Raw genomic sequence first — 72,089 nt, 5'->3', positions numbered from 1 at the left:
CCCGTTAGCTTTATTTACATAAGCAGATATAATTCACATGGCTTTGCAGAAGCTGATGGAGAAACTTAAAAAAAATTTTTTTTAAGTTAAAAAAATTAATTACCTTGATCCTCCCTCTTGCATTCTAATCACAGACTTGCAGGGTTCCTCTTTGGTGCTCCCCGAAACCCCCGGGTTGGCGCCTTCTTTGATGAGTGGGAGCTTGTTCCAAACAGAGAGAGGAAATTGAGCAGCTTGGAGGGGAAGCCAGTACCAGTCTTCATATGAAAGGCCCGATGGATGTGATAATTATTTACGGTTCCTGGTGTTGGGTATTTTTGTTACCCAGTTAAATAGACTCCAAATACCACATTAAAATCTTGCAAAGATCCTGGCAGATTAATAAATCACAGCAACTGCTCGGCATTTGGCATGGTTTGGGGGGAAGTTTGAGTCTGTTTGGTGACTGCACCTGCAGTTGCCTCCCTGCAGGATCCACGTCTGGGGGGCCCCCGAGGGGAGGAGCAGCCAAGAGGCATGGGACAGGACGTCCCGGCCCCTGGGCTGGAGATTTCCCTCCAGGGCTGTGTCGAGGACCCCGCTCAACTGTCGCTTTACCCTGAGGAAACGGAGACTCAGGTGGTCAAAGAGGCTGCCTGTTGACTGGAGACTGGCATAAAATATTACGCGTTGTCCTAGGTGGGAGCCGTGAAGTTGGTGTGACAGTCAGTCATCAGACACTTGGAGAACTGTGCTCTGGATCAGTGGTCCCGGCCTTTTTGGCCCCAGGGACTGGCTTCGTGGAGGACAGCGTTTTCATGGCTGGGGTGGGGGGCGGGGTATGGTTAAGGTGGTAATGTGAGGGTGCGGAGCGATGGGGAGCGGCTGGTGAAGCTTTGCTTGCCTGCAGCTCACTTCCTGCCATGTGGCCCGGTTCCGAACAGGCCACTGATGGATCGGTCTGCGGCCCCGGGGTTTGGGGACCCCTGCTCCATATGACCTGTGGGTGTGAACTTTTTAGTCTCGGCAGATGGAATCAAGACGAGGTCATAGTGGAGTGGGGTGACCACCGATTGATGGACTGCGTCCTCTCAGAAGAGGGAGGGCTGGAGACAGACACCGAGGAGGGTCGGCGCCCCGTGGAGACACAGAGTCTGCGGGAAGAGGCGGAGACTCAAGCCAGGACCTCATGCCAAGGAGGCTGGAAGAAGGAACGGGCCCTCCCTACCCCAGGGCTTCAGAGGTCCACCTTCTAACACCAAGTTTCCAGATTTGTGTCTCCAGCCCAGGTGGGGATGAGTTTCTGTTACATGAACTCACCCAGACTGTCCTAGGAAAGCAACACAGCTCTGCAGAGTTCCCTGTCTGGAGTGGGAGACAGACAGACAGATCGTCAATACTCTGGGAAGCATCAGGAGTCTCCTGGGGTGGGCGGAGTTGTGCAGGCTGCCTGCTCCAGCCAGGGGGTCAAGGAGGGCTTCCTGGAGGAGGGGAGGCTGGGCTGAGGCTGGGTGCTGGCAGTCAGCTGGGGGCTCAGGCTGGCTGTCTCTGCACAGTGCCCCAGCCCCACGCCTCTGCCTCTGCCACCTTGTGACCTGGCTGCACTTCCACTGATTCCCACCTTGGACGTCCGAGTCCACCTGGGGACCCCGCCCGTGGCCCTGCCTGTGGCCCTGGCCATGGTCCTGGGAGGCCCTCTGGGCACCCAGCCCTCCATTCCACCCTTCAGCGGCCTCCCACTCCAGCCACGGGGCTGGTGCTCCTGCTTCCTTCCCCCACCTGGCCTGAAGCTCCTCGGGGCCTCACTCCACACCATGTCCCCTGCCTGTCCCCTGCCTGTCCCCCACCCACAAGTGCCTGGCAAAGGTTGGCCAGACTCTCCAATGGGGCCCCCTCCCCCTGTGGGGTGCGGGAGCCCAGGGCACCCTTGGGTGCCAGCCTGGCTCTCCCCAAGTCTGAGCCCTGGGCTATGTGGAATCCGTCTCCCCTCCAGGGCCTCACGTGCCTCAGGGCTGACGTGGCCGTGGGGAGGCCTTGGGCAGTGCTGAACAGCCGTGGGGCCTGGGCCGTGCGCCTGTCCCCTATCCCAGGTCAGTTCAGTTCAGTTGCTCTGTCGTGTCTGACTGCGACCCCCTGGACTGCAGCACGCCAGGCCTCCCTGTCCGTCATCTACTGCCTGGCAGGGGGAGGCCTGACAGTGACCATCCCCTCCCACCAGCCAGCCTGCATCTGGGATCAGACGTCACTCTGATCTGAGGCTGGGGCTTCTGAAGAGCTCCGGGCAGGTGAGAAGGGACAGGGCTTCTTTCAGGGGACATGAAAGTCAGCCTAACTTTGAAGAAACCCCCTCCCCACCACCCCCACCGGTGTGGAGAGCAGCTGCCAGAGTGTGAAACAGCGTCCTGCCCCCAGAGAGATTTGGGTGTGTTTTTTTTCCCTCCTTGAATGAAGGAAAGAAATGATGCTGAGTGGAGACTAATTACCCAAATTGAGGTGGAAATTAGTCGTGAAAGGGGGAGGAAAGGAGATCAGCTAGGAAGTGCCCCTACCCCCAACCACCGCTCTGCCTTCTCCTCCGGGTCGGGCCCCGGGATGCTGTCATCAAAGTGGTTCTGGCTCTGATGGCCTGGCCCCTCCCTGCCCCCAGTGAGGGCCCCAGGGGTTCTCATCCCCCATCTAGGGTCTGCCAAAAAACAAAATTCTACAAATTTTGCCTCCTAGCCTCACAAGGGTTTCCCAGGTGTCCCTAATGGTGAAGAACTCGACTGCCAAAGCAGGAGACCTCAGAGACATGGGCTTGATCCCTGGGTGGGGAATATCCCCAGAAGGAGGGCATGGCAACCCACTCCAGTATTCTTGCTAGAGGATCCCATGGACAGAGGAGCCTGGTGAGCTACAGTCCATGGGGTCACAAAGAGTTGGACACAACTGAAGCGACTTAGCATGCTTAGCACTAGCATCATAAAATGGTAAAAATATCTTAAAGGGGCAGAGCCACAGAGTTCTTTTTCTTTCCTCTTTTAAAATTATACTATTTTATTTTTTGGACTAATTCAACCAGGAAAGACTGAATGACACCTGTGAGCAAGTGAAAGCAAATGCAGCTCACCCATCACTGTCTCCAAGAAGACCTTGTCGACACGCGGGGCATCTGGAAATTCTCTTCTTTTTGGTGGAAGCTGTGGCAGGGATGTAGCTGTTTGCACACCGACCCCATACCCCATGAGGGCCTTGGTACCTCCCTGAGGGGGCTGTTCTCAGGGGCAGACCCACTGAGTTGTTTGAGGAGCCTGGAGCCCATTTCTGAGCCTCGGGAAGTGGTTCTATATATGCCTGGGTGTGGAAGGGGCAGGTCAAATGTGAGGGGCCCACTGGGTCGCCACTTCAGAGTCATAGTGGGTCACGTAGACGGCCAGAGGGATCCCTGTGAGGAAAACCAGTTAACTCTGAAGAAAACTTTTAGCCCCAAAATAATTTATGGAGATATAGTTCACAATGATATATAGTTTATGGGCTTCCCTGGTGGCTGAGCTGGTAAAGAATCCATCTGCAATGTGGGAGACCCTGGTTTGATTCCTGGGTTGGGAAGATCCCCTGGAGAAGGGAAAAGCTACCCACTCCAGTATTCTGGCCTGGAGAATTCCATGGACTGTATAGTCCGTGGGGTTGCAAAGAGTTGGACACGACTGAGCGACTTTCACTTTCATAGTTCACATATGATACAATCTGTCCACTTGCAATGTACAATTCATGGTTTTAAGTATACTCACAGGTGTGCTGTCATTTTTAGAACATTTTCATCACTTCACAAAGAAACCTCAACACCGCCACCCCTCAGTCCGCACCCCATTCCCTTCGCAGCCACGAGTCTGCCCTCGGCTCTGAGCGTTTCCTGTTCTGGGCATTTCCTACAAATGGAATCACACACGTGTGGTCTCCTGTGGACGCTCCTCTTACTGAACCTCTGTTGTCAAGGCCCATCCACGTGGGAGCCTGGGTCAGGGCTTCATCCTTTTTTTGAGGCCAAATCACATCCTGCCGTGTGGATGGACCCGTCTTCACCAGCGCCAGGTGACGGGCCTTCGGGCCGTTTGCACCTTTGTCTGCTGCGGGTGCAGCTGCCGTGGACATCTGTGTACACGTGTTTGTGTGGATGTGTGCGTTCGTTTCTCTTGGGTACACACCTCGGAGCGGCACTGCTGGTCACATGGTGACCCCACTTTACCTTTCGGAGGACTCACCAGGCTTTCCCAAAGCGGCTGCACCATTTTCCGCCCCCACCAGCTGTGTGTGAGGGTCCACTTTCACCTCCTGCCCAGCCCTTGGCATCTGTTGTTTGATTCCAGCCATCCTAGAGGGTTTCATGTGGCATCCCATTGCATGTTTAACAATTAAGCCAAACTGTCACAAACCTGCTTGAGCCCTGGGCCCCACTCTGAGGAGCCAGAGTGTAGGACAGGGTGTAGCCCCCCTGTCGCCCCTCGGGACATGCTGGCCTGGCACAGGGATGCTGGGGGTGGGTGTGACCTCGCGAGCTGGCACCCAGGGCCTGCGTGGGGCGTTGCTTAGTGTCAAGTAAACCGTGATGCTTCTGGAGAAGGGCACACAGACCTTGGCATATACCTTGTTTTAGAAACAGGCAATAGCAAACAGCGTGTTCATTCCACCTACTTCCCTGGAGAAGGGAAGATCCTCGTGAGATGGGATCAGATGGGCCATCGGTCCCAAGTGGAGAGTTTCCCTGAAGGGCTTTCATATTACTGTATTATGGGGGTGGTTTGTGGATCTTTCTTCTGCACATCAAACACTTCACAGTATACATTCACATGGAAATCGCTAGTTAAATGTAGCAGCTGTAGAGCTTCCCCGGTGGCTCAGTGGTAAAGAATCCAGCTGCCAAAGCAAGAGACAGGAGTTTGATCCCTGGCCCCAGAGGATATCACATGCCATGGGGCAACTAGGCCGGCGTGCCCCAGCTATTGAGCCTGTACCCTACAGCAGGGGAGCCGCAACTACTGAAGCCCGTGTGCCTGGAGGCTGTGCTCCGTGACAAGAGAAGCCACCACAAGGAGAAGCCCATGCACCACAATGAAGAGTAGCCCTCTTAGCCACAATTATAGAATAGCCTGTGCAGCAATAAAGATCCAGCACAGTCAGAAGTAAATAAAGGGGAAAAAAGTAGCAGCAATAATAATGTTTGGAGTTTTGTCTTCATCAGTGGTTTCATTTTACAGGACACTTTTTTTTTTTTGTGCTGAAACCATAGAGTCTAAGTTGCTCTGTCAAGGTAATCACCAGAAAAATAAGCTATTCTTAGCATATAAACTTTAGGAAATTTCTCCTACTACTCTTCTCCATTTAATGTATTATATGTTGTTTTCAAGAAACAGTCTGCCTGCAGTGCAGGAGATCCAGATTCGATTCCTGGGAGGGAAAGATCCCCTGGAGAAGGAAATGGGTACCCACTCCAGTATTCTTGCCTGAAGAATCCCATGGACAGAGGAGCCTGGCGGGCTACAGTCCATGGGGGTTGCAAGAGTTGGACACGACCGAGCAACTAACAACTATCATCATGTTGTTTTCAAACACATAAGTGGAGACATCACAAAATGAACATAACCTATGGCAAATTTGTTTCTGCACAAATCTGTGTTTTTTTCTAGCTACCAAAAAACTCAGAGACCAAGCGGGGAAAGGAATTGTTTGAATGGCAGATAGTGCATAAGACTTAGATTTGGTTACAGTATAAGTTTAGCATAATACATTATAAGGTGGTGGCCTGGATGATCTTCAGAGGTTGATGAACTTCGGTGAATAACTTAACTTTGAGGTTTTTTTTTTTTTTTTTTTTCTGATTTAAGGAATGTTGCTCACCATACCTCTCCCTTCCTCCTCTGTATTTTTAGATTAATACACTTACTAGGGAAGCAAAATACAGTGGGATTACATACCTGCATCCAGTAAGAAGTCTGACTCTCCTGAGACCACCATGCGCTGATGGCTGTCTGGCTAGTCCCAGATGTCCCAGCCTTCAGAGACTAGGCATCTGATGGGAGAGTGAGGAACTCAGCTGACAGCCAGAACAGACCCTCCAGCTGCGTGGCCCTGCATGAACCATGTCCAGCAGCTAGATCCATTCCAAATGAGGCCCATTCCAAACTCTTCTGGGCCAGAGAGGAGTGGTCCCCACCGTGCCCTGCCCGTGAGGACCCACAAAATTGTGAGCATTAGAAAACGACTGTTGTTTACATAGATTTTCATTGGTGCACAGTCGCTTTACAATGTCATGTTAGTTTCTATTGTACAGCAAAGTAAATCAGTTATATGCATACATATGTCCCCTCACCTTTGGATGCTGTCCCATTTAGGTCTCCGCAGAGCACTGAGTGGGTTTCCCTGTGCTACACAGTCGGTTCTCATTAGCTATCTATTTTATACACAGTAGTGTATATACATCAACCCCAATCTCCCAACCCATCCCACCACCTCCCCTTCCCCCTTGGCGTCCCCATATCTGTTCTCTATGTCTGTGTCTCTATTTTTGCCTTGTAAATATAGTCATCTATACCATTAGAAAATGACGATTGTTTTTAAAAAATGCTCTAGAGGAACAGAAACTAGAAGGAGAGGCACACACACACACCAAAAAAAAAAAAAAAAAAAAAAAAAAAAAAAAAAAGAGAAGGCTGAAAAGTAAAGAATAATTGTATCAGTTCTCAAACTGTGATTGCTGGTACACTTAGTCCAACTTTTTCATTTTTCCAACTTTTATCATTCATTTAGTCATTCAAGAAAAAACATATTGAGCCTGCAGCAAGCCAGGCATTATACTTTGTGCTGGGAATACCAAAAAGCTGAATAAAATAGCTCTGTCCTCAGGGGAATGGCTAGTTTAATGAGGATGTCAAGCTATTACCATACAATGGGATACAAGGCTGCTTTAGAGAAGGAACTGATTGCCCTGAAGATGCAGAGGTTTCCTAGCTTTAATAGTCAGAGAGCACTGCAGAGAAGGTTCTGCTTGAGATAAGCCGCAAAAGAATGAGTAGAGGTTTACCAGATGGCCAAGGTGGGACAGGGCAAATTCTATGACTACAAAGAACAGTGAATTCATTTTTGGGACAGTAGCTTCAGCTGCTCCTGTGGTCTCGATTTTTCCTTGTATCTCCTGGGCAAAGCATTGATTGCATAACCAGAGTATTACTTTCAGATGAGTATTTGGTTTTATCTGCATGATAAGTATGACTGGAAAAACACAGGTCATGGGGTGTATGGCCTTACTCAACCTAGGCTTGTCAAACACGTGCCCTACATAAGCTGAACTTACTCAACACAGGGGACAAGGCCTTAGCCCTCCCTACCCCCTACACCCCCACCCCCAGTGTAACCTGTGTTATTGGTTTGTTTGTTTTTTTTCCAAGTGTGCTGTCTATTCAAATCTGACTCTTCAGACAAGTTCCCTGGCCCCTACCTCCTTCCAGTTTGCTGTCTTAATCCCTTTTGATAGAAAAGTTCTAGAAGTATTTCAGGGTGAATGCCATGCTATGAGGATAAAAATTGATTTGTCTCCAGAAAAGGGCAATAGATTCATATGAGAAACATTTCATGTCCTAAAAATCCATGAGCTTTGTTTCTAGGAGACAAACTTGGTGAAAAAGACATCTTGAAACGTTTCCCTACTGCCAAGTTTAATGAAACTCCTTTTTCTGCAGTGTTTCTAACATCAACTTTGTTTCAGGAGGCCGTTGTCAACAAGGCTAGGAGAAACTGAGGGGAACATGGTGAACCACTGCAAGAAAATGGTTCTAACTTCAATAAGGCAACTTGGCCAAGGATTCCGTTTTAAGTGTATAAAATTAAAGGGAAGTGCAGAGAATAAACGTCTTAAACATCCCAAGATAACACACAAGGGAAACAAGTGGAAATAGTGAAATTTGGAAATGCTGGGGGAAAAGAGCGTTGGCATGATTAAGAACAAACAACTGAAAGCATCTACTGTGAGTGTTTTTAAAAATCACTCTGCCTTGTTCTAAGTGGATTTGGCAGTGAATTATTTCCTGGGTAAGTATAGAGGGGAGGAGCTCTCTTATGAAACCAGTTAAGTACAGACCACATACTGTTACAGTCTTTGGAGCTAGGAGCAGCTGGCATCTGCTTTAGGAAACCAGCAGCCTGAACAAGGCACTTCCAGAAGAGAACAGCTCCTCTACCTTCGCTTGGAGGTGATCAGAGGAGGCACTGGTGGGCTGAGGAAGATTTGAGATTTCCTATCATACTTAGACAAATGGAACTAGAAGTAAATAAACCATTAAATGGCAGAGGAAAGTAATGGCCCCAAGAAGGCAAAAGGAAACCCCTTGACTCTTCTAGAACTGCAGACTTTTCCTAGAACTTGTCTGAGAAAATGCTTCAATATTTGGGACAGTGACTTGTCCAGTGAGCATTCATTGCCCTGATGGTATGGTAAACTAACGACTTTTTCATTTTTTTAGAGCATCATTTCAGCTAAATTTGCATTCTCATCTCAACAGACTCACTTGGCCGAAGGAAACCTAGATGGTGTGAGAAGAGAAAGAAGGTGGGAGAACGGTTCAGAAGGAGAAGGGAAGGAAGAAAGCTGGAACAGACATGGGGTAGTTTATTACAATATGACTCCCAGTATTGTCTAATGCCCCCACTTACTCCAAAATCTGGATTATAATGTTCTGAAGTCGGGAATGAGAGAAGTCAAGTTGTTCCACATGAAATCAGGTATAATAGTAATTCTCAACTTTTTTGTTCACACATGCCACTGAGAATATGATGATAAGGGTAGACTCTATATCCAGAAAAAAATGTACCTATTACACACAAAATCCTCTTTTATAAGACCAACAAGTTGTAATACTCAAGATAGAATCCAGTTACTCACAACACACACATATAATACATAATCCTGTTTACTTGACCATTGTGGACTCTTTCTTGCATCTGACCTAGTTTCATTCTACAGTTTATCTTTCTCCATTTTTTTGTCCTTTTAACTTAAGAAAAGATCATTATAGATCTCCTTGTATAACTTTTTCAAATATGCTTGCAAAAGGCTATGAAATTTTGTCATGATCATTCTTGCTTTAAGTTGAAATTTCTCTAATCTTTCCTTACAGATTGTTCCTTACAAAGCGTGCTTTCAATATCTAGTTTCAAGGTCTAGTTCTCCCTTCTGCATTAGTTACTCAGCTATATAATTACATTTTCTGAGCCTCCCTTGCAGCTATGTATGCCCATGGGACTAAGCTTTAAGCCAATGATATGTAAGCACTGTGCTATGTGGATTTCTGAAAAAATCTCCCTTCTACTCCTCCACCCTACCATCTAGAATGAAGACACAATAGCTGGAGATAAATAGACATCCCGGGCCATGAGCTTGAGGGGTGATGGATAAGACTGGTTTGTGGACTCCCTTATCAGAAGATAAATTTCATGAGAACAGGGACCTTGTTTTTCTTGGTCAAAGCAACCTAAACCTGAACCTAAAAAGTGTGGCTTATAGTAAGAGCTCGGGAGCGTGCATGCTATCTCTTCAGTTGTATCCCACTCTGTGGGACCATATGGACTGTAGCCTGCCAGGCTCCTCTGTCCATGGGATTCTCCAGGCAAGAATACTGGAGCGGGTTGTCATGCCCTCCTCCACGGGATCTTCCTGACCCAGGGATTGAACCTGCATCTCCTGCATTGGCAGGCAGGTTTTCACCTCTAGCGCCACCTGGGAAGCCCAAGAGTTCAGATGCTGTGCTTAATTGCTCAGAAATGCCTGACTCTGCCACTCCATAGACTATAGCTTGCCAGGCTCTTCTGTCCATAAGGATTCTCCAGGCAAGAATACTGGAATGGGTTCTTTGCCCCACCCCAGGGATCAAGCCTAGGTCTCCCACATTGCAGGCAGATTCTTTACCTTCTGAGTCATCAGGGTATTGAACAGCCATTACATGAATAAGTTGAATTAATGAATGCGTTTACTCCAGATCCATGTAAAACAGGGAATGTTCATACATCAGTTGGCATATGCAAATATCAGGTTCTATCACAGAATCAGACTCTAGCTTAATTCAAACGTCATTACTGCTCTGCTTCCCTTTTCTCTCCCAGATTTGCCACAGTCGTAACAGGATAAGGTTTTTTCTCACTGCCCTCCAATGTTCTTCTAAAACAAAATATTTTCAAATCTATTAATACTTTCATAATGGTGCTTCTGAATATTTTTTCTGCTTAGCAAGTTTAAAATTCTTTAATTTTCAAGGTCATGCCTATCTATTTTTGTATGTGCCTGATGTTAAATGCAGGCAGTGTTTTGAAACTTAATCTTAGGCATTGTCCCAAGTCTAGAAGAATCATCCAAAATGGTAGCTAATGACATTCCTAGGACTTCAGACAGTATTATTATTGTCATGGAATGTAGTCACTAGGTCCTAAGGATTTAACGAGAAGTTGTTCACTGAAACTGAACTTCCTTGAATCCTTTCCCATTCTACCATGGTTTCCCACATTTCAATATATTGCCTGTTTTTGTATCCAAACCTTACTTATATCTTTTAAACAATTAAATATTAATCATCTTTGCTTCCTTGATTTTTGAGATGACCTTTCCATCCTGGTATCCTTTTAACAAAGGAGAATACTCCCTCTGGGTTTTTTTCCTTTCCTTTTGGTCTTATGTGTGATGAAAGGGTTTGTAAAAGTTCACATTTTTGGCAATTACATGTAATTCCTTAATTTTTAAAAAGCTCTCCCCCCTTGAAAGTTGTTGCTATTTCTTTTTACTATTTGGAGGAACAAATGTTCCCATCATTCACTTTTGTGACATACCTGTTTTATACCCTAGCTCCTTGGTTTTTTGCTCAAATTTATTTTCAACTTTTCTGATTTTGAGGGAAGCTATCATTTTCTTTTTATTAGGTATATCAAGCTTTGCTAATGTTTAAACTTCTTTACACATCATCCTCACTTTCCTGGAGTAGCTTTCCAAACAGAAGCCTATTATAACAGAGAAAAATAGAGGTCATCAGATGAGCTCTTCTTAAACATCTTCTCTATCAGAAATGTCTCTATTCTGACAGACCCAGAACAGGCATCTGTCACCCAGGTCCTGTTTCCTTCAACAGGCATCTGTCACCCAGGTCCTGTTTCCTTCCTTGCTTTTCTCTCAATCCAAAGCTAATCTATGTCTGCCCTGGAGGACATCCACTTCTGCCTTCTTGAGGCCCTTGCTCTGTCAATTTTCCCATCTCCTCTAACCTCAAACTTCTTTTTTCTCCATCGGCTCATACCCATTAACATATAAATATACTCACATTTTTTTTCCATCTTAAAAAATTATTAACTGCACATTTCCTTCTAATGACTGGCACATCTCTCTTCTCAGTCAAATGTTTGGGAAGAAAATCCTTGTCTCCACTTTATCACCTCCTATTTCTTTCTTTTACTCACTGCTTGCCTTCCAGTTTGCACCCATCCTCAGTTACCCATGTACCACGGTCAGTGGTATTTGTAACTTTCCTGCCCTCTGGACAACACTGGACTCTGTTTAGGGAATTACAAATTAGAGCTTCTACTGGCCAGGTACTGTGCTAGGTGCTCTGTTCCAGAAAAGAGCAGATGTGATTTCTACCCTCATGGAACTCAGCTGATCAGCCATTTCTGATTAATACACAGGTCCCTTGGTTTCCACTTCTCCCTTTGGCAGGTTTACTTGAACGCCATTTAAATTTCCCTATTTGTGAAGTTCCCTCTCTCCCTCCCTCCCTTCCTTTCCTTATTATACATGTCTTCTCGAGGCAATTACTTCTACACCCATGGCTTCAACTACTTTGTACGTACTCCAATGACAATTTTAATATTGTTCTCATTTAACAGTTTTAGTTTACATAGGACATGTCATTTACTAAAACCATAGATTCCAATTTGCTCCATGAAAAATATTATAGTCTTAACTGTCAACACAGCGTTAGGGGATTTCCCCAACTACATTTTAGAATTGATTTAGCATGTGTTATTTTCAAAAACATAAGATGGGATATCACAAAATGGACTTGGCCTACAGAAGTTTACATCTAACTTTCAACTGGAGAGCTCTAATTCCATGCTCTCATTAACAGAGCCCCAAATGATCTTCCTCCCCAAACCTCTTCCTCTTTCTGCACTATCTAGGAAAAAGTCACTGTGCTCTCCCTAGTTCCCTAAGTCAGAACCCTAGCAGCCATTTTTGCCTCTCTTTTCCCCCTCTTGCTCCGTATCTAGTCACCAAATGACCTCAAATCCTTTCCCACCACACCAGTCTCTGCCACTGCCTTCAGTTTAAACTCTCACTCCGCTCTTAGATGAATATAAAGTCTCTTCATTGCTCTTGTTTCTTCCATCAATCCTCCTTATTGTCCAGAGTGACCTCGCTAGAAACCACCTGATTGTGACTCCTTAACGTCACAACATTCAAAGGCTTTCATGTTTCTGGGGGAAAAAAAATCAAGCTCTTTACCCCAGAACCTACTTTGCGGTTAGACAGATCTAGGTTTGAATTTCAGGTTCAAGTACTTGGCAGCAGTGTGAGTGACCTCAGACAACTGGACTTTCTAAGCCTTTGTTTTCTCATGTGCCTGACGGAGCTCATCGAGGGCAGGGCTATTGCAGGAACACAGGGCCTAGAAAGTAGGAGGGAATAACCAATGTTGAACGAAGGGAAAGAATTTTAAAATCCACTTCAAAAAATTGTTCTCCCTTAGAGAAAATCCTATGCCACTTCCAATCAAATTTGACTTCTACCTTTATTTTCTGATAATCACAATAAGGTGCCTTTGCGGATCCAAACAATCGGAGACCAAATCCTGGCCATACCCCTGAGCAATCATGTGACCTTGGGAACCTGTCTTTACCATCACCTTCATTAAATCAAAACCGTGGTACTTCACTTTGCGACTCCTCAGTTTTGTATGAGAAAATCGTGCTTTATGCTTTATGTGACCGGTGAAAGTAGGGAAACCTGGAGACTCGTGCCGTGGAAGAGAGAAACAGCGAGAAAATCGAGTTGCTGAATCCCAGCGTTTCAGAGTTGGGAGGGAGGCGTTCGGCCCCTAATTTACCGAGGAGGAAGCGGAGGGGTGACGTGTCCTCGAGTCTCATTCAAGACACGGACACAGCTCTTTACTGAGGACCCGGGGGATTGCTATGGTTAAACTGAAGGCGGAAACTAACACTCTTTTGAAGTCAATTTGAGAGAAGCATTTAGTTACAAAAAGCTGTCAACAATTCGGGTGTAACTAAGTTCGTTGAGGAATGCATCAAATGAGTCAGCTGTCAGACCCGGTGAAACCGAGTTGCTTAACGGAACTGACTCTTTACTAACAAGCCTTCTATAGAGTCCACTGACTCTCTAGCTTCGATTCACAAACTCCCGCAATGCTTCCCGAAGGACACGGAAAGCTCCGAGTGCCGCACGAGGAATGGAAACAGGAGTCCGGGGCGCGCCACTTGAGGGGCGGGGCAGTCGCAGGGTGGGGGCGGGGCATTGTGAGTCACGTGCCTGCTCTCTGAGGCGGGCGCGGGGAGGAACCTCTGTGTGTGATTGGTCCGTCGTAACCAGGAGACCGAAGGACGCGTTCCGGTTGGCAAGGGCCAGCCTGGCGAGCGGCTTTCAGTCGGGAGGCTGCGGCGGAAGGAGGAGGAGCTCCGACCGCGCTCTCTCCCGGCAGTGGCTGAGCCTCTCAGCGCTTGTCGGGTCCCCACCCCTTTTTAAATAAGCCGGGCTGGTCGCCGCCTTCACAGACTAGTTGAGTCCGGGGAGGCGGCGGCGGCGAGACATCGGGGGTGCGGCCGGGCCCGGAGCCCTGCCCCGGGCCCGGCGGCGTGGCGGACAGGAGAGAGGCAGGCGAGGCCGCGTCTACATGTGCGGCGCAGCCCCGGCATAGCCCGGGTCTGCCGGTGCCCGCCGCACCATTGTTGGGGGAGGGGGCGGTCTCTGAGCTTGGCGGAGTCCGGGGCCGAGCGGAGGCGCCCCATGGGGAACACGTTGACTTGTTGCGTGTCCCCCAATGCCAGCCCCAAGTTGGGCCGGCGCGCGGGGTCGGCGGAGCCAGACTCCGAGTCTGAGGTCTACGAGGCGGTGGCCGTAGCACCGGCGCCGGCTGCCGTGGAACCCACCGAGTTGGATTTCCGAGCGGGTGAAGGCCACCACCTGCAGCACATCAGCGACCGGGAGATGCCCGAAGGTAAGGAAGCGGCCGGCGCGCCTCGCCCCTCGCGGGGCCGGCCCCGTCTGCTCTCGGGCTTACCTCTGGCCTCCGCCGACCCCCAGGTCCCCCGGGAGGAAGCCGCCGCCTAGGGCTCCTTCCTGCCTGGAGTTGGCTCTCTCGGGGCTGGGCACCAAGGACGGAGGCTGGCCCTGCCTGGCGTCCCCACCCCTTATTCTTTCTCCGTCGCGTCCGGCCAGTCTTTCTCCCTCTTCTCTACCCGAACGCCCAATTCTTCCCCATTCCCTTTTCGCAACCCGACCCAAGACCCTCAAGTCTGTGGCTCCTGTTCGTGATTCTATTTAACATCTCGTGGGACTTTGTAAAGACTTTCTGATGTATTCTCTCTTTTCTCAATGAAAACTTAAATCCTCCCAACTCCGGCGATATCCATCCCATCTTCCTATCCTTACCTATTCAGATGGTACCTAAGAGAAGGAACGAGGTAAGGATCTAGATACACTTCCACTCGTTAGGATAGTTGATACTCGGGACAATTAAGACAGATTTTAGGGTTTGTTATTTAAAATCAAAACTGCTATCGACAGAGTTAGTGTGGCGTTAAGTAATATTCTGTCTAGAGTTGTCCTGATTGAAGCGACCTTATTCTAACTATAATCTGAAAACGATAAGAAAGAAAAAGGTTAGAGGGGGTCTTAAAATAACTGAACGGTGTGAAACGTTACTGCAACGGCTGCAGGGAAGAGTTTTGTTGTTGTTGTTGTTGTTTTTACCCAAAGACGATCCCACGGAGCTCTGATTAAGATTCCCACTTTGACACAAAAATGCCTTCAGCTCCCCAGCTTTAACCAACTTCACTTGCATGTTGCCTCTTCTAAGGGAGGATTGGGGGTGGTTCCTGAGACTGTTGGTCAAAAGTTTCAAAGGAGAAAAAAGAAATTCAGACTGTAATTTGTAATACAAAGATTTGGCAGTTAAGATGGCAGATCCTGCAGGAAAGTTGTCTCCATGGCTACCTCTCCTTCCAACCCCCTCCTGCCAGTGGAATCCTATTCAACTTTTATAACGTTCAGGGAAGATTCTGAAGACGAAGTGGCTGGGGGTGGGGGTGGGTTGTCATGGAGAAGAGGAGAGAGAGGAGAGGAAATGTTTGATTTTTTTTTTTCCTCTAGAATTTTGAAACTGGACGGCTCTAGGTTTTAAAAAAAAAAGATTCTGGATAACACTGTGGCTCATTAATCAAGACTGTGTTCTTTAAAGTAGAAAACATTGTGCCGTGAAGATGTTAAAGCCCCACTGGCCCACTTGTTTCATTTAAATGCCAGAGAGTATTTCTTTATTTCATAGAGGAAATGTCTTATAGCTCTTCTATTTAAATTTTATTTGGGTTTACTTAATTTCTTTCAAAGTTAGAATAGGTAAGCCTGTGAACTCACCCATATGATGGACATGGCTTTGTAAGTGGAAAGTACTCCCTTTTCAGAATAGTGAGATGCTGTGAAAGAACAAATTATGTAAATTAATTGTAGCTTTAAAAACAAAGCTTGTGCATACCTTCGAAAACTGCTCAGCTTGTTGCTATAAGGTAAGCCTCTAAGTGATTTTAAAAAACAGTAGTCGGCTAGTGTAGGGAGACTAAAGTTGGACTTCTGTATGATTCTTTTACGATTTACAACGTATTTTCGGGTGTATTTGACCTGACCCTTCCATCTATAAATAAGGCCTGTGAATATTCTCCCTGTGATGCCAATGAAGAAGCCAAGACTTAGAGCTCTGAAATAACTGTGTAACATAGCTACTGAACAGAAGAGACAGACTTGAGAGTGGTAGATACACCAAATTCAGTTATTGGGTGCTTAAAAAAAAGTTTGGAATGCAATTTTTGTTTTATAATTTATCCATAAGATAGGCCTAACTCAACTTCAGTTTGGTTATTTCCATTTGAGTTTATTGTTCACAACTCAGAAGCAACACATACCTCTCCATTCTGTGTCTGTACATTTCTTACAATGGATAGGAATAAAAGAAGTCTTGAAATAGCCTCAATTTACCAGTCAGGTAAACATGTTGGTATATTTTAAAGAGTTTGTTCTGCTGACTCGAATTGAAGCCGAGAATGCCCTGGACAGAGGGACATTAGGAGAAACCGGTAAGCGGGCAGGTAAGGTACGAAGCATTTAGTGAGGGGGAGTGCTGAGTCGGGAACTAGAAAAAGAGAGTTCATGAGCACAGAATTTACCTTTTTATGTTTGACATGATTGTTAAAATTTTACTTAATTTTGTCTCTCTTTTTTGGCATTCAATAAAGTGATGAGAGAAACCTCAATTTCAGCATTTGCCTATTATTAAGTTTCCGTAGATACGAGGTCAGTACACGAATGTAAAGTGCAAGCACATTGGAAGTTTGCTCTTAATGTTTTTATTTCAGACAATTTTATATCAGTTTCCCTGGAAACTGAGAAATACCTGCATTGATATAAAACATTTTGGCTTTTCAAAACCAAACATAAATGATGCTGTGTGTTTTTCTTCAGAAACCTTTGAGAAGAACATGATTTCTTCAAGCTGTTTCAGTTAACTCCTAAGAACCTAGTATAAATATCAGATAGACTCAAAAGAATTTTGTTGCTATCTTGCCTTTAACAGTGTATCTAATGTAACTGATGTTAGTGTCAATAATAGAAAATAAGATGCTAAGGTCCTATTATCTGATTTTATTATTATGCATCAGCTTTTCAAACAGCCTTTATATTCTCCTCTTAGGAACTTTGCTCATTCTCTGGTGCAAGCTGCTCTCTCAAGCGATTCCTTCCTTCCATCCTCCAAGGAGTGGGTAGGGAAGGAATTGACAACGTAATGGGGGAAAACCTCTGAGCAACAGGTTTTTCCTCCTTTGAGTAGCTATTATAAACACTTTTTTTTTTTTACTTTTTTGATAACAGTAAACATTTGAGGTAAAAGATTTGCAAAATACTAAAGAGTCATTCACTCATACTCAGAATATCCAGAATTTTCATTAATATTTTGGTGTTGGTTCTTCCTGAACCTTTTGTATATGAATAAACAGAATGTTGTGTTTATTGTATGAGATTGCTCTTTGTGTGCCACGTTGTGACTTTCTCTTGTAAAGTGAAGACGGGAAGCTCCTGGAACCGCGCTGACACCTGAAGCGTGCCCCAGGATGTATTTCCACAAAGCTGCATGTAGCTGTGCAGTCTGCTTTTTACCACCTGTTTAATGGTTGGAGCATCATTCATTTACCCACCCTTTATGGTTGTCTTTTATAATGTCATCATATTGCTTTAATCTGGGCACAGACATAAAAAGTGATGTATTGTACTTCCCTGTAGAATTCTGGTCTTGTGGCTTTGTCTTACGACTTAATTAAATTCATAGGGTGAGTCATTTTGTAGTTAAGGTATTTTAACATTAAATGTTCTTTCCCCAAATTGAAGTTACCATTGATTTTTCACTGAACAGTAGATTTCCTCTCTTAGGTTTTTGTGGGTCTGGGTAACCTGTCGGCGTCTTTGAGTCTGAGTAACTAAACTACTGCTCGAAGAGATCTGGAATTAATGCTGGTCTTGGGTGACAGACACATCAAAGGACAGCATTAGAAGAAATCTTAGATGATGAAGGAAAATTGGGAGAAGCATAAATGATTTGGGGTACACTGAAATGGATGATTATTGGGCACGATTTAGGGGCAGGACAAACAGAGGTTATACTGACAAAACCCAAACCATAACTCTGGTCTTTACTTCCTAGAGGTACCTGGGGCCTGTTGACACAGGAATAATGTCAAGTAGCGAGACACTGAGAAGAAAGAAAATGATGGTCATGGACTGGGGAGGGGGCAGTGTTACTGGGGGTGGTCTCCTTAAGTGACAGTGAGCATCCTAGGAGTGAGGGGGAGCCGTGTGAGGTCCTCAGAAGGAAATATGCTCGCTGTAGGCAGAGGACAGAAAGAGGGTGGCTGCAGCTGAGTGAAAGAATGCCAGGAGGAATATCAGGGGGTTAAGGCCTTGTGTCTAGTAGACCTTGACAAGAAAAAATACGGATTTTAGTCTAATTGTAATGGGAAACCATTGAAAGGTTATATGCAAGGGAATGGTGATAATTCTTAAAGAAGGGGAAGGCGACGTGGGGAGAGGGGAGGGAGATCAGACGAGCTACTCTAACATGGGCAGGGGTAGAATGAAGCAGGGAGACAAGCTAGGAGGCTGGTGTAGTCACTCAGCTGAGAGCCAACAGTGGTTTGAACAAAAAAGCAACATTAAGAAGGGCCTAAAATAGGCTGACTTGAAGAAACTGAGTGAATCTAAAAGTAGGCTAACAACAATATGAATGGGATAAGTCACAGAAAAAGAAATGCAGATGGCTTTTAAGCATATCCTCACACATAAGAGAAATGAAAATACAACTACTGTAGCTTGTGTTGGGAGAAAATTCAGAAACTTGGTACTGCATTCTTTGGTGATACTGAAGAAAGTTCCATTCATATATTGCTGGTAAAAATGGGAAATTGGTCAACCCTTGAAGGGGAAGTTTGCACAGTCTCACTTAATCCAGAGATCCTACTAAAGGAATTTATTCTGAAGGTATAGGCTGCATATGTTGCATTATCTTCAGTAGCAAAATACTGGAAATAATTCAGATGTCCAGTAAGGGACTGGTAAACTAGCACATCCAGACACTGAAGAATTAGGGAGCTGTGAAGGAGCTCTCTCCACTGTTAATGACTTCATCTGCAGGGGATGTTAACCTGAAAAAAAATGGGGAGAAAATATACACTAATCTCCATGACAGAAGCAGGAGAAATGATATGTATTTGCTTATTAAAGAAGAAAAAGGAAGAACACTAGGAGAAATGCTTGCCCTTGGGTACTCTTATCCTCTTTCCTTTAGTGGGTGGCCTGACTCAATGACATGAGTTTGCACAAACAGAATCGTGTAGGACTGGGAAGCCTGGCGTGCTGCAGTCCATGGAGTTGCAAAGTCAGACACAACTTAGTGACTGAACAACAACAAAGCACTATCTACTTAAGATGTTATTTGGCTGAGGGTGGTAAGTGGACATCAGTTTTCCTATGAAATGCTAAATGTTCACTTTTGGCTTTTGAGTTAATTTGTGAAAGCTGTGATGTGTCATTTATTATGCTTTATATAGTATATCCCCTCATGGATTGCAGCCTTGTCATGGTGAAGGGGCTTGTGTAACTCTGTGAAGCTATAGTGTATGGATTGCTCTTGAATTTCATTTGATTCTTATCGTGTTCTGAGTTAGGCAGTGTAGGGATTCTTCTCTGAGGTATAGAATTGTCCAAGGTTTTACTCATTTTTAAAACCTTGATAGATCAGGACTGTAAATTCCATGTACATGACATATAGGGATAAAATTTATTGATGTCATTTTGTGCTCTGCTTTGAAATACTACCTTTTTTCTCGCCCCTTGTAGAAAAATTGTTTATTTTTAGGGTATTAAAGTAATAAAACTTGAAGAGTTAAAACAGTAACATTGTATGATGTGAAATGAAATCACCATAGCTTGCAACCCAGAAAGGTTCTTAAAAGTCCAAGAAGCCCGAGCTAAGTACTCTTTGGAAATAGATAAAGCCAGGTATACTTACTTGTATATCATCTCTTGGTCATTATCATTACAGCATTTGATTGAGGATTAAGGTAAGGCAGGACTGAGAACCAAGTTAAAGGCAAGTTGAGAAGCAGTTTGGAAGCCAGGTTGGTCAGAAACTGGGGAAGCAGGTCAGTTGAGGGGGTTGCAGGAGCATGCTGTGTGCCCTCTGGTGAGACAGCCCAGGTCAGCATCTGCTGGCAAGAACCGCTTGGCTAGGGTGTAAAGTGTGGACTCAGATGAAATCACCGGCTGACTGTAAGACATGAAATGTATTATTAGCCGTAAAACTAATATACTGTACTACTAGGGGTGATAGGGCAGTTCAGTAAATGGAGTAAACCTTTAAGTAAACTGGAGCCCAGAAGTTGGCCCAGAAAACGCTGACAGTCCTGTTTAATTGCAATATATGAAGTGAAGAAGAACTAAAGAGCCTCTTGATGAAGGTGAAAGAGGAGAGTGAAAAAGTTGGCTTAAAGCTCAACATTCAGAAAACTAAGATCACGGCATCTGGGCCCATCACTTCATGGCAAATAGATGTGGAAACAGTGGCTGACTTTATTTTTCTGGGCTCCAAAATCACTGCGGATGGTGATTGCAGCCATGAAATTAAAAGACGCTTGCTCCTTAGAAGAAAAGTTATGACCAACCTAGACAGCATACTAAAAAGCAGAGATATTACTTTGCCAACAAAGGTCCATCTAGTCAAGGCCATGGTTTTTCAGTGGTCATGTATGGATGTGAGAGTTGGACTATACAGAAAGCTGAGCGCCAAAGAATTGATGCTTTTGAACTGTGGTGTTGGAGAAGACTCCTGAGAGTCCCTTGAACTGCAAGGAGATCCAACCAGTCCATTCTAAAGGAGATGAGTCCTGGGTGTTCATTGGAAGGACTGATGTTGAAGGTGAAACTCCAATACTCTGGCCACCTGATGCAGAGAGCTGACTCATTTGAAAAGACCCTGATGCTGGGAAAGATTGAGGGCAGGCAGAGAAGGGGACGACAGAGGATGAGATGGTTGGATGGAATCACCGGCACAATGGACATGGGTTTGGGTGGACTCCGGGAGTTGGTGATGGACAGGGAGGCCTGGCATGCTGCGATTCATGGGGTCGCAAAGAGTCGGACTCGACTGAACTGAACTGAACTGAAGTCAGTATGTTGGCATTAGTCTCCTCCTGTCAGATGATTTCTTGGTCACTACCCTCTCTCTGATATTTTGACAGGGAAAAATCATTTATTGACAGTTTGACAGCATAATTTTAACACTTTTAGGCTTCAGTAATGCATCTTGTTTGTCCTAAGTTGCCTTTATTTTCATATTTTTAACATCTGCAATTGAAATGGATCTCATGATTGATAGAATGTTAGGTTGGAGGAAAAGTAATGTTCAGTGACCTGGTATTTTACAGGTTTCCTCCTGGGAGTGTTTATATTAAGACCCGAACTTAAATTTTTTTAGTCATTCTTTTTCCACATAAGTCTATCATGCTGTCAAATAAGTTGCAATTTAAATTGGTAATATAAAAGTGATGGGTCTTAAAATATAACTTTAATGATAACCCCTAATCATAAGCTCAAGAATATTTCTCCTGGGTTAAAACATTCTTAAAGATTGCTAGAGAAGTAATTTTAGGAAGAATTCACATATAAAATGCATAGTAATTTCTCAAAATACCTCTAACATTACTGTGTGTGCTTGTGGGAGAGGGGATGAGGGGAAGTGTGGGTGGTAATGCTTTGCTTCAGAGTTGACAGTCTTACCTTTGTGACAGTGAAGAGTACGGTAGATTTTTTTCATCGTCTCCTTAGACTCTTGGTGAAACAGTTAATGGAGTGTGCAGAAATATTGTGTGTATGTATGAGTTTACTGTCTAATGGCTTACCTGTCAAGTCTATTATAAAATAGTGATGTAGTTTTCACTGGCAAAAAGTGCACGTTGTATAGAAAATTGTTATATAGGCTGTAAACAGAAGATTAATATTTTCTGAAAACCTCATGCAAATTGACAGCAGTAAGGCCCTGGTATGTTTAGTATGTATGAATGATAGGCAGCTCACCAAAGTGGAAATGATGTTGATAATTATGGGAAAGTAGTAAAATCTGTGTAATCGAAAGAAATACAGATTAGATCTACAGTGCTGTTCCTTATTTATATTAGTAGGACTTCCCCCCACCCCCCGCCTCTTAACTGTACAGAGCAGGGGTTGGAACTAAAACTGTCATGATTGGTAATATTATACATTAATGTGACCCCACCTTCTTCAGGAAGCAGTTTAGCACTGTACCTTGAGCCATGAAAATGATCTAACCTTTTGGCTTAGACATCCCACTTTTGAAGATCTTTGCTAAGGCGATAAAACCATTATTTATTTAAAAAGCTGTATAACAATAGATGAAAAGTTTCCTCATCAAAGAATAGAACGTTGTAAGTACCTAAACCCCAGCAATAGGGGATTGGCTAAGTCCAGCACAGGAATAACGCTTGATGGGCTGTTGTGTATTCATTAAACAGTAAATATGCAACAGTCAGATGTAGAAGGGTTGTTAGTAACAAGAAGACATAAATTATACACTAATTAGAGCTTTTTCTAATGTATAAGGTAAACAACTAAAAGTAAGGGTTGTAAGTCTGTGGGTTAATTTTTAAATAGGGTCATTTTGGCTCATGCAAATTTTTGTTCATGACATTTGTTAAAGGAATGAGCAAGTGACTTTTACCTTTCCCCACCTTCATTGTGATCATCAGTACTGCTGGTTAACCAGGTCTGTTTCAGTTGCAAGTTTGAGAAAATGTCTCAGAATAGCTTAAATTAAAAAATATATATATTGACTTTTATATAACTGGAGTTGAATGAGTAAATTAAGCAGTACTTGACCCAGGAGTTCAATGACCTCACAGCCTATCTCAGTTCTGCTGTCCTCTATTGATCTCTCCTGAAAAGCCTTTCCCCTCATGATGGCAAGAGGAGGGTCCAGCAGCCCCAGACTAGCTAAGGGTCCTAGGGCACCGCTCTGCCTTCTTCTGCTTCTTGGGAAGTTCCAGGAAAGCTGTGATCTATCAGTCAGTTCTGGGTCATGTGCCCACCCTTGAAACCTCTAGGGTAGGGTAGGGGGAGTGCCAGCTCTTTTCTGATCACTTGGGCAAGTTTACTGTTTTCCTGCATGTTGTCATTTCTTTTATCCCAGCCTTCTTGCTTTCTGTATATAGATCCGTAGTAGCACATCATAGCATACCTGTAACACACCCTGGTTTGGCGGGGGGTGGGGGTGGGGGGGGCAGGAGGTGTGTGTGTGTGTGTGTGTGTGTGTGTTAAAGCTTGCTTCTCTTTGATCCCGACACTTATTTTTCCTGGACTTCCATTGACTCTTGTTAAATTTTACCATTCCATATGGCTACTTTGCAAGCATTTCTGCTTATTTTTTAGATTCCAGTGTAGTCTGTTTACTTTCTGGTACAGGTAAGTAGTCATGAATCCTTTCAGAAGCCTTAGGGCGAAAGTCTGTGCCTGTCAACTTTGTGTATAGCTGAAATAATGTATTTTCCCAGTGTCCCACTTTTCAAATATGTAGGGGGGAAAAAACTTTAAAATAATTTTATGGGTCTTTTACATAAAACTGTTGAGTAGAATATTTTCTCCAAAAACAGCTTAATAAACTCCAAATGCAGTGAAGGAATTTTCACGAAGAACAAAGCAGTCGGTTTAGCTATGTAAATTTCTAGTGCTGGCAGTAACAATTAAATTCTCATTAAACCAGGAAGTCCCAAATTACTGTTCATGCAAAATTCTTTCTTTGGGGAAGAAAAGGATTCTAGGTAGATAACATTTGTGAAATGCTGGGTCAGACAGAATTCACTATGGGACTGGTTAGTTTTTATTTATTTATTTTTTCATTTATTTTTATTAGTTGGAGGCTAATTTATTAGTTGGAGACTACAATATTGTAGTAGTTTTTGCCGTACGGGATGGGGAACACATGGTTAGTTTTTTTTGTTTTTTTTTCCCTTCTTTTTTTTGTGTGTGTGTGTTTTTTTTTTTTTTTTTTAATTAGTTGGAGGCTAATTACTTCACAATATTTCAGTGGGTTTTGTCATACATTGATATGAATCAGCCATAGATTTACACGTATTCCCCATCCCGATCCCCCCTCCCACCTCCCTCTCCACCCGATTCCTCTAGGTCTTCCCGGTGCACCAGGCCCGAGCACTTGTCTCATGCATCCCACCTGGGCTGGTGATCTGTTTCACCATAGATAGTATACATGCTGTTCTTTTGAAATATCCCACCCTCACATTCTCCCACAGAGTTCAAAAGTCTGTTCTGTATTTCTGTGTCTCTTTTTCTGTTTTGCATATAGGGTTATTGTTACCATCTTTCTAAATTCCATATATATGTGTTAGTATGCTGTAATGTTCTTTATCTTTCTGGCTTACTTCACTCTGTATAAGGGGCTCCAGTTTCATCCATCTCATTAGGACTGATTCAAATGAATTCTTTTTAACGGCTGAGTAATATTCCATGGTGTATATGTACCACAGCTTCCTTATCCATTCATCTGCTGATGGGCATCTAGGTTGCTTCCATGTCCTGGCTATTATAAACAGTGCTGCGATGAACATTGGGGTGCACGTGTCTCTTTCAGATCTGGTTTCCTCAGTGTGTATGCCCAGAAGTGGGATTGCTGGGTCATATGGCAGTTCTATTTCCAGTTTTTTAAGAAATCTCCACACTGTTTTCCATAGCGGCTGTACTAGTTTGCATTCCCAGCAACAGTGTAAGAGGCTTCCCTTTTCTCCACACCCTCTCCAGCAGTTATTGCTTGTAGACTTTTGGATAGCAGCCATCCTGACTGGCGTGTAATGGTACCTCATTGTGGTTTTGATTTGCATTTCTCTAATAATGAGTGATGTTGAGCATCTTTTCATATGTTTGTTTCTCCAAAGAAGACATGGTTAGTTTTTAATATATCAATGTATATATTCTTTTGATTCTCAGCGATAATGTGTAAATCACGTTGACCACCAAAGTCCCCTTTAAAAATAGGCCAATTATTATGTGATTTGGGAAATACTGCCTTAACTGTTGCTCTTTAAAAATCTTGGTCCAGTTTCTTAAAAGATTGTTTAATTGGTTTGAGGTGAACTTCACTAAGTAACTGCCCATAGGGCTTTTACGTTTGTTTTAAACAACAACCTTACTGTCCAGCATGGCAGCTTGTGCTTGCTTGATATTTCTGCCTAAATAGAAGACTGTCCCACCTTGGTGCAAGGTGAACTGCCAGCAGACCCACCTTTTTTATGTAGGTATGGGCAAAATTTTTTTCAAGCAGCCCTTTGATGTGCTCCAGGAAGTACTCTTACTGAAGCCCTCTATTAATCATGCAGCATGAAAGGAAGAAGTGAGAGTTTAGCTTTGGAAATAGAGGGCAAAGTTAAAACTCACTATCCTGGAAGTGTTCCTATGGATCAGAACATTGAACTCTTATGTAATCCTCTTAAATCTGCCATGATGAATAGCCCCTAGATAAACGGCAGCCAACTAAATGAGTTCGTTTGTTGAGTGTAGTTGGAATTAGCCATTGAATTGTCTGAAGAACGTTTGCCAAAAGCAGCTCATTTGGTTATAGCATATTTGATTGATTGAGCTGGTATCTGATAGTAATTGACTACAGCATAACTTGCTTCTTGAGACTTCCTGAAATGTGCTAGTAATACCAGCTTAAAGAGAGGTGACTGAATTTTTAATCAATACGTAGGAGGGGAATCACATACATGATTCGCCTAAAAGTGGCATAGATTAGGTGCAAGTTAAAAAAAAAAAAAAAGCCTAAGACATAGCCCTGGTTTTATTCCACATATATGGAGACTTTCTACAATTTTTCTGTTTCCCAATAGAATTTTTGTCTTGTTGCCTTTACTACAGTTTCCTTCTTGTCATTACTAAACGCTCTTCTTAAGACTATTAAACTTGATTAAAATCAGCGTGTAGCTGTTTTAAAAGTCATGTCTTTTTCTACTCAACTAAATTGTCACACCTTTTTCTCTTTTTCCTGTGCAGACTTAGTTTTGGAATCAAACCCTTCTGACCACCCAAGGGCAAGCACAATTTTCCTGAGCAAATCTCAAACGGACGGTAAGACAGTGTTTTCCCCCCGTGAGAAAAAGATTGAAAACTGTTTTTGTTTTGTGTATTATAGGAAGATACAGAAAAACACTTAGAATGGTTTAAATATTTTTTTTTTCATATGTGATAATACTTTAATATGTGATGTTTTATTTTAATATGTGATGATACATTTTTCATTTAGGTGTCACTGTTTTAATGAGGAGAAACACTTAGACCATCTGTTTATACACTTTGCTATTTCTTTATCGACAGTCAGCTTGGCACATGATTTAGTTGTGGTCTGTTTTTCCATGCTGCTTTGTCCTTTTCCTTTCGCTCCAAGAGCACATGAGTTAAAGATGAATGATACGGTTTAGGTCACAGTTAGGTCTTCATAATCAGTTGTTATGTACGGGAGTCGAGGCTTGTGATTTCGGCACCATTTTGCACAGTGCTCAACCGGGTGAACCTCTCTCACATCCAGATTCATGTGAATTTTTAAGTTCTTTTAAAAGTTCTTTCATCCTGATGTAGTGCTGGGTCAGGGTAATCAGAGCAATGTGCCTGCCATATGGGATTTTCCAGAAGGTCATCCTCAGTGTGGGAAACCTTGTGTGAATTTCCAGTGTCCTGCTTGTTTTAAGATGAGAATCAGCAGTTTTTGCACTCCTGCTTGTCTTCCTTAATATATGTTAAATCCTAGTTTATTTGCTAAAAAGCCATATATGATCAGGTTTTTCGGTTGTTTATGAGAGCAGGAATACCAGAAGTGAACGTTCTATAATATTTGAAGTAATGCAGCACAGTAAAAAATAGAGGGTTCTTTTCCTCTTTTATTTTCATTAGATTACTGGTTTTTATCAAAGGGTCTGTCTCAGGAACAGCCAGACGGAAGAGGGCCAGGCATGGGGGCAGGGCCCAGAGTGTCCCACATGTTCTCCAACCTGGGAGCTCCTGGGGTTTCTAGTTTGCATGTTCTTAAAGTGTGTGTACTTTGCCTTGAGGCAATTATTTTTAGTTAGGATTACTGTATTTCTCAGTCTTTTCCAGACTCCTGAGCTGCTCACACTGTAGAGAGACGGTGGAGAGAGTAAAAGAAACACTCTCCCATGCCCCTGTCTCTCCTCAGTCTAAAGGAATTCGTGCTTGTGATGCCATGGGAAAGTGTATGGCCTGAGACCCTCTTTGAGCTTATATTCTTCTGGCCTTTGTTGGAGCAAAACAGTTCTATGTGCTGTCGATGTATGTTCAGTGAGGTCAGCATGTATGTTAAAATTTATAGATTACTTTCCAGTGTGTAAAGAACCTGTATTTTTTAAGTTGGGTGTTTGAGTAGGTGACCAATAAGGGGTTCAGGATGCTTCCAGAGACACGGGTGCTTGACCAGAAACTGGAACTTGGAGTTGTCATCTGTTAATCCTGGTGACTGAAGTACATGTAGAACTAGAAAATACTACATACTGTGCAGCTGGTAAATTGTTTTATTCGCTAAATATCTCACCTGGCCTAATTTGCTTTGTCCTTTTCTTTTGTAAATGGAGAGTCTTTGATTTGTACCTAGTACAGAGTATCTGTTAGTATTAGTCAAATAGTAAAACTAAGTTTTTAGATATTATTTATAGGATTCATTTTGCTGGGTGGTTTAAATTATATATTTTGTTGGAAGTTATTTTAAAAACCAGAATGAAATTTTAACTCATTGTGTATATTGGTAATCCATCAGATAATTAGTGACTTATTTTTCTATGGTAGTTTTATCAGAATTCATCAGTTAATTTTTTTTTATTCTTAGTGCGAGAAAAGAGGAAGAGCAACCATTTAAACCATGTAAGTAAATAGTTGAAAAGTTAAGAAATCAATAGTTTGATTAATTAAAAGCATGTCTGCCATGATTCCTAAAAAGTATGATGGATCCAATACTGTTAGCATTAACCTCTTATTTATAAAATTTCTGAATCTCTAGTTCCTAATTATCAAGTATATTCAGAAAGGTTTTTGACTTAGTAGTACCCTTTTCTTTTTTTAAGGGTCCTGACATTTAAGTTAAATTTCAATAATATGGTTATAGCATGAAGATCTACCTTAAATTCTTTTGCCTTAAATTTTTTATCTTAGTTTTTAACCAAAGTAATAAAAGTGTAATAGGTAATTTAACTTTTAGCGCCGTCCATTGACCTCTTGGCACAAGAGGTGAAAGCGTAACTTCCTCGTCCACCGGGATTTTATTTCCCTCCTTCTGGTCCCTTTACATGCATCAGTTTTTGTTAAATCGGAATCACTGTTTACTTTATTATGACTAAGCAAGTATTGTTCATTGCTGAGCCATATAGTTCTCTGTGCCACCTCCTTAGACACCTTTCATTCTTTTACTTCAATATTAATGAAATCTGAGCACTTCTACACTTCTCAGGATAATCCAGTTCTGCTTTTTCTAGCAAACATGATCTCACACAGCCCAACATAGTTGAGTAGCTCCCTGGCCAGTCTCCCTGTTTTCACATTCTTCATTTTTTTTCTGTGGAATTAATTTCCTGACTATATTCACTTGCCTGTTTTCTAACAGCTATTTTTTCCCCCAAATGTTGTAACATTTGTCACATGCCTGTCAAAAATATTTAGCATCCACAAAACCACATCTGTTCCATTTCTTCTTGGAGACACTCTTCGCCAACCTTTTGTCTTCCTACCCCCTACATACTAATGATTCCTGGACTGGCTCTGTGCCTGTTTTCCTGGGATATCTGTGTGAAGTCACCTGGGATCTCACATCACTGCTCTCTCGTGTTGGATCCCCTATGTCCTAGATTCGGTTTCCCTCTGTCTTGTTTTACTGGAGCACATTTTCCTGGAAAAAGGCACATGAGCAAAAATTTTATAAAGACCTAGCCTCTGTGAAACTCCTTCTATTTGATACAGTGTAGAATTCTAGGTCGAAACTAATTTTTGCAGTTTTAGAGACATTTCCCTCTTGTCTTCTCATTTACAGTGTTGCTCTTAAATCTGTTGAATTTGATACATTGTATATTACCAAGTTAGTCTTTTCTCCATTCCTTCCTCCTGTGGAACCTTGTAGTACCCTCTGTCTTTGTGGGGTTTTGAAATTTCATAACATGGTTTGGTATAGACCTTGTCACGCTATTGGGGCATTTAAACATGCAGAACATCTTTTCTTCTAGTGAATTTTTTTGTGTGCTGCTTTGGTATTTTCTATTTTTTTCTTTTGGATTCCTGTTAGATGTTGAAAATTTTAGAGCAATATTTCTGCACAGATTTTTTCCCTTTCTGTTTCCCATTTTGTCTTCTTGTCCTACTTCATGGAGGTTTCCTTGACTCTGCTCTAATCCTTCTATTGAATATATTGTTTTGTCTACCTTATTTTTTAGAGTTCTCTTCCATCCTTTCATTCTTTTTTTCACTGATGCAATTTCTCATCTTTCTGTAGATGTTGAAGATTTTTTTTTAAGTTTTTATTTGCTCCTGGATTTTTATCATTCCCATCAGTTCCTTCTCCCTGCTTTGATCTGTGACTTCTTGGAGGTTTCCCTCAAACATGTGATGGTCCCTTGCTGTATGTTAAGATGTAACTGGAAGCACCACTTTGCTAACTGATAGACCTCACTGCACGGATTTAGCGACCACGTCTCTGAATTTTGAACCTGCCTTGGGTTCTGTAAGCCAGATTGGTTTTGTTGTTCCTGGCCCAGTCACTCTGTAGTTCCAAGGGTGTGCTTCCTCTGTTATGCCATGTCAGTTACTACTCCTTTATCTCATTTTTTCATCTTTCAAACATCAAAAATCATCTGCAGTTTATCCTGTCTTGGGTATAGGTTTTTTAAAAAAATACTTTTAATTCTAATGAGATGATATCTCTGAAAGAAGGTGGGAAAAGAAGTAGATTTGTGGTTGGTCCACTCAAAGTTGGATTTATACTTTGAATGTAAATTCTGAGTTTAAAAGTTTTGATTCAGTATAGTTAAAGATACTGATTCAGACAATGCTTTCTATTATACCTACAATTAGAATACTGTACATTTCTACTAGGGCCTTGATAAGAATCCTGTCCAAACTACTTATCCTGCCACATTGTCCATTAATGTGCAGTAATGTGGATGGAGTGGTTTACACTCAGGCACTTCTTGTTATTGTTGCTAAGTCAGACATGACTCTTCTGCAACCCCAGGGACTGTATTCCACCAGGCTCCCCTGTTCATGGACTTTTCCAGGCAAGAATACTGGAGTGGGTTGCTATTTCCTTCTTCAGGGGATCTTCCTGATTGAGGGATCAAACCTGCGTCTCCTGCATTGGCAGGTGGATTCTTCACCCACTGAGCCACCAGGGAAGCCCCAGGCTAATGCATAGAATATTACAAAATTTTAAGTTAAAGTCTTAATAATTATTAATAAACACATCTAAAGCTTATGGAAAGGGGAAGAAAAAAGTGAATTTCAGCTTAATTTTTTTGATGGGTTAAACTCAGAGGCAGTAGGCAGGATGGGAAGATTCACTTGGGTGGAGGCAGAATTTCAAAAGGTGCTTGACTTTTAATGATAAGTTTTGGGGGGGATTGTTACTTATTAGTCTTCCAGTATGGTGATTTTCTAGTCTTTGCCATTAAACCTGAAGTCTACTAAGTAAGCCTTTTCCCTTCTTGTAAAGATTGTAGAAGTCCATCTGTTCTGTCCTTAGCTCTGAATGGAGGTAGATACTCTTCTTCATTGAACATTAAACTATTAGTGAGTGGGTTCTGCTGTTTGATTTTTGTATTTGCATTTTATATCATTAATCTTTGTCAGTGTAGTTTATTGAGGTTTTGAGCCAGTGATGATAAGGCTTTAATCATAAAGGACAGTTACCTTAAATTTTAAAGTGAGATGAGGGGAAAGTAACCTGTTGGCAGCTAATACATCCAGGCTTTGCTCAGGGGCTTTAATTCTGCCATCCTTTAGTGAATAATAGATGCCAGAAGTTTGAATCGCTTCAGGAGTAGGCCTGGAGAAGTGTTCACTATTTCTTTGGTAGGATCTAGCCAGTAGTCTGTAGGTTACTGATAGACTAAATGAGCACCCATAGTCTGTAGGGCTACGTCTGATTAAACTTCTTAAACGTTTCAGCACTAATATTTCCAAAGATAAACAGATATAATTCATAATAAAGAAAAAGTTTTAATAGAGAAAAACGGGATAAATGTTACCCAAAGCCAGAGCTCTACAAACTAGTCTATGTTTTGGTGCATTTTCTTACTATTTTTATTCCCCTCATAGATAGATTTTATAGTCAGAACTGACTTTTACTGTGTGTAATGTGTCATACTCTTAATATGACCTTTTAAAAGATAACTTCATTTAGAATATAACTATTTGAATGAACAGTTTTCATGCTGTGTCTCTTTTGAGATTCTAAAATTACACATTAACCAGATGGCTTAAGGAATATATGAGTTTCAGTTGAAATCATTTCTAGCTTGAAGGAGAAATTCTTCCAAATAGTGGTACTTTTCAGGTATGTTATGTGTAGAACTTTTTGTTAATAAGGAGTAAGTGGCCGTGCCATAAAACACCTGAAACAAGCAAAACGGTGGCTTATACACCCATTTGGATAGTTCTTATTATTGGCTACTGGCAATGTTTATTTAAATGCTCTGTATTTTAAAAAAACATTGACTAGATTTTCTCCTTGTTTCACCTTTGATGCGTTTGTGGAGGACACGGATAGAGTGTGACAGCGTGGTGAAAACTACTTTATTTTAATAGAGGGAAGGAAGGCTCATCTGAATTAGTAAACAAAAACCAAGAAAACCAAGTGTTAAAACTGTTTGTGTTCTGTGGTATTAAAGAATGCTATTACTCAGAGCTACTGACAGTGACTGGGATTTATTTGATTATTGGCCTTTACTTAAAGGAAGAGAATTGTCCTCACATAGTTCAGGCTGTTTTAGTATTTGACTATGGCTGTGTTTTGGGCTCTTCACAAATAAATGGATACTTCTAAAATGTTTTAAAGATAGCTCATTCTCTAGAGGGTCTGACAAAGCTCTTTGTCACCTACCCAGCACCACTGCAGATAGTTTGAATGTGTATCATTAGCATGATTTACCTTCCAGTTGTAATCGATCTTAAATAATTGGTCAAATGCTTCTTGATTCCTAATTTGTCCCAGATTCTGTTCTCAGCAGCTGGAGGAGGAGCAGTAAGAATCTGTCACCTGGAGGAGCTTGTTTGCTTACTTAGGAGGGGGATACCAGGCAAGCAGTTGAGACCATGTAACAGGTGGTGAAACAGAGGTGTAAGTGTGCAGAAAGGTAGAAGTTTGGTGGTGTGGCTGCTGGCTGAGGTTTGCTGGAGGTCGATGGGGTCAAGCTTGCTGGGACAAGGAGGAGGAAGAAGCCACTGCAGGCAGAGAGCAGCATGTGCAAGGCAGCAGAGTGCCATGATGAGTGGCAGATAACATGTAGAGTAGAATTAATAAAACTGTGAGATGAGTGGAAAGTATTCTCTGAGGCTCTCCCTTGTGTAATATAATGGCAGTCTTACTTAACCGTGAAATTCTCAGAGCTGCTTTGTCTGTTTCTTGGCTGTGAGAGAATCTTAAAGCTATACCCTTTCATCCTCCAGATAAGGAAACTGAGGCTCAAAGAGATTTATGGCCTTCAGGTCACTAGTGATAGAGCAGCCCTGGCATGCCCAGCCTCTGATTCAAAAACGCTTGTTTCCTCACACTGTCTCCCAAACTAATACATTTATGATTGGCGTTCATTGACTGCAATGAAGTGCTCTCACATCGATATTATATAAAGCATTGCATTTTATTGTAGTAAATGAATAGAAATAGAAATCTCCGCTGCATTTCATTGCTTAAGGAAGAAACACTGAAGTCTTACTAAAAGCTTTCTCATTACTATAAAGGCAATTTATAATAGGTGCTTTCCAGGTTCATTTGTGGGTCCTTTTTCAAGAGCAGCAGTTTATACCACATTTCTCAGATCTTGCCTGTGGAAGTGAGAGTACAGAGGTTTCCCATGGAGCTGCACGTGATGCCACACTCAGCAGTTCATGGAGTATAAGGAAAATCTTAATGCTTTATCGTTTGACATTTTAACCAAGGAAAAAACACACTTTTATAGGTTTAACTTACTGTGACATTTTCTTCTATCTCCCTTCCCCTTCAGGTATCTCCAAGGAAGCTTACTAAAAAGTATAGCTCATGCCCAACCATATTTCCAGATGACAGCACAGTCAGCGAGCCTAATCTTAGAACCACAATAAAATGGTGAGTACAACTAGGTTGCCAAGGCTGAGTGGCAGACCCCCTTCATGCTGAAAGCATCCTCGCCATACATTATTTCATTCATTTGGTTTGTCCTTTTCAGTGATCAGGTTAAGAAACTGGTGTCAACTCTATGTTGGCTTCAGGGACCTCTCAATATGAGTCTTCAGTTTCCATGTTAATCATAGAGTACATGATAGAAGGGAAAGTCAATTAGCAAGTGAGAAATCCCAGGAAAAATGTAAACCTCATTTGATTCATTTCTATTGTTAAGACAATGTTGAACATAATGAGAAACAGAGGTACCTGTGTATTGTATGTTTCTAGAAAAAAAATTATTTCTTTATGAGTTGGGAGAGTCCTACAACTATGTATAATAGTTTGGAAGCTACCATTAGAAGAAGGAACAGCTTGTCCCCTATTGGCACTGAAGTGAATCTGCAGTTAAATTTAACTGGACTTGGTCAGATTTATCCCACCGTGCATTTTTTTCCTGCAATATTTCTGTAGGAAATTTTACTTCTCCTTCCTCTCCCCCAAAGAGGGGGAAAATATATCAAAACCGTTTTAAGGGGCATACTCTCAAGCTTAATTTCTCCATAGATGAAATTTGTTCAACTGAGATTTTAACTTAATAGACACATTAATTTTTTTTTTTTAATTTTTGTTTATATATGTGTATCTCTAACACACTGTATCAATCAAAGCAGAGAACAAAAAAAGAGATGAAGTTTCAGAAACAAGGCTGTGGCCAGGCTTATACTTAAGAAGACACGAACAGTGTTACAATGACGAAAGCTATTCCTCAACTTCTGGAAGCCCCTCATAGTCCACAATTGGAGATGCACAGTTCAAAACGCCCTAATCATGGGAATGTTCAAGTTTATTTAAGAGAGAGAATTAAAAACGAAACAGGATGCAGACCTTCCTACCTCCCTTGGGGTTGTCCATGGAACATTAAATAATGTCTTCTTAGCATATGAATGTTGACTTTCCAGAACAGTTTGGGAAATGCTACTTGAAAATATTAGTATCCTAGTTTCATTCATTTACAAGTGGTTGACCAGCTTTCCCAGCACCACTTGTTAAAGAGGTTGTCTTTTTTCCATTGTATATCCTTGCCTCCTTTGTCAAAGATAAGGTGTCCATAAGTTCATGGATTTATCTCTGGGCTTTCTATTCTGTTCCATTGATCTGTATTTCTGTCTTTGTGCCAGTACCATACTGTCTTGATGACTGTGGCTTTGTAGTATAGTCTGAAGTCAGGCAGGTTGATTCCTCCAGTTCTATTCTTCTTTCTCAAGATTACTTTGGCTATTTGAGGTTTTTTGTATTTCCATACAAATTGTGAAATTCTTTGGTCTAGTTCTGTGAAAAATACCGTTGGTAGCTTGATAGGGATTGCATTGAATCTATAGATTGCTTTGGGTAGAATAGCCATTTTGACAATATTGATTCTTCCAATCCATGAGCATGGTATGTTTCTCCATCTGTTTGTGTCCTCTTTGATCTCTTTCATCAGTGTTTTATAGTTTTCTATGTATAGGTCTTTTGTTTCTTTAGGTAAATATACTCCTAAGTATTTTATTCTTTTTGTTGCAATGGTGAATGGTATTGTTTCCTTAATTTCTCTTTCTGTTTTCTCATTGTTAGTATATAGGAATGCAAGGGATTTTCGTGTGTTAATTTTATATCCTGCAACTTTACTATATTCATTGATTAGCTCTAGTAATTTTCTGGTAGAGTCTTTAGGGTTTTCTATGTAGAGGATCATGTCATCTGCAAACAGCGAGAGTTTCACTTCTTCTTTTCCTATCTGGATTCTGAAACTAGAACACTTTCTAACACCATACACAAAAATAAACTCAAAATGGATTAAAGATCTAAATGTAAGACCAGAAACTATAAAACTCCTAGAGGAGAACATAGGCAAAACACTCTCCGACATAAACCACAGCAAGATCCTCTATGACCCACCTCCCAGAATATTGGAAATAAAAGCAAAAATAAACAAATGGGACCTAATGAAACTTAAAAGCTTTTGCACAACAAAGGAAACTATAAGTAAGGTGAAAAGACAGCCCTCAGATTGGGAGAAAATAATAGCAAATGAAGAAACAGACAAAGGATTAATCTCAAAAATATACAAGCAACTCTTGAAGCTCAATTCCAGAAAAATAAATGACCCAATCAAAAAATGGGCCAAAGAACTAAACAGACATTTCTCCAAAGAAGACATACAGATGGCTAACAAACACATGAAAAGATGCTCAACATCACTCATTATCAGAGAAATGCAAATCAAAACCACAATGAGGTACCATTACACGCCACTCAGGATGGCTACTATCCAAAAGTCTACAAGCAATAAATGCTGGAGAGGGTGTGGAGAAAAGGGAACCCTCTTACACTGTTGGTGGGAATGCAAACTAGTACAGCCGCTATGGAAAACAGTGTGGAGGTTTCTTAAAAAACTGGAAATGGAACTGCCATATGACCCAGCAATCCCACTTCTGGGCATACACACTGAGGAAACCAGATCTGAAAGAGACACGTGCACCCCAATGTTCATCACAGCACTGTTTATAATAGCCAGGACATGGAAGCAACCTAGATGCCCATCAGCAGATGAATGGATAAGGAAGCTGTGGTATATATACACCATGGAATATTACTCAGCCGTTAAAAAGAATTCATTTGAATCAGTTCTAATGAGATGGATGAAACTGGAGCCCCTTATACAGAGTGAAGTAAGCCAGAAAGATAAAGACCATTACAGCATACTAACACATATATATGGAATTTAGAAATGTGGTAACGACAACCCTATATGCAAAAACAGAAAAAGAGACACAGAAGTACAGAACAGACTTTTGAACTCTCTGGGAGAAGGTGAGGGTGGGATGTTTCGAAAGAACAGCATGTATATTATCTATGGTGAAACAGGTCACCAGCCCAGGTGGGATGCATGAGACAAAGTGCTCGGGCCTGGTGCACTGGGAAGACCCAGAGGAATCGGGTGGAGAGGGAGGTGGGAGGGGGGGATCGGGATGGGGAATACGTGTAAATCTATTGCTGATTCATATCAATGTATGACAAAACCCACTGAAAAAATAAATAAAATTAAAAAAAATATATTAGTATCCTTATCATTAATTTTACTTTTCTGTCTTAAAAGTATAATTAGCTTATAAATTTAATTTAATTTTTAATGTGCAAGGCTTTTTATTTTTTAGCTATTTAAATGATCAGTAACTTCTAACTTTAATTAAAAACAACCAGTTCACAATCATAATAATGTAACTTTCTTATAATATTAGTTTCGGTCAAATCGTATTTCAACAAAAGCTGAGCCCCATTGCTCTTTAAAGTCCTGAGTTTTGGCACTTCTCTCGTAATCACTGAATGTTTTTATTCAGCCAAGACTCTAAATCTGTGGGTTAAAAACTACTCTCACTGTGGCTAGACTCACAGCTTCTTTTGAATTCAAAAGAGCCTGATGTTCCAGTATATAATTCAGAAGTAGTTTTAAAGATTAACCTTGCTCAGACAAGTAGGTTTCATGCTTTTTATTCTCAACCTAGTCTTAGTGTTTGGAAATAAAGTAAATTTTTTTCTCATTAAGTTTTAAAAATGACCATTCACATTCATTATTGATGAAATAAAGGTTTACTGAGAAAATTAATAGGGCAAATTGGCTTTTAGGAATGATTTTGAAAAATACGATGGGATTAGTTTTCATTTGGGGTAGGTGAGCCTTATTAGAATCACTTGTGCAACTTTTTCAAGATGTATGTCTCTGAACACATACATGAATTCCACCTTTCCTCCCTGCCCTCAAGACACAGTCTGTGGGTCTATCTGCCTCTCTGTCCCTGTGTCTCTTTCTCTCACACACACACCCCTTTTGACAAGCTGAGGAATGATGTGTGAGGCATGATTTCATAGACAAAAGCATCCTGAGAGATTCTGATCTTAACCCTGACTCATTCATTCCTAGACTTGGCTGCACGTTGCAGTCACCTGGGGAGCTTTAAATACAATCCTGTTGCCCAGGTCGTACCTAATGCAGTTAAATCAGAACATTTTGAAGCAGAAGCCAGGCAGTGTTTAAAGCGTCCCGGGTAATCCAGTGTGCAGCTGACCTTGGGAACCACTCTCTGCTTTGAGGGTAGGAGAAAGAGAACTACTTCTGATAACTGGTGGGACGTTGAGTAAGTCAATTTTAAGCCTTGATTCTCTTATTTGTAAAATGGGTTAAGTATCATATTAGGTTCAGTTGCCCTTTTTATCGTGTAACTTTTAATTCTGTGACTTTAAAATCAATTTGAAGAAACTTTGAAGCACTATAGAAGTATCCATCTTTGATGCTAACAGTGTTACAGGCCTTTCTGCAAATGCTAAGATTCTATAGAGGAGTTACAAAATTCAGATTTGCCTTCTCTCTATTATTTTGAGTTTCATTTTAGATACTGAGAACAAAGGGAAGCAAATAACTTAACCAGAGAACCCCTTAATTGCCTAATACACAGCATCTGTGAATAACTTAGGGCTATAGTAGTGTAAAAACTATCTGAGGACTTGTACCTGTTGGTTAGTTAATACTTTATTTAAAATAATGTGGAAATACCTGTCATTAATAGTGTACTGTGTTGTATTGTGCTGCCTTATTAGCAGTGCTTATTTCAGGATAACTAGGCCTATCATCAATTTTGTGACTATAAAATTTTGCTATTAAATTTTCTAATAATTATGTGTGAAAGTGATTTTAAATCCATTTTATTTGATATGGAGCACTTGTATTACTTACTTTTAGAGAAATAACGGAAAATAGATGTGTTAGGGGGACTACCGAACGGAATCAACTGAAATGCAGTGCCTAACAAAAAGCCACACGCACAAAATCTGTATGGCTTAAATTTAACCATGTGGATAGATGATGTAACTTGTATGGGATGAAAGATTCTGTGCATAGAAGGACAAATGACCGGGGAAATATGTAAGAATTTATATATTATAATAATCAACCCAAACATGTCTTCTAAGAGCACATCTATATTTTGGGTCTCCTAATTTTGCTAAAAGCCAAAGAACCTAAAACATGGGGGATACCACCTATGGGTACTGCTCTGAATTAGGGGGTGTGGGGGCCACCGGGCATCTGGATGGTCTTACCTCTCTACCAACCCTTTAAAATGTCTTCAGGCCTAATGTGATAAAAACCAATTATTACAATATTTTTTTTTCCTCCACAGGGTGAGCTTAGAAATATATAACCACATAAAAAACAGGTGAGCTCTTTTAAAACCTGTCTTGTTATTCCAGCTAATTAATTTACACAGTATCAAGTTTAGTGTTAATAACAATGGACAGTATTAGAGTAAGCTTTTACTGTTAGGAGTCCTTTCATTACAGTATTGAAGTGAATCATTTATTTTTATTTTGAGACTCTTAATTCTTTAAGTTTTATGTGGTTTACATGGATATTTACTGTATTAGAAATTGAAATTTAAAATTTAAAAAATTAAATCCACTGTATGTGAAAACAGGCTTTCCTCAGCACTGCTGAAGTTCTGAGCCGGATGAGGCTTTGGCGTGGGGTGCCACCCTGTGTGCCGCAGAGTGTTTAGCAGCACCCCGGCCTCTGCTCTGTAGGTGCAAGTAAGGTGTTCTGCTTCTCTCCACATTAGGACAGGAACACTGTCTCCTGAGGGATGAGATCACCATCTGACTGGGGACCCCAGTGTTTAACATAAGTCATTTTTTTAATGAAAAATAACCATTTTCCACAACAAAATAGTGGAGAGGATAGTATCTCATTAATAGGAGACAGTTGATTCTCATGTCAACATTGTCTTCAGTCATTTGCTTTGAAGAAGCAATATGAAGATCCAGCTACATGCAGACATATAGTTGGGAAAAGGTGAATTTTTAAAGCCTTGAGATAATTGGACATATTCTTTGATACTGTCCCCAAAATCCACATGTGCCAGTTTATTAAATTAGTTAAGATGGAGTTCCAAGTCATTATCAGTGAACTTGAGGTAGATACTATGTTAAATTAATGCCCATTGATCTGTCATGCATACTGAGTGGATCTTTTTATCTGTACATGATTTTATATTATACATTGTCATTTGCAAAGTATTGGTTCACATGTCTTCAGACAGTGTCAAAAACTCACTCTTGTTAGTATCACTACCAGTCTTATCAGGAAAGTCTTTAAGTATTGATAAATCAAGCTCACCATAAATAACACACTGGAAGGTACAAATTTTCCAAAAATCCTAATATTTTTAGCTTGATGGTTTGAATTTTATCATTGGCAACAAATAGTTTAGAGTTTTCTTTGAAGTGACAGGCTCACTTTGTTCATTTTTGAAAAAATGACTGTCAATTGGCGTTTCATGAAAAAAGTGGTTTAAATATGATGTTCTAGGGGGAAGAAAGTGACTTGGTTACCAGTAAGTTACAAATGCTCTTCCTTAGCACAGCCATATTTCAGTCCATACAAGCGCTTAATGCATACTTTCCGCTTACTCAGAATATGAAGAAGAAGAGTAAAGGTTTAAGAACACTTAATTTTTACTCTTTCATCATGGATGTTCTTAAGTGAAGCAGATTTTTTACATTCATTTGGCCAGGAATAAGTGAATGACTTCTAATTTAGTTTCATACCACTGCCTTGATTCACACTCAGAAATGAGCAATTTTACCCACTTTTGCTTTTATACAATCATAGTTAAGTGTCAAACAGGGTAAAGGCAGGTGATGTCTTGGTATTCTTATAAAACACGTTTTGACCTCTTGGACTTACAGGATTTCTGAAGAGGGGCCAGGGGAGATTCCTATAGAGGCCTATAGACCACATTTGCAGAACTACTGTTTAAATGGGCACAGTGTAGTAGTGTGGTGGAATTTAAAAGAAAAAGCCTGGTCTCTCTTAAAAGACAATTAAAATTTTTAACTCAAACTATTTAAAAGAGACAAGAAGAAATAAACAATAAGAATATAATATGAAGAACAAAAGCGGGGTGGAGACAAGAAAAAATCATGAATCTCATATTTACATTCATTGAAGTTAGAAGACTTTATTGCCTACTACTACCACTTTATAAAATGTTCTTGTATATTCCATTGTGAGGTTAGTGAAGTGGAAATGTATTGGTCTACGAACATTGCCTGTTAGAAGGGGTCTGTGTGGGTAAAGGCAGCTCTGGCTGGTTATAGAAGAGATTTCATGCAACTTGGTGTACTGAGTATAAAATAGGTCAGAAAACCTTTCTAAGGGCAGAATCCAGGAGAATATGTAAAACTGTTTGCTTTATTAAGGTTAAGCTTCCTCTACTCCTCTCTCTACTTTTAGCAGATATTTTACTAAGCTAGTAACTCCTGAATTAATTTTTAAAATACACATTCTTATTTTATAGAGATTCTAATAGGTCCTTGGACATTTTTGATGAGAGATCACATCCACTCACAGTAAGTGTCACTTTTATTGAAGGTGTATTTTTCTCTTATTACAGTTGTGTTTATTTCATGCTGATTTGCTTTGAAATTAATTACTAGAAGAAAATTATTGCCTCCAGCTCAAAGCCAAGATTGTCTTCCTTTAAGTCTTCTTCCCCCACCCCATATTATGTCAAGTAATTTTACCAAAAGCATGTTGTGTCAGGGGTGTGACTGATGAGAACCAAGTTACGCTTTGTATGACGAATGAGCAGGTAAGTAAACATACACAAGCAACAGAAAATGTAGGTTTTTAAAGGATGATTTTCCATAGCGTCACACAATATAAACATTTCCTAACACATATGTAAGACCTCTAAGGAGAAAATTTAAAAACTGTTTAAATTTTAAACTAATTAAAATGACAGGGTTTAAAAACTCACTTCTTCAGGTGCTCAGTAGACACATGTGACTGGTGACCGCTGTGTAAGAGAGCACACTCTTAGAGCCTCTGGTTACAGGACACTGGAAAGGTGTTTTCATAGTTGACTGCAGAAAAGTCTGATGACGTACAATGATCAGCAAGACTTTGAGCCTAAAAAGAGTTTGCATTTGGTTAGAATTCTTTGGGGAAGAAGGTGAAAATACATTTTCTGAGGTTGTGCTTGCATTTTTCTTTAATGAATGGTAGTGAGTATTGAATCACTATGGTACTTTAGGATCCAATTGTTTATATTTAAAAGACTACAAGATATGTCACCTAGTCAAAATTATTTTAAGTAGCACGTGGGCCCACGTGTGAAGATTGCTATCTTGAGGGTACTTTTAAGTATTTTTCTTCAGTGGATACTTAACACTGTGTTTTTTCTTCTTTCAGCGAGAAAGGGTTCCGGAGGAGTACTTTCAGCATGATCCTGAACCCAAATACATCTACAGATTTGTGTATGCTCTCTTCAGTGCCGCCCAGCTGGCTACTATTAAATGTGCAATAGTGACTTTGGTAATATATTTTTCTCTTAATAGAAGCATCTCTAGAAATTTTTTTCTTGTACAGAAGGTATGGGCCTGTTTTTCAAATGAAAGTAGGTTCCTGAAATGATCATCAGAACTTTATTAAAGAGAAATGTATCAAAAGGAATGAAAACATACAGATTTGAGCTTTAGTAATCATCATGATTTAAAATGTTGCCACTGCTTTTCTCATCACAAAACAGTTGATGTTAAAGGCAGCAGGAGAGACTTCTGGTTTCTCCTTCCACACCTCAGGATGCATGCACACACAGGGCACACAGGCGCACACCGGCAAAGTGTGCTGGGTGGTAGGATGGAGGCGATCACTGAACTTCCTGGCCCACGGCAGGTGTAGATTCAGTGTGTTTCTGAGTCTCAGGCTGTGTTGCCTAGGCAGTGTGATGTGTGTCTTGATTGAGACTGACTGCCTTCACCTCCCTGACCTTGGACGACAGTGTTAACCATCTCTACTGTCCCCTGGTGCCGGCGTGTGAAGGTACCCAGGACTGGGGTGTCAGCAGTGCTTGGAAAGGCTTTACTCAGGTTAGCCTGCCGAGCTCCAGCTATGTGAGGACCTTTCTGTCATCCATACTGAATTCCTGTGGTAAGATTTCATCATTTGACTAATACATCATATTCAGCTGAGAGGTAGTGGGGATTGCCTAACTCCTCCCTATAGCAAACCCATAGGGGAAGGTCAGCTGCATGGTCTGGAGGGAGGGCCTGCGTCCACCGCTGCCCGCGCCCCTGCAGGCAGAGTGTAGGAGAGGAGGCTTCCCCTCAGTGGGCCCGGGTCAGACGCAGGCCTTTTCTTGGAGCTGCGAGCCAGGTACAGGGCTCAGTTGGCATGTGCTTGAGAGAGGCGGGAGTGGCGCTGGCACGTGGAGAGCTGGGAAATGCAGGCAGGAGAGGGTGTGTGGGTTGGAAGAGGGGCATTTCTTTGTAGACAAGTTAAGCCCGATGGACCTGTGAGACAGCAGAGTGACAGTGTCTAGCAGTCATTTGACTGTATGGGATTGGAGCCCGAAGCTGAGCAAGAGGCAGGGAATTACGTGTAGCTGTTCAAATGCAGAGAAAGTACGTTAAATAAAAGTTGAGGAGAAGATAGATCTGTGGGGACTGTCAGCACTCACAGGACACATCCCCAGAGGAGTGGCCGGAGTGGTAGGAAACCCAGGACAGAATCAGAAGAGCTGCCAGGAGAGCTTGAAGAAGGAGAGCATGGTGCACGTGCTGAGTGCTGCCAAGGAACTCCTTAGGGCATACATGGGCACCAGATGCCTGCCCGTGTCACGGTTCTAAGTGCTGGGCATAGAGGAGAGTTCTTGCCTTTCTGAGGTAAGTATAGCAGACATAAGGGTTTTGTTTTTCTCTAGTTTTTATGGAGTATGGTTCATTTACAGTGTGTGTAAGTATCGGGTGTACCACAGTGTGTAAGACTTTTTAAAATGGGTATTTTTAAAAAGATGACTGTTTGAAGTAGTAGTGAAAGCTAGAAAGAGAAAGCAAGGTAAAGGGATGGAGAGATTCGAGGGGCTTCCCTGGTGGCTCAGACAGGAAGCAGTCTGCCTGCAGTGCAGGAGACTTGGGTTCCATCCCTGGTTTGGGAAGATCCCCTGGAGAAGGGAGTGGCAACCCACTGCAGTATTCTTGCCTGGAGAATTCCCCATGGACAGAGGAGCCAGACGGGTCCATGGGGTCACAGAGTCAGACACGACTGAGCGACTTAACACATGCACGCTAGAAAGACCAGGAAGAGCCTCTTTACAGAGGTGAGATCTGAACCAGGACCTGGCTGGACTGAGGAAGATGAGGGGCCTGAGAGCACAGGCAGGGGGCAGAGCACGAGGCGCAGACAGGAGCGGGTTCTGTGCTGAGGGGTCAGCAGGGTGCCGCTGTGATCAGAGTAGGGAATGAGGGAAGGCACAGGCAATGAGGGCACAGAAGGACGATGGCATCTCACCCAGGGCCTCGTGACTAGCAGGCCACAGAAGTGACCTGTTTGATGGGAGAGCCCTGGCAGATGTTGAGCAGGCCCGTGAAGTGCACTTAATCTGAGAGGCTCTCCTGGCTGCTCTGGGGAGAACAGACTGTGGTTGGCTTTCAGTGGAAGCAGAGAAGTTAGGAGGCAATGGCAGTGATAGAAGCCAGAAGTGACGGACAGAAGAGCAGAGCCGGCAGGTGACCAGTGAAAGTGGAGATAAGAATTCCCAACAGATGGTAGTGAGATAACTCAAGTGGAGGTCTTTGGTCCCGGCAGCCAGGCGTGTGGCAGTGTCTCTCAGCTCTGAGGGCAGGCCTGGGGAGTGGGGCGCTGTGATGAAGAGTGCTGGCTGTTTGTCATGAAGGCAGCAGTGACCATGCCTCAGTAGTTTCAGGGGGGCAGTGGCGGCCAGGGGCAGACTAGATGGGCTAAGGAGAGGATGGGTCATGAGGAGCCAGTGTCAGAACATTTCCTGAAGGAAGTGTTCTAAGGGGTGGTGACGGATGGGCTGAGAACATGTAAGAAAACATTGGAGAAAATCTCTGACAGAGAGGGGGTTGTTCAAGAAGAGATGAATTGTGGGAACAGTGTTCTGCAGAAATGAGAGGTGGGACTGACTTCATTCATAGAAGAGTTAGCTTCAGGGAAAAGAAAGAAGTGTAACTTCCACTGAGACAGGAGGGCAAGTGGTGTAAATGAGACCAGGTTTGCCTTTAGTGAAGCTGAGAGGAAGCTGAGGGACTGCCCCTAAGGCTGAACTGCCTCTGTCAGTGCCATAATACAGCAGAGGGGCGGACCCTGCGGGAGACTCGTTCTTGGAGAGTACTGGCGCGTGTGGAGTTCTCTGGGGAGTGGGGTGCAGAAGTTCACTAAGAGTATATAATCTCAGTAACCGTGTTTGAAACACAATTGAGTTTGGAGAGCTTTGGCAGATCGGAGCTGTCAGTCTGATAACGGGACATTTTTCTTTTTGTCAAATGGCATATATTTTCTTCTGCAGAGGTAACACCATCACAACTTATGTCTTTAGTCTTTACTCAGCTGTTAACTTGGTCTGGTTCTTTATAGAATAGCCATTTGACACATATAAAAGAAGCCATGAAGTCATCTCACAAACTACCTGGCAGATTTAGAGGAGCCCCAGGGATTCAGACATCGGCAGCTCTTAACCACCTTAGAACCAAACAAATTGACTAAGTTGCAGAATATGTAAGACCAGTGAGTTATGAAATAATGGAGATGTGAAAAATCGGGGTGTGAACAAAGAGCTCTTTGTGCGTGAATCTTCCCTGAAGAGGCCCTGAGTGTAAAGCACAGCTGCTCCGTGCTGCCTGCCCTGTGGGGCGCAGCAAGGAGGCTCCTTGACCTGGGAGGCTCCTTGACCACCAGTTATTATCTTCAAGTTCACCCTCTGAAGAGAAGATAAAGAAATGCTCAGTCTTACCAGAGTTTTACATACTCAAGCTTTATGTAAAATTGCCACGTACCCACCACCAGTATGGTAGGTACATTGCACACGGTAGGCACTCAAGCATTTACTGAACGGTTGAATCAATGCTGGGCCATACGTGCTGCCTTTTACAAGTGGGAAGGTAATAACACAATGCCTGTCTTTAGAATGCTGAGATGTCCTTTCATTCCTGCGACCAAAATTGGGTTGGAAATTCACATGGGCAGAGTAGAAATACCAGACTGACAGAAATATTTGCCTTACAACTGTGACCTGGCCTTTGGCCTTGGCTGGCCAAGCAAAAGTCTCTGTAGAACCAAAGAATAAAAGATATGTTAAAAACAGATGAAACCTATCATTCCTAACAATTCTATGACAGCTTTTAAACTGAACTAAAATCAAAGGTCAGTCCTCTACTTTTGCAGGTTTACTTAGAAAGGCTTTTAACTTATGCTGAGATCGACCTTTGCCCCACTAACTGGAGAAGAATTGTTTTGGGAGCCATTCTTCTTGCCTCCAAGGTTTGGGACGATAAGGCTATTTCGGACTACTGCCAGATCCTAAAGGACATTACACTTGAGGACATGTGAGTTTGTAAGGTTACGGTGAACTGTCTAACCATTTTCCAATACCTTATTTGCTCCCATAAAGTTTACAGCTTAAGAAATGTTACATTTTAAGAAATGTTACATTGCGCAGAGAGCTGAATTAGGTATAAATATAAAATTAGACTTCTTTCTGTCTAGCTGTAGTATAACCATTTGTATTTCCCATCATTAATTAGTTAAATCTTGGTGTGTTACTGTTGTAATATTCTGCTTGATAAATTGAAATTACTTTTCTGGTGGTTTTTGCCATTTTACAAGCTCACTACCAGAACAACATGATGCAGTAAATAACTTCACGTCTTTCTTAAAGCTGTCTACCAGGTCCAGTCTGTTTTTAAGAGACACATGTCTGGCCTTGGAAGTTAAGTGGTCACTGCTGAGATCTTAGCACCTCCAGACTACTGAGGTTATAACTTCAACTTGAGTCACACATTGTATGTTTGTTTTTGCAGGTCTTTTCTTTTGTAATCTGAGGTTGTCTCTAAGGTTCTGTTGTTACGGAAACCATGATGTACAGATGACCAAATAGAAAGGTTTCAGATCTCTGTGTTCTGTCTCCTCCACTGTCAGGAGTGTTCCCCATGTTTAGAAGTAGGTCTGCTGAGTTAGGAAACTCCTTTGTCTCAGATAGCCCAGGAAGTGTCAGTGGGGCCTCACCCGGGGCACTCAGCAACCACAGTGGTACTTGGTGGGGCCTCGAGTTAACTTGGGGGGTTCCTCACAGATGGCATGCTCCCATGGGCGTGAAACATCAGGCTTGCTGTCTGGCTGCAGGGAAGGGCCTCGAGGGTGGGAGGCAGCAGGAACCAGAGAGGTATTTGCAGCAGACTCTAGAAGTGCTCACTTGACAGGAAAAATGTCCTTGTGGGTGGCATTTAGGAAAACGTAAAGGGGCACCTCTTTATTATACTGAACAGCAGAGGACGATCAAGGTCATGGCAGGCAGTGGCAAGAGTTTGTTCCCTTTGCCCCTGACTCTTAATTCAGATTTACCAAAGTGCATATTTACAACTGAAGCAAAGAAGCTTGTGACTAAGAGAAGGGACCAGTGATTGTTGGTAGCTGTCAAAGTGGCTTTTGGTGAAAATGTCCACTTTGATGATAGAAAGTGTCATGGTGATATTGCTGGTAGCCACCTTAGTGTGACGGCAGATAATTCGAGATAAGTAGAAGTACTTTTGGAATTTGTAGAAACTAAGGTGACGTTGAGCACCACTATCATCCATCTTTAAACTGGTTCCTTGAAGGAAGGAAAATGTGTAATCATAAACACCAGGTCTGCCATGATGGCAGCTGAAATTTTCTCAGAACCTGCAGCTAAGCTGACGGGGGCTCTGGGTCCAGTTACAGCATCAGAGAACATGCAGGGAAGTGTGTGGATGTTCATAGATGTGAGCCCAATAGCACTGATGGCAGTGTCTAGCTACAGGAAGAAGCTAATTGTAAACAGCCCTTTTCTGTGTACAACAGAATCACCAGGAGCTATGTTCGTAATAGGTTGCTTTTGTTTATGATCTTTGGAAACTGGAAAGCATTACAGCCAAGTGTTCAAGTCACATTTGTCTCATCCCCCTGCTGTTGGCTGCTATTTGTAATGGTCTCATTTTGAGTCTAAATTGAAAAATTGGCATCTATCAGCTTTTCCTTAAAAGTTTTCTAACATTCATGTATCTTGTTTGAATATATTGAGCAGCTGCTGTTCAGAAAATTTGCTGCGCCTATAAATGGCATGCTCTTCAGTCATCTAGTCATTTAAAAAAAAAAAAAACGCAGAAGCGTATTCTGTAGTCCTAATGCCTTTTTCTTCAGTAAGTAAAGCTCTGTTAATAGACATGTTAATCCTATGAAGTACTGTATTTCCACACAATTAAAATGTATTAGTGGAAGAGAATATAAAAGGGATAGTGAAGTGCATTTATTCCCATAATAAATTAAGTCCTCATTAGCTGATTATCAAAACATTATCTGTTTTACATTTCTATAGACTTATGGCCATATGAACAGGAAATTAATTTTGGAGGTAGGTTCAGTTAGGTTTAAAGTTCAGCAAATGAGAAACCTCATTTCTGCTCACACTCTGCTCTCCATGCAGGAGAACATCAAACATTTGATGACTTACCAATGGATAAAATATTAACACTTTAAAACCAGGAAACAAATATTTTGAAAAATAAGTCACTTTCATTTGTCTGGGTATTTATCATTTGTATATAATTAACTCTTTAAAGTGATTGCTGTGAAAGTGGTAAGACTTACTCTGATTTTATTTACTTAAACATTAGACAAGCTAATGACTGTGTATGGTCCCACAGGAAAGACCTGCTCCCAGGACCCTACTTTCCCACTTCATTGAATTCGCCCCCTGCGTGCCTATGCACCTTCTGTCCTAGTCAGGGCCGGCGGACGGAGCGCAGGGGGAACTGCTCCATCGGGGTCATTGCTCAGGTGCATTTAGTCTAGCCAAGACGTCTCCCCTTAATCCTACTGCCTCCCATAGCTTGAAAAGTGTATCCCATCCTGTCCCAGGAACACCTTCTGGTCCTACTGGGATTAAGAGGAACAGAAACTTGCATTCTGCCCTTTGCCACAGTCCCCTGCACTGGAGCGGGGGGAGGGGATTCCCTTTCGCATCGAGTGTAGCTTATTTATTTATTTATCTGAGATGAATCCTTGTTGCCTCAAGAGTCTTCTCCCCTCAGAGATAATAGCAGTGGCTCTCCATGGCCCCATTTGTTGCCGTGGTGATGTGCCTACTCCTTTTGTTGGCGTGTCTCTACTTCAATAAGCCCCTTCCTGTTATCTGTGGGAATGTCTGCAAGTTCTCCAGAGCTAGTAAACAGCACACATCATTCCTGTCATCTGATGACTGTAGCGGGGCCGTGTGAGCGAGCGTGGAGCATGAATGCGCAGCTGCACTGATGGAACTCTGAGGAATGAGCCCCCGAGTCAGCAGCATGGGTGCATAAGAGGGCCGTAACCTCCCCCCCTTGTCCCAAACTCCAAGTGCCAGGACGCAGGAAGAACCACCAAGAGCTGTCCCTTGTTTGAACATGAGTGTATTAATCCAGCTGGGGAGCCGTTATTTGTTTCCAAGCTGTATTTAGAGCTGTTGTGGCACAGAATGGGGTTTCTGAAGATAGCCCAGTTGACTAAAATTGTCCTATGTTGGTTTTGTCTTCTCCTCCCCCAGGAATGAGGCGGAACTGCACTTTGTGGAGCTCCTCCAGTTTCATCTTAAGGTTTCCACCAGTGTTTATGCCAGATACTACTTTGACCTTTTCTCCTTAGCAGATGACGACAACCTGAGTTTTCCAATTGCTCCTTTTAGCACAGAAAGAGCACAGAGCCTAGAGGTAAGACTGGGGATTCACTAACTGGGTTTTCTGTCAGCCACCAAAGCCAGCGTCTGTGGCTGACTTACACTCTGCAGTGACTGACAGTTTGCAGAGCTTATTAACCCATTGGCATCTTATTCCCTGTGTCTTTTATGGGTTAGACAGAGATATCACATTATTTTTTAAAAAAAATTACAGATATCTCTTATGTAACCATAATTCAGAATATTTTAAATCAGATTTAATTGTTCTTAATGGTTTTCCATTTGAACCTCCACACTTACATATAACCATACAGGAATAATTCTTATAATTGTGTCCCTAATCATATGTACATTGATAATTACTTACCATTCTTAACTGCCTGAGCTTGTAGTGTGTGTTTGTGTATCACAGTTCAGCCCCATGAGTTTATTAGACCAGAAGCATCAGGGGCTAACCTGTGAGACCTATACTTGGAAATTAGAATGTGGGTTCAGAAACTGGATGTAGAAAGTAGGTGGGTTTTTAATGGAAGTGGTAACATACATGGGATGAAGGAATTTGTAGTAGTGATTTGAAGAGTAATTTGAAGTAGTTTGTGATTTCTGGTGGGTATACAGCAAAATTTACAACTGAAATGAATACATATAAAGTTGACACTTTTTCTGGTACCTTGGTACTTTAGAAATAAGACATTTTTCTACAATAATTTACATGCATGTGAAATAGCACCTTGTAGTGCTTCATCACTAGACCTTTCTTGCCTTCAACACACACCTACCCTCATTAAAATGTTTGTAGTGTAGTAAATAATGAAGACTGAATAGAAGTTGAATAGCTGGGTAAACACTGATTTTGCTCAGGTGTGTTCATTATGCTTAAGGACCTAGTATGTAGGTAACATCATATTGCTGTTAGATGGGGCCTATTTTGGGAACCCAGTTTTTAAATATGTTCCTCCCTGCCCCAGCAATCTCATCATAGCCCTTGAAGAATATTATCTTAGGGAATCAGCAGTGTAAATATGAGCTATCCAAAGTAGCAGCAACTGTCAACCTAAATGAATGCAGATGTGTGGCTTATCAATGCTGCTTTCTTTAAGGTTGGAACTTTTTTCCCCCAATTATACTTATGTTCTATCTGATTGACTTTCTTAGGCCATCTCCAGACTGTGTGAAGACAAATACAAAGTGGGCAGAGTTGCTGTGAGAAGGTCTTTCAGCGCTGATCATTTCATTGGTATTCAGCGCTCCAATGCCATCCTCTCATGAACAGAGAGAGGTGAGGGGTTGTAACATCATGAACCCCTCATAACAAGGACTGGAGAAATACCACCTCTCCTGCTCAGAAACCAGCAAAGTTAGTATTTCACCCAGAAGAAAGACACTGAATTCAAGAGACTTGCAGACAGCAAAGGTTATGGTCATAGGAAAAAACTGGACCTTGTCAAGACAACACACTCTTCTGTCCTTTTTAATGTAAACAGAGTTACAAAAACCACTCCAAAGCTAAAAGCTCCCAACCCACCCACAGATATCTGCTTACTGTGTAGGCCGATAACTGTGAACTATGTGAGGTTTTTTTAATAGTTTAAATTTTTAGACTTTAAAGACACTAACTGTATAACTTTTACTTTTTCCTATTTTTCTCACCCATATTGCTGCATATTCCTTTAGAATCAGTGCAGTATTGCCGTTCAAACACGGGACTCCTGACAACTCATATAGCCACTTAGGAACAGACTGCTGTAGCACTGTTAGGTTTTGAAGGATTCTTCCTCCCTATTTCATTGAAGCTGCTAGTCATTTTTGGCAATCAGTTTAAACCAAAAAGCTGCTGAATAACACTTGTCATTCAGTTTTTTTGCAAGCACTACTTATTAGCATATTAGCATGTTTGGGATCATAAGCAGAGAAAGTATGTTGTTACCTGCTTCTATTGGGTCCCTGCTGCGTTTCTTGTTAACTCTAATGGTGCTTCTCATTTTCTGATGATTTTCCTCTTTGTTAAATACTTGTATTAAAGGATATTTTCATAATTGCAGCCAACCTGTTAGTCCAGGAATAAGCAGATAGTGAAATAGAAGGTGTCCCAAAAGTCTTGGTGCAATTTTAAGCTTTAATACAGTGTGCTTGGACACTCCAGGACACTGCCGTGGAAGTATAAATGCTACAGACGCAAAATGTGACTTGAAAGTTTACTTGAATTTCTTCTAAACTCATTTGGTTTTGTAAATCTTAGATGTTAAGCTTTTAATTTGAATTTTTTGTTTCAGTCCCTCTTGAAGATGGCAAACAATAGGCTAAAACAAAAGATTAAAATTAAGAGCTTAATGTTTAAAATTTACAAAACTAAATGAGTTTAGAAGAAATTCAAGTAAACTCTCAGGTGATGTTTTGTAAGTTTGTAGCATTTATATTTCTACAAGTATCAAAGCTTCAAATTGCACAAAGACTTCAGGAGGATATCTTGTATCTTTATAGACCTGGCCTCCTCTTTTTAAAATAGTCCTTTGCCTGGCTGGGCTGTTGATCTGCTTGAGCCCGGAAGTTTCTTTTTTATAGGTTTGGTAAAGGAATTACGAACAATAGCATTAGTTATCGATAATAAACTGAAAGGAACTGGACCCTAGTAGTAGTGACAGGGAAGTAAGCGACATGAAACAGCTTTTCTGTTCTGCGTGTTAACCTGGCTGTAGGTGTGTCAGTTCAAGTTGTTACTTGAGGAAAGATAAATCTTAGGAACCCTTACCTCAGGCTTTTTAAAACACAGGGTACCACTTAGCCACCAGGAAGCCCATTAAAAGACAGGGAGGTCCAGTAATCAGTCTTTTAGGAAATTGGTAATGATGTCACCTAAATGTGAAACATTAAAAAAAAAAAAGTGTTCTCAACTATGTAAAATCTTTCTCCTACCTTCTCAAACATAATCCTAGGAATTTTGCCTGTAAACAAAGCATTTCTGGGCTATAAATACTTTCTCTCTTTATAGCAAGGCTTCACATTATATTGAGTGCCACAGGTTCCATCATTTTTAAAGGACAGAGACATAAACGATAAATAATGGATATAAAATATTACAGTCTACCACCTCAAAAAATGTTGTTTATGGAGCTTGGAGATTCAAGTATCGATTGCAGTTTTATTTTGAAAAGGATGCTACAACTTGTGTGGTTTTTCTTCCTCATGTTTATATTAAAAGAAAAGAATAAAAGTATTTTAATTAAAATACGTGGCTGTTGTGCACCTTCTCACTGCTCACGTAACATCACGGCTCTGCTTAGCGCAAATGTTCTCAATCCGCTCTGATAGGCAGGCCTGAAAGCATTTTCCGACTACCCATTCAAAAGTTTCTTTGACCGTTGCCTTTAGTTAAGAGGCATTTATTTCTTCGGCTTATGTTCTTTTCAACCAGAAGATGATTTAGTACACTTAAAATCACTGGCTGTGGTGCTCAGTGGCATAGTGCATTAGATGGCACTTTGGAATTGTGTGTTATTGTACCAACAGGGGAAAAAAGCACATTGGAAGATAAAAGGTAAAACACAGAAAGGAGTTACAGAAATACTGTTGAATCAGAACATGAGTTACTTGAGGATTTCAAGCCACTGAACAGGAAAGAAAATGGAATAAGAGGAAGTAGAACTGCGGTTGTTGTAAAGAGGGTGATGTTAAACAAGCCATGTGATGTACCAGATCACCATCAGGTTTCTCTAAGACCCTAGTCACTGCACTCGCGCAATATTCCATCACTCCTGATAGTATTGTTGTGTCTTCATCCACCTTCATTCACTACCTAAGGTCAGATCTTTTAACTTTGTTCTTGGTAAGTTGTTGATTAGGAGAAATAATCTGAATTAGTGCAGAAGGAGAGAAAAACTATGACAAATCACTAAGATAGTTTGTACCATGTAATAATATGCCAGTTACTAAGCAGAAATGCTGTCACATCTTGAGTGGTCAAAGGTTAAAAAAAAGTGGGGGTAGGAACACTGCTTGGACACGACTGTAGTTTGAAGACAAGTTAGAATCACTAAACATTGCTCTTTCAGTGTTAATTCTAGAGACAATTACAGCCATTTTGATAAATGGAAAACTTAAAGATTCTCATAAGTACTATAGGGCATGAAAACTAGCTCCTAGTAGGGGCAATAGGGTAGTGTTGAGATTTTATACCTAGGAAGAGTTTATTCCCTAAAGTACTAAGACTATAAAAGAATACCTCAACTCAAATTTATTTTCATTTTTAGTTTTTGGAACATACTGACGGTGCAATTTTAACTGGAATACTGTGAACTGAACTTTATAAGGACAAGACAAAGGTTTCAAATCTATGTATGAACCAAATGAAATTGTCATTTTTCTACATTAAATTCACGTGGTTCACCCTAAGACAACTTAGGGCCCAGTGTTTCTGAGAAGTTTTTTCCATTCTGTATCAGATTCTATCATGACCCTATTCTATCACATCTAAAGTACCCTGTATGCCCATTATTGAAATTCAACCTTACTAAGTCCTGGTTTTATAACAACTCATGTTTCATTTGTTAGTTTTCCCATTTTATAAGATATACCATTACTTGATTTTTTAAAAGTGCTGATGAAGTCAGTATTTACTGGAAAATCATTCACTCTATATTTCAGGTTATGCAGTGTTTTGGGAAGTGTTTCCATACAGCATGTAGGTTACCTGAACTCTTTGATCACACAAGCCTTCTACCACGTGTAGAGTGACTAGGACTGTTCCTCGCCCAGAAGCCGTGGTCTGTGAGTTCAGAGCTACTAGGTAAAGCACCTGATGGCTGGCAGAGCCTCTCTCAGGCAAGCGCTAGTTTCTGTGCAGAATCTGTCGATTATCCCTAGCATCTACCAAGGATTAGATCACCTAAGATCTCAACTGTTGGCCACTTATCACCCTGGCCGGCCTGACACTGCCAGCAAAAATAAAATCCAGGAGCCCTTCAGCAAAGTCTGGTCCCTTGTACACAGGTGCAGTCTGGTTTCGGAGGCAATTTAGTCTATTTTAAATGGGTTTGGCAGATGAGAGAACAATTTAATGTGAAACAAATTTTAAGAATACCAGTTTGTGGTTTAGGGAACTCTAGGATGCAGAAAGAACTAGGAAAGTGAAACAGAAATTAAGAGGAATCCAGAGTCAAATGAAAAGTGGTTAACATTCTTTAAAAAAGGCCCAGGTATGCAAAACAGAAAAAGAGACACAGAAATACAGAACAGACTTTTGAACTCTGTGGGAGAATGTGAGGGTGGGATGTTTCAAAAGAACAGCATGTATACTATCTATGGTGAAACAGATCACCGGCCCAGGTGGGATGCATGAGACAAGTGCTCGGGCCTGGTGCACTGGGAAGACCCAGAGGAGTCGGGTGGAGAGGGAGGTGGGAGGGGGGATCGGGATGGGGAATAAGTGTAAATCTATGGCTGATTCATATCAATGTATGACAAAACCCACTGAAATGTTGTGAAGTAATTAGCCTCCAACTAATAAAAAAATTAAAAAAAAAAAAAAAGAAATTACCAAACAAACAACACGTCATTTCTGTTTTTTCAAAAATACAGGAATAACATTGGTGCAAGATAAACTGCTAAGTTAGAAGCATAAAATGGATACAGGAAAGTAATCTTCATAAAAAAAAAAAAAAAAAAAAAAAAGGCCCAGGTAAATGTGAAGGGAGCTAGTAATTTGAATATTAGAAAAATTCAGCGACAGCCTCAGAACCTAAGGTACTCAAGAATGTGTCCATATCTACTCAGATTGTTCTGACTTTTTCTTAAAACATCTATTCCTTCATCCTAGCATTCTCATTTCCAACCTTTACTTCTGGCTCCCCAGACGGTGGCCCTGTATTACCTCCCTGTGGGAACTGACCCTTCCAAGGGCAAAGGTTGAGTGTTCGGTCACCTCCCACTGGCCTCTCTCAGGATCATCTCAGCTTCACCCTCTGATTTTCTGCTAGTGCCAAATGTGGCAGTGCTTGATGCTGGTTACTACTGTGATCCACTTCCAAAGCCTTAGCAGGTTCCAGGAAGTACAGGATTTATATGGCTCACAGGCTAACTGGTCCCTGTGATCCCCTTTAATCAACTGCTTGGGCCCTCCTCAAGGTGCTTGTTCCCCATCTGCTGCACTCAGTCCCCTGACCTGCCCACAATTCTAGACGTATCACCTCAGGCTAAGCAGCAACCCCACGTGCAGACTCCACAACTTGTTTCACCTGGCGTTAGGAACAGATGCCTCACTCTTAAGGTAACCCCTCTCATCCAACGGAGGCAATTCCATCCCAAGGCTTAAAATCAAACTGCTATATCCACCCCCATCCCCTCCAGAACCTCACCAGTTTATTCCCTTCTGCTTCAAAATTGCATTCATCTTCCCAACATGAGGATAGGGCAGTTTGACCTTGCTTGGTCCTTTACATGTCCCAGTATTTCACAAGATGTGGTCTCTAGACCATCTTGCCTCTCATGGGCTGAAAACTTGTAAGAAATGAGGGGAATCCTGGAACAGATAAAGAAACATTAGTAGAAAGTCTGGTGAGATCCAAATGAAGTCTGGAGTTAATAGTAATATGATAATCTTGACTTCAGTTTAACAAAAGTGCTATGATAATATGTTAATATTAGGGCAAGATGTATATATTTTTGCAACTTCTGTGTAAACCTAAAATAATTCTAAAAGTTTAAACAAGCAAACAAAACAAAAAGAACCACTTCCTGGGCCCTAGACTAAACGAATCTCAGTTCCTGGAGCGAAGCCAGGAAATCTACATTTCTAATAGGAACCCCCAATGATTCTTACACAGACACAAACTTGAAAACTAGTCTTTCAATTCTCTCCCATCCCATGCCTGAATGGCTGCTTCCTCCTCATTTTATTGATACTTACCTTAACCTGGTTTAATCCTTCAGGTCCTCTCAACTCTAAAATATAAATACTATCATTATCGCCCTTTCACAGATGAGAAAGTGCTAAGATGAGAGTACTAAAAGGTTAAGCCATCTGTCTAGGATCAAGCAGCCCATGATTGATGGAGCTGGAATCTGAGTCCCTCGTCAGTCTAGCTCCCAAATCTATGCATAGAACGCTTATACTGCCTCTCCTTCTGCTGGATGTGACCAATTAAAGAGCTGTGCAACTAAGCCACTAAAAATGCATTATGACCTACTTCTCTAGCCACCCAAGTCTAACAGGCCCCTTTTCTACTGGTGGGGAATAAGCAATGTCTTAGAAAGCATCAGGAAGATGTGTCAACTATGGAGACCTGTATGGGGAAGGCACAGTGGCTCTTCTACCAGGATCCAGCTCAGCTGCTGTATTTTCTATTCTCTCAAATGCCCTAATGTGTACCAGTCTAACAATGCTCATCTTACTTTGACACTACATTCTCTCAGGTTTGCTAAGCATCTGTCCATATTGTCAGGGAAGTGGCAACTTTAAATCAACTTACAATAGGTCCTCTGTACCCACAGATTCTGATCAGTGGATTCAATCACCATGGGTTGGAAATACTTGGGGAAAAAATTTAAGAAAGTTCCGAAAAACAAAACTTTAATTTGCTGCATACTACCAACCATTTGCATTATACTTAAAACAACTCCTTACTGAGGATTTGTATTAGACATTAGAAGTAATCTAGACATGATTTAAAGTATATGGGAGGATGCAGGGGGAAGACGGAAGGACTGTGTGTAGGTTATATGGAAATATTGCACCATTTTACATAAAGGACTTGAGCATCTGTGGATTTTGGTATTTGCAGGAGGGAAAGTTCCTGGAACCAGTACTCCACAAATATAGAGGGAGAATATATATCTCCTTATCTGGGCTCCTTGACTGGTGTTTAGACCTTAATGAAAGTGAAGGTGTTAGTTGCTCAGTCATGTCCAACTCTTTGTGACCCCATGGACTATAGCCCACCAGGCTCCTCTGTCCATGGAATTCTCCAGGCAAGAATACTGGAGTAGGTTGCCATTTCCTTCTCCAGGGGATCTTCCAGACCCAGGGATAGAACCCAGGTCTCCAGCATTGCAGGCACATAATTTACCGTCTCAGCCACCTGGGAGGCCTTCATACCAAGTTGTAAATTGAATGATCAAGTTTGGGGAGTTCATGACTGCCAAGCAGACACACAGAACAGCACCGCTTCCATCCAAATTGCTTCAGCAGTCTAGACAGAGCTGACAAAACAACACAATGTCAGGCAGTGCCTCTGCTCTTGTGTATTTCCCTTCTTCCAGTGAATCATAAAACAATCACAGGATTGGCAGGAGAAACCTAAGAAGTATATTCAAGTAAAACATGTTTTCATTAGTTCTGCTTCTGTGATTGGAGTTTGCTTAATTTCATTATCAACAAAAAGGTTGCCACTGATATCTGAAAAATCTGATAATTAAGTTAGAATCCACATAGCGCCTTCAGCCAGCACATGCTCATTCATGTCCAACTCTGTGAGATGCCGTGAACTGTAGCCCACCAGGCTCCTCTGTCCTTGGAATTTTTCAGGCAGGAATACTGGAGTGGTTTGCCATTTCCTACTCCAGGGAATCCCTTAGAAAGCAGTGTGTCTCTTTGTAAAAAGCATGAGGAGAAAAATACTTGTGTAGCATCTTTTTACTTACTTTACCATTGCTTTAATGCACTTTAAAATTTATCTATATTGGGAACAAAGAAACAAAAACAGACATTTCTTTGTTTTTCATAAATAGCTACTCTCCATATTTGATAAAAATCTCAAACCATTATTTTAGCTTCCCACAAATATAATACATACAGATTTTTTATCTGAAATAGTGTCAGCAAATTAAGTACCTTGAAACTAACATAACCACATGCAACTGCTGTTCTACTGACTTCCAGGAACAAAACAAAAAACTTTTTATCAAGATGCTCTGGATTTCCTTTTGTTAGTGTTAAGAGATTCAATATTATAATCATCTGCCAGTAATAATTTATAGATTTGAGTTGATTGTCTACAAATAAAATACCACTGGCATTGCTTTATGAGTTCTGGATTTGACATGACATCGACAATACCTCATGGGACAGGCAATACACATATGTGGAAATCAGAAAAAGTAGTGAATGCCCTGGGCTCAAACTACTGACTCGGTATGTGCCTCATTTGGCTCAGTAATAAATTCACCTGCACCAAACCCGTATCAAAAGTCACTAAATCTCCCATATATAAAAATTATTTATATACACCCACAACACATACATACTATGCATACAGTTTTTAACAACATGAAGTAATATTGTCTTCAAATGATGTACCACAGACATTATCCTGGCTGAAATAAATCCTGTAATTGTCATCAAGCTGCTAGAAGCTTTTGAGAGTTCTGAGTCGGGTTACTTAGTTACTTTCATCCTGCCTACCCTTCACCCTGCTTTCATGTCCTGGTAGCTTTTTCTTTCAGAACCACCCTCCTCAACCCAGGCAGATTTCTTTCCCAGGATCACTTGATTGGACTTTGGAGGCAAGAAAGGGCACGCTGAGGGAGCAGGCAATTCTCAGCCACTGTACCTCACACCTGCCTAGATTTGTGATGTTCTCTGTCCTGTTGGCCCCATTCAGTGTTAGAAAGCAGTGATTCAAAGCTTTGTCCCTCCTACCCGCCTTGGTCTTTCTGTAGAGCACAAAAGTGAAAGAAGCCTCTTTAGCAGGGGTGGCAGTTCATTAAAATATACAACTACGTCTCCTAGCTCTGGGGTTCCCATTCTGTACTTGAGACTGCGGGTCACGGATGCTGTTACTAAGGTTCGGTGCGGGATCCATGAGGTTTTCTCCTGGCAGCCGGTGTCAGGATTAGTGCAGCCCTAGCCCAGGAGGAAAGGGCCTAATGAATACCAACTTGGAAACAGGGCTGCTGGCACATTATTTAAGCCTGTACATGCGCACAGTGACACACAACACACACATGGGCCCGTCGTTGGAAGCGACGGCAAGAAAGTATGACAAAGGTTTGCAAGGATAAACCAATAAGGCACCAAGAGAACTTTCTTCCAGTCAATTTAGACAGCTTCAGAATGTGAGGTTAATAATACATAGTAAAAAGACTTCCTAAGGCTCTTGTCAGCTGATTCACTGATAGGTCGCATATTAGTTCCTTCTAAATCTTCACCCTCCTATCTATGCTGAGAGACATTGCTTAAAATTGAACCACGAAAGGGACAGCCCAAAAGCTGTGTATGAGACTAAACTGGGCCTTAAATCCTCACTAAAATCAGAGCTAGCTGTAAAGAAGTTGCTAAACTACCTCACATCCTTTCATTTTATAATTGCTTTCATGAGTATGGATGGTCTGCCTAATGAAAATAAAAATCAGGAGAGAATTGAGTATGAGATGGAAACAGGGGGTGAGCATAAATAGATGGGTTTCTCTGCCTGGGTAGGGGGAGGGGTGGCTGATGCAAGACTTCAGGAAGCAGTGGGCTTAATCTTTGAGGGAAGGGAGAGCAGGGGTGAGAGAGAGACTGAAAACAGGCAACGCTAACAACTGGGATGAACCAAAAAACCTCCAGTGCATTACCTCTATTACTGCTCTTTGCCTTAGTATCCTTTCTCTTAACTGTCTTAAATTGTTTTTAAAGTAAATTGGTTGTTCTTTTTAGGTTTGGTATGTTGCCGAAATAAAAAAATAATTGTTTTAAAAGTAAGAATTAAATCACTTCAACCACATCCTCTCACAACTTTTAGATAAATTCTGCATCATCTTTACACTCTTCCACAAAAAAAAAAAAAAAAAAAGGAAAAGGAACAACCCAAATTAGACACAATGACTGAAGGCAGCAGAATAATCTATGTATTTTCTGGGAAGAGGTCAAGGTGATCAGAAAAGGTCCTCATTTGAAAAACAGGAGAGGAACTGGCCCTCAGGCAGGGGATCTATTTCAAGGTTCTAAGCAGCTGCAGAAAAAGCAGACGAATTAGATGTGCAGAAAGTTCTGTAGCTCGGTGTACCAGGTTTTGTCAAATATACTGAAATTTAATTTTGATTTAGGTGAGTGTTTAAGAGCAGTGCATTTTTATAAACATGAACAGCCTTTGAAAGTTCATGAAGACTATTAACATCATGCTTCTTTCCATCAGCATAGTGCTTAAATCCATTGTGGAAAATACACACTTGTTTACTTAATATCCATAAAGTAAAAGCTGCCCTGGGCTTAAATCTTACTTTTCCAACTTTGGTATAAATGAAGTGCAAATCGTTATACTTGTCATTTTTCTAGAGAGGCCTTCCCAAATTTTAATTGCATTTGCCATTTTAGCTTCTTAAATCTAGTCCCCAGTATTTTACCGGAAAATGCACTGTCACTCCCTTCCCCAACTATAGCCTCACACTCTTCTTGAATGAATGGTTAAACAGATTAGAAAAGCAAACAGCATTTTTAATAGTAAAGTGTGTGTGTGTAGTGTGTGTACGTGTGTATTCAACAATACGCAGGCTTTCATATAAGAATGAGGGAATGGTTCAACAGATTAGAAAAGCAAACAGAATTCTCTAACAGTAAAGTTTGTGAGGGTGTGCTCACCAATATACAAGCTTTCTCAGAAGAGGAGGAAAAGAAAAATATATTGAGGTGGGGTGGGGAAAACGGCTTTCCTTTTGCTACACTGATTCACGTTTCAAAAGCTTAAGCAAGTGTGTTATGGGTCTCATTTGTTGTCAGAGGCTGCAGAGAGCAGTGTCTCGCTGCTTTTGAAATATCTGGCTGTAATCTAGTCCAATGTCCAGGGACAGTCATTTTCCCTCATTGCTGCCAATGTTTGTTCACAGGTAGCCAGCCTCCCTTTCAAGCCCCTCATTCAAGGATGGGTGTGGTTTCTAATCACAGCTCTCCAGGAGAGGAGGAATAAGAAAAGCAAAAGGACTGTTTAACATGATAAAGGAGGTGGGATGGGGGAGGAGCAGATAAGAGAAGTGTTGGAAATTTACTTAATTACAGGAGGTATATCCAGTTTAGTCCTTAAATGTAAAAAGGAGACCCCTTCAGCTCTATCACTAAGTACTTTCAGAAGAAGGAAGTGGGCTCATTTTTACCAAAATATAACACAAGTTTTTTGTTGTTTTTTTTTTAAGTAAGATCACTAGAGTCTATTAAGAACCACCCACTCCTCCAGCACAAAGCTGCCATCTTAACAGTCTGGAATTGAAGTTCAACCAATCGCCATCCCTTAGGTTAGCACTATTCCAAACATTTATTCTGGACACTTACAATGCTACCTCTAAGTCATTCAAGCAAAGCTGGCACTGTTAAGAATGAGAATGATTACAAGGACTACAGAAAAGAAACTCAAGCTTGCTAAACAAAGCTAGGACGCACACAGAAACTCTCAACATTTCCTAACCTTGTCACTTTCTGGAGGTGTAAACCCATTATGCTCCCCCTCCTCAGTATGACTTAGGGTGTCCCCAAAGTTAGGGAAAGGGCCAAGCAGCTCATCTTAAAGCATCTGGGACACTTTAAGCAGTGGAAGAAGTAAGCTGGAGAAGCCCACGAGAAACTTCCCGCTCACAGCAACCTAAACTTTCACTGTTCACATTATTTTTAAAGACACAAGTATAGGAAATACATTTTCCCAATTGAGACCACACAGTTCACAGAACCCTGAACCAAGTGGACCTTCATTATAATGCCAACCTCAGGATTGTAACCGCCCCCCCAAAGCAAAGGTAAGTTTTGTTGCCAAAATGCAACAAAGTTAAAAATTAAGAAAACGACATATAAATTAAAAACATGGTTCCCCTCAAAAAGGCAGGAAGATAGAGCAGACGTCAGCTGAGCCCCTCTGAGAAGTCCTGGGACAGGTGCCCCCCTGGAAACAGCCCCTTCCCCTCCTCTCCAAGTTGCCCCAGGAGCGGGCGTCAGCACCATTAAGGTAAAACGGAAGTGACCTTGGCAAAGCTACCAACGGAAAACAACCTAGCTCCCTCAACTCCCGCCCGGCTCCTGGTCCCTTGTCCGCCTCCTCCTACACGTGCGACAGGGACACCTACTTGTGGTAGGTGGCGGCCGCGGCGGCTGGGCCGGGGGGCCCGGTCCTGCCCGTGAGCGCAGCGCTTGCCTCAGCGTGGTCCCCCACGGCCGTGGTGCCGCACGTGTCGTGGCGGTCACCGGCGTGATCGGTGGCTCGGGCGCTGCTGTCATCATGGGTGTCGTGAGTGGAGGGGGCTGAGCTGGGGGTGACGGTCCTCGCCTCCGGGCAGGGTGAGGGAGTGGCAGGCTCTCTGGTCTTCTCCTTGACTCCTGGTTCTCCTGCTGCTGAATGGTATCCCAAAGCCAGTCAGGAATAAGCATGGACACTTCAGGGCTGGCGGGAGGCATGTGTTCTTGGCTGCTGAGGTCGGAGGAAATGGCCGGCCTCACAATGATGGTGCGGGCCCCCACCTTAGGTTCGTTGGTGTCACTGCCACTGCTTGTAAGCCAGCCCTGGATCTGGTCCCTCCACCAGCCCAGTATCATCCCCACTGTCACCCCAGGGTGCTCTTCACAGATTCTATATCTGTATCATCTCCATCTATTCTACATCTACATCTATATGAACTACATCTATTCTATGTCTCTATTATTTCCATCTATTCTATATCTATATCAACTACACTTATTCTACTGTTAGCACACATTCCTGTGCATGCACACTGGGGTCAAACAAACTGAAACATCAGAGTTTGAAGCAGAGAAAGGTTTATTGCAGGGCTATGCAAGGAGACAGGTGGCTCACACCCTAAAAGCCCAAACTCCCTTAAGAGTTTAGCAAAGCACTTTTAAAAGCCAGGTGAGGGGGGAGGGGTGAGCTGGTATACAATTCTCTGATTTGGGGAGGGAACAGGGTGGTGTCACATTATCAGTCCTTAGGCTCCAGGAGGCCTGAGGCTGTGTGCTTTTAGTTGTCAAGTAATTAGTGTCTTCTATTCTGTGGAGCCATGAAATTAAAAGATGTTTACTCCTTAGAAGGAAAGTTATGACCAACCTAGATAGCATATTAAAAAGCAGAGACATTACTTTGCCAACAAAGGTCCATCTAGTCAAGGCTATGATTTTACCAGTGGTCATGTATGGATGTGAGAATTGGACTGTGAAGAAAGCTGAGCGCTGAAAAATTGCTTTTGAACTGTGGTGCTGGAGAAGACTCTTGAGAGTCCCTTGGACTGTAAGGAGATTGAACCAGTCCATCCTAAAGGAAATCAGTCCTGGGTGTTCATTGGAAGGACTGATGCTGAAGCTGAAACTCCAATACTTTGGCCACCTCATGCGAAGAGTTGACTCATTGGAAAAGACCCTGATCCTGGGAGGGATTGGGGGCAGGAAGAGAAGGGGACGACAGAAGATGAGATGGCCGGATGGCATCACCGACTCAACAGGCATGAGTTTGAGTCAACTCCGGGAGTCGGTGATAGACAGGGAGGCCTGGCGTGCTGTGATTCATGGAGTCACAAAGAGTCAGACACGACTGAGCGACTGAACTGAACTGCACTGAATCTGTGGAGGGATTTTCACATCTGCAAAACAACTCGGGAAATGTGCATCAAATCTAGGTACTTTAGAGAGAAGCATACGGCATCGAGGAAGGCTTGTCTGAAAAAGCCCCCTAGAATCCTACTCAGTTGCACTATATCTATACCATCTATTAATAAGTCTATTCTACATCTATATCATCTATGTCATGGTCTGTGTGCGGGTTGGAAAAGGATTTCCAGACATGAGACAGAATGAGAGGGAAATAAAGTTTATTAGAGTGGAAGAGGCTGTTAGAACAGCTGGCCAGCCCAAGAGAGAAGGGATGTTGAAAAGGGGTCCTTAGCTCACTTTTATACCCAGGGTACAATGAGTGTGATAGGGGACTTGCGGGTCACTTGCTGATTGGACTAGGCACATATATGGTGTGGGAGGAAGAGTAAGGCAAATACCTTCTCACTATTGGGTAGGAGGGAGACAGGTTATACTTCTCAGGAGAACCTGAAATCCATTAATAGTTACAATGTGGGGGAAGGAAGGACAATAAGGGTCTGGTTTTCTGTTCCTGAATTCCAGGACCCTCCTTGGTTTCATCTGCTCATTCGTCCTTGGGTCACCACATTCCTCCCTCTCTTTACTTTTAGGACCAAATTTTTGGCCCCTGTTGATACTCTGCTCACATCTAACTATCTACCTATTTTCCTTTTCAAGCATTTGGGAACCCAGTCTCAAAGGAAAAGAGGCGATGACCACTCTGGTTTCTTCAGGCTGTAGGGGCATACTGGGGCTCTGGGTTTCAGTTCCCTTTGCCTGCTCTCTGTCAGGGTGCATTTATGGAGGGAGATGAGAGTCCATGGAATAATAAAGTGGCTTGTTTCAGCATTGTCTAGGTGTTGGTCGGGAATATTCTTGTCAAACTATCACTCGGAGATTTTTTGTTTTCTAGAAGAAATCAGCTTAATGAGAAATTTAAAGATATATGGCCTAAAGACTAATAGAAGTAGAAAAGATTCTGAGGAGCTAGCCAGGAGAACCAGGACTAGACTTTGGTTTGTGACATTAGTGTTTTTCCAGGTAAGAGAAGATGCAAGAATTTGGGCTCATAAAAACCTTTACCTGAAAGCATCTGACCCTCTGAAGGCCAGTTCTTTTGGGTTTTTCCCAGAGCACAGAGTGCCTTATTTCTGATCTCCACCCTGAATTTCTTTCAAGGGGTGTTGAAGGTCAACAGCTTGCAATGGTCATGATGTAATCTTTGTAGAGATAGCTGGCAAGCACCAATTTCCAGTCAGCAGGATCCCTTCATAGTCACATATTTGACCATGTTTGGGGGGCATTTCATGGCCATTGTGTCCCACGGTGCTGGGAAGGCTCATTCCCAGGTCTTGGGAAGATCCCATTGAGAGGCCACTCAGTGTGCTGTTATTGGACCAGACCTTGAGAGTAGCAAAAGTCTCTGGACCATACCTGTCTTACTAGCCTCTTGGTCCAGGAAAGTATTCCCTCTTGTTGCTTCTTCCCAATTCTAGAGTTACATTATTACAATCATTGATCTCATATGAAACTGCATATCAGCATTTTATCACAGGCTCAGGCACACATTTAGTAACATAAGAAACAGTTCTGAAACAAGTGACATAGAAAATAATATAGCTAGCAGGTATTAGTAAGGTCATAAGCAAGAATTTTGGAGAAGGAAATGGCAACCCACTCCAGTATTCTTGCCTGGAAAATCCCATGGACGGAGAAGCCTGGTAGGCTACAGTCCATGGGGTCATAGAGTCGGACACGACTGAGCGACTTCACTTTAAGCAAGAATTTAAGTCAAGAACTTTCATTAGGTATAGCCCAGTATACCCCAGGTCATCTGACTTAGTTAAATGACTATAGCCATGTGTTAATCTCCTGGTGTACATCATGGAGCCTCTGACCTTTATCCAAAGATTAGTCGTTGAGATAAGCTTTAGAAACAAACTTAGAATGTCCTTTCTAATAACTTAATTAATTAAACCTTTTAGCAATATAACATAACAACAAGGAACTATCTCAGAAATGAATCGTACTAAACCAGGCCTTAATTAGCAAAACTAGAACTTAATATTAAGTGAAATATAATTTTTTGTCATTGTGAGGACATTAACCCTGTAGCCAGGGAAGGCTTTAACTCATCAAATGAAAATGAGGTTTGTCAGGGAGCAAGGAAAGCCAAGCGGCCACCTTGGATTTCCCACAGCCCTGACTCTTTGATTTACAGCTATTGTTCACCTATTTCTAATTCCCCGATTTAGGAGTAGACTGTTGCCATGTTTTAAGGACATCAGGATAGCAAAGGTCTAACAGTGAGGACTTATTTTTTGTAGAAGCAGAATGAGCTTTGCCTATATGTACCATAATCTTAAATAATACTTATTTACTTTATCAAAGTAACAAAAGATTTTAAAAACAAATATAAATCACTTAAAGGCAAAGAAATTCATAATCCATTAACAAAAGTTTCATTCTAAGAAAACTTTGTTCTCTTAACAAAGAGAGTAGAATAAATTCCAGTCTGTTACCAGTTTACCAGATAAGAAACAAAGAAAATTTGTTTATTGGTTAATCTTAGATAAGTCTTTTCCATAAATCTTGAAGTAGCAGTATTCTTGCAGTTATCAGAGTGAAACCATAGAAGGCATGTTTAAAATCTGATTAAATTCCAATTGACAAAATAGCCTGGTCATTGCTGTGAGATGTAACACTTCAATATGCTAACTAGCATTATAGTTAACCACATTTTCTCAGGGTATATCAGATCTATATGAATTCCATATAACTTTAGGATATCTATATTAATAACATCAACCATTCAGTATAACCTGAGAAGATTTGTCACCCCTTCAATAGTACTTCCCATGTACTTTAACATGTCCAATGAACCCAGGTAGTTTAATAGCTCCTTGGGATGTCTCAGGGGCCCTCTGAAGCATCCCAAAGTTAGCTAGAAGTTAAGTTATTTAAGAAGTTTTGTCGATAAATATCAAAAGGGTTTATAACAGTCAGATAGAATCATATAGATCACTGTAAAACAATATATTCATTTAACCAAAGTATTAAGGAAGATTTCAAAGGTAAACATAGAACATATCACTTCAGAGGTAAAGAAACTTAAAATCTATTATCAAAGGCAGTTCAACATCTCAAGAAAACTTGTATTTATGCAAAAAACTCTTCCCTTGGGGTCCACTTTCCATAAAATCTTCTTATCACTATCTGTACCCATTACTTTCCTCACCCATCCTGAAACAGCCACCTATAAGTCAGACCTACTCATGTTTCCATTTATAAAATGTAATTTCATTCCTCATACCTTCTTTACTGAAAACACACATCCTACCTTCCTCAAGCAACCAAGAAGTGACTTTTATATTAGCATTCTATAGATTGGTGAACATAGACAATTTCTAAAAAAAAAAATTCTATAGAACATCTCAGGATGCCATCAAACATTATTCATTAATAGTCCAAAATCTCTAGTTTCTCTGTAAGAGGAAGTTAGTATTCAGTAATGAATGTTTCAGAATCTTATTTTATTTGGAAATGACCTATCTATTCAATAAACTTCTGTTACTTAGTTTAGCACAACCCTAGAAATTCAGGTTACCAAAATCTAGAGAGACTGTTTTAGACAGACATTTCTAAAGTATGGTTATTCTTAACAGAGTTTATCTAAAAGCTCATATCTCATTTACATATTTTTTGGAAGTTTCTTCTCTTGAGGTTCTTTCCTTGTGGATAAACTTGTAATAGATAATAACAATATAATAACACATAACTTATAATAAACCTAGGGACAGTGAAAATAGTATGCTTAATGTTAATAACTCTTGGACATGCCTATATTAGGTTAACAAGCAAACATTAATACTAGATATCTAATACTGAATATTTCCCAGTTCATGTGAATCTTAAATTCATTTAGGTTAATTTCTCTTGTATTTAGAATTATCTCACTTGTAAGTGCTTACTTTTCTTTAGGCCAATTTAGAACTCATTTACAACTTCAGCAATATTATCAAAAAAACAAAACACAAAAGACACACACTGAGACATGCATAAATCCAGACAGACAGACAGAGATCTCAGTTTTCTGCGAGATCTCATAATTTTCTGCTTGAGCTTTAAAATATCACTTTGACACCACCTCCCCGGCCCCCACCCTCTTTTTTGGCTTGCAGTTCTAATTTGGCCAAGGTTGAGGTCTCAAAGTTGGTTGTGTGTTTCAAGGACATGGAAGGGGTTAACTTCAAGCTTTTCCCTAGGCAGGCCTTTTGACAAGCTAGTTTTTTTTTAATTGCATATGCAAAAAGAATTGGTCTTGCAATTTCCAAGAAAAAAAATTTTCATTTTAACCAGATTTCTCCAGAGTCTAAAGAATATCATGGCCATCCTGTGTCAAAAAGTCATCTTTCCTTTCTGTAGTCATAGTTCTATAGCTAAAATATAGACCAAATAGTGCTCAAACTGACTCTGATATCAGGCGATATCAGCTGATAAAAATCTCTGGTGGGAAGGGAGGTCTTCGTCACATCAGAAGAATCTGAAGGGTTAAGGGAGTTTGCAGGAGTGGGGGAAGCTTGGTATTTCTCTACCCTGAGAAACAGAAGTAGTTAGAAGGGAATTCTTTAGGATGTTCAGGAGTGGGGAAAGCTTGGTTCCCTCCACACCCGTGAGATGAGTGTAGTTAGAACATTCTTTAGAATGTTAGGAGAGGTTTTAATCCTTCAGGCTTTTGAATATAGGAGAAAGACTTGGACCAAAGGGAACCTCAGAATCCTTTCCTAGAAATCATGCGGATATGAAAGGTCAAGTAGGGGTCGCCTAGGAAATCTGGTGGAGAGAGTCAGAGGGGGACGGGAGATAAGGAGGCAACAGACAGACACGTGAGGCATGAGTCCTGAAATCCGAATTCTGACTGAGGGCCATGAAGGACTGAATGTGAGGAGATTCTGGGTCGTTTCCCTGCTCTTGGCAAGAGCTAGTGTGCCATTCAGAGGCCATTTTGGGGGCGTCCCCCAGTTTGTATTGAGGCCAGACCTTTCACAAGGTCAGAATTTTCCTGTCTCTGAGAATGTAGCCAGGGGGTGAGTCTGAGAGGGCTCCCAGGACACCCAGAACCCACTCTTAGCCTACCTGCCATAGAACGTGGGTCCTGAGAGTCACCGGCTGACAGAAAGGCGTCCCTTTGTCCCAGGGATCTCTCTGTGCCACTAACGGCATAAAAATGGCTGCCCTTCCCCACAGCCGTGTCCGACAGTGAGAGGCGACCCCCGAGAGCCGTGCAGCTAGGGCACCGTGTGACCCGGGCAGAGAAAGACAGCTTCCCGGGAGCAACAGGGTGACGCACGGCTGGGAGACTCCCTGAAACGCGGAGGGCACTCTTGGCATGGCCCAGAGGCAACACCGAGGCTCCTGTAACCGAATCCGGACTGAAAGGGAAAGAAGGGAGAGTGACAGGGAAGAAGGCTGAGGAATCTGCCTTCCGAGCCTCCTGGGGAGGCGGTGACCAGGGGACAGTGGGCTCTGCTTTGCGTTAACCACTGTGAGCCTGACACGGTGCATGGAAGTTGTCTTGCTGTGGGCGGAGGCCCTTGTGGCCTGATCTGTTCCGTGTGCCCCTTATCCTCACACGGGAGTCTTCATGTGGCTTTTAAGTGCCTAACCTGTGCTCACACGATATTGGTTGGCCTAGTCCTCAGTTGGAAAGAAGACAAAGGAAAGACCCTCACCCGTTCTGGCGGCAGCTACTGGGGCGCAGCGGGCAGCGGGCCCTTTGGAACACACCAGAGGATAACCCTGGCCAGAGCGCCTCAGTTGCTCCACAGCACTTGTGTGTTCGCAGAGGGTCCCTTTGAGAAAGGAGAATTGAGGCAGTGGGGAAGAGACCCCAAGTCCCCATACAGGCCCCAAAAAGGTCGTGGTCCGGGCAGTAGTAGGAAAAGAATTTCCAGACATGAGACAGAATGAGAGGGAAATACAGTTTATTAGAGTGGGAGGCGCTGTTAGAACAGCTGGCCAGCTCAAGAGAGAAGGGACGTTGAACAGGGGTCCTTAGTCCACTTTTATACCCAGGGTACAAGGAGTGGGATAGGGGTCTTGCGGGTCATTTGCTGATTGGATAAGGCACATGTAGTGGGTGGGGGGAAGAGTAGGGCAAATACCTTCTCCCTGTGGGGTAGGAGGGGAGACAGGTTACACTGCCCAGGAGGACCTGAAATCCATTAATAGTTACAACATGGGGGAGGGAAGGACAATAAGGGTCTGGCTTTTCTGTTCCTGCATTCCAAGCCCCTCCTTGGTTTCATCTGCTATTTCAATCTTGAGTCACCACAGTTCCCACTCTGGCTACCAATTGCATTGAGATTGTTTTCCTCTAGGGAGAAGGACTATTACTTATTGACCACCTGCTATTAGACTAGCTTGTTCTATCTTGTGTATTGCCTCAACCTTCACATCTTTTGGAGGTGGACATAATGGTCCTTTATAGATGGGGAAATTGAGGCTCAGAGAAATGAAGAAATTGAGAGAACTCAACCGTAGAAATGAGAGTGTGACAGACTGTATCAGATAATTAAGGATATGATTTTGTTCAGGCTATTGCAACAAGGACAACATTCATTAATGAAGAGCATCTCATAAAAAGGAAGAGAACCTGGGTTTTGTAGAGCAGATAAATAAGGAAGTAATCTACAAGTCTTATGGAAGTCAGGAGAAAGGATGGGAATGGATCTTGGAGTATACAAAGGAAGGATTAGGGGGAAGGTTTCTTTTTTGTTTGGTTGGTTGGTTTTGGATTTTTGACTTTTGGCATTCATTTTTACTTTACTTTTTGAAGTATAGTTGGTTTACAGTGCTGTGTTATTTTCTGGTGTACAGCAAAGTTATACACACACACACATATGCACAACTAATTTTCTTTTCAAATTCTTTTCCATTATAGGCTATCACAAGGTGTTGAATATAGTTCCCTATGCTACACAGTAGGACCTTGTTTATTTTATATACAGTAGTGTAGGGATTTCTTAACTGTTGCAACTTTCTGAGAGCACAAGTTTCAGAAAATAATTCAACATTGTCAGAACCCCTTTTTTCCAGACAAGCATCATTCATTGCTGAACAACTCAGAGGTAATTATAAGCCTCTTGAGAGGGCAAGGTAGAATCTAAGAAATAGTCTCCCAGGTGTTGCAGGAAGGTAGTTGTTAGAGAAAACACTGACTGAAACTGCCTATCCTGGCCAGCCACCACAGTAACAATTTGTGTGAGTTATTTGATGACAAGTGATCCTGGTAAGGAACATGAAACTAACAAGCCACCAACAATGATTAATAGAAGAACTTGGGAAAGTCAAAAGGAGGTGCCAATTCATTTCCAAGTGTTAGACAAGAATCCACTCTCAGGGTCCCTCTTCCTGCAATGCAAGCATTCTTGTTAATGCCATTCATGTAAGACCAGGTGAACCATCTGTTGAGAAGTGGTAGCGAAGATCAGTCGTTTTAGGGTTCTGGAGATCAGGCATCTTGAAAGAGGGATACCTAAAGTTAGAAAGGTAAATATTAGCACTGAATGTTGTATTAAGGTAAAGAGCCAGAAGCTGAATTCTAAGGGCAGCTAGTCCAATGGACTCCAAGAGGTTGGAGAAGGTTGTTCGGCAGTACTCGATTTCTTAAAGTTCTCCAGTTGGGACGTTGTTGTTCTTGGTGATGTTGTCCACTGTCTTGGTTACATCTTGTAAAAGAGCATGTATGACCTGAACTTTTCACTGCACTCACTTAGTGATCCAAACACAGCTTGTACAGGGAGAATTCTGCTGCAGTGGTGAGCCCTTGGAAGTTTATGGCAAGTTGCTGGGCTTCAGCTTGCAGGGCCTCTTCAGATCTTGGGAAATAGCACCACCTACAAGGCAATCTAGTATCCTAATAGGGATCTAGGCAGTCAGATTTCAGTTCTAGAAGTTATCAGATTTAAAGTAAAGAAATAAAGTTGCAACAAAGTTAAATTTTTTTTAAATACTGAAAATATGGCTAATACTACACTGATGTTATCTAATATAAGGCAATGAAGAACCAGGAATCTGATAAATAGAAACATACTGTAGAAAGCAAGGGCACCGACAGATCTCTAGGAACTTCCTCTATGACATACAATTTAAAATGTTTGTATTAATAATATCACCCATACAAATTTACCTAGGGAAGGCTAAGCATCTCTTTTGATTTGACAACTCTTTGCTTTTCATCAATAGTAACATAGGAAATAAATTTGATTATTTCTAGCACCTCTCTTTTGATAAGGTGAAAGAACAAATTCTCTGTGAGTTTCTAGGGGCCCTCTGGGAAATCTCAAAGGCAGTTTTAGGTGTAAAGATATCATTTATAACTGTATTTTGGAAATACAAAACTCAAAAGTTGTTAGGAAATTTGAACATCTAAGATAGAATTGCATCATGAGTGCCTGAGACATTTTGCTTCTTGTTTCAAAGTGACAATGGAACATCCAAAAATAAACACCGAAGGTAACGTGCCTTTTCCTAAGTGATAAGCTTTTATTTTCT

At 41.8% G+C, this 72,089-nt stretch overlaps 1 protein-coding gene across 2 annotated transcripts; it reads left to right on the top strand.

The window, feature by feature from the left end:
• Positions 1-13,775: 13,775 nt before the first annotated feature.
• Positions 13,776-52,252, top strand: LOC122679135 (cyclin-Y-like protein 1). Of its 2 annotated transcripts, XM_043879375.1 has the most exons (11): positions 13,789-13,921; positions 13,994-14,216; positions 25,892-25,966; positions 27,732-27,766; positions 33,106-33,206; positions 38,459-38,494; positions 40,634-40,685; positions 41,530-41,652; positions 45,523-45,683; positions 48,896-49,058; positions 50,180-52,252. In XM_043879375.1, the coding sequence occupies exons 2-11, from the start codon at positions 14,006-14,008 to the stop codon at positions 50,291-50,293; spliced, it is 1,071 nt and encodes a 356-aa protein (XP_043735310.1). In that variant the 5' UTR covers positions 13,789-13,921; positions 13,994-14,005; the 3' UTR covers positions 50,294-52,252. The 2 variants fall into 2 exon arrangements, with proteins under 2 accessions (XP_043735300.1, XP_043735310.1); XM_043879365.1 differs by having other exon boundaries at positions 13,776-14,216.
• Positions 52,253-72,089: the final 19,837 nt, after the last annotated feature.

Source organism: Cervus elaphus, chromosome 3 (assembly GCF_910594005.1).
Source record: "Cervus elaphus chromosome 3, mCerEla1.1, whole genome shotgun sequence".
NCBI classification, from domain to species: Eukaryota; Metazoa; Chordata; class Mammalia; order Artiodactyla; family Cervidae; genus Cervus; species Cervus elaphus.
Note: the sequence above shows the minus strand (reverse complement) of the source record. Positions and strands in the feature narration are given on the sequence as shown.

What these genes read in the sequence shown, in the direction of transcription:
- LOC122679135 (XM_043879365.1), top strand. Translation starts at nt 14,006, where the DNA reads ATGGGGAACACGTTGACTTGTTGCGTGTCCCCCAATGCCAGCCCCAAG. An exon ending in AATGTGCAATAGTGACTTTG is followed by an intron (nt 41,653 to 45,522) that starts GTAATATATTTT and finishes CTACTTTTGCAG; the next exon opens with GTTTACTTAGAAAGGCTTTT. An exon ending in GACATTACACTTGAGGACAT is followed by an intron (nt 45,684 to 48,895) that starts GTGAGTTTGTAA and finishes CTCCTCCCCCAG; the next exon opens with GAATGAGGCGGAACTGCACT.